This window comes from Taudactylus pleione, unplaced genomic scaffold, assembly GCF_031769625.1.
Source record: "Taudactylus pleione unplaced genomic scaffold, aTauple2 ptg000195l, whole genome shotgun sequence".
NCBI lineage: Eukaryota > Metazoa > Chordata > Amphibia > Anura > Myobatrachidae > Taudactylus > Taudactylus pleione.
This window is the reverse complement of record NW_028284597.1, coordinates 6,422,039-6,494,127: the sequence shown is the minus strand read 5'-3', so window position 1 is coordinate 6,494,127 and position 72,089 is coordinate 6,422,039.

The window sequence follows — 72,089 nt, the reverse complement described above, 5'->3', positions numbered from 1 at the left end:
CATCCCCACCATGTCACTTTATAAGTTTATATACTGTATAACATCCCCACCATGTCACTTTATATATAACATCCCCACCATGTCACTTTATATATAACGTCCCCACCATGTCACTTTATATATAACATCCCCACCATGTCACTTTATATAAAACATCCCCACCATGTCACTTTACATATAACATCCCCACCATCACACTTTATACATAACGTCCCAACCATCTCACTTTATACATAAAGTCCCCACCATCTCACTTTATATATAACATCCCCACCATGTCACTTTATATATAACATCCCCACCATGTCACTTTACATATAACATCCCCACCATCACACTTTATACATAACGTCCCCACCATCTCACTTTATACATAAAGTCCCCACCATCTCACTTTATATATAACGTCCCCACCATGTCACTTTATATATAACGTCCCCACCATGTCACTTTATACATAACGTCCCCACCATGTCACTTTATACATAACGTCTCCACCATGTCACTTTATACATAACGTCTCCACCATGTCACTTTATACATAACGTCCCCACCATGTCACTTTATACATAACGTCTCCACCATGTCACTTTATACATAACGTCCCCACCATGTCACTTTATATATAACATCCCCACCATGTCACTTTATATATAACATCCCCACCATGTCACTTTATAAGTTTATATACTGTATAACATCCCCACCATGTCACTTTATATATAACATCCCCACCATGTCACTTTATATATAACATCCCCACCATGTCACTTTATATATAACATCCCCACCATCACACTTTATACATAACGTCCCCACCATCTCACTTTATACATAAAGTCCCCACCATGTCACTTTATATATAACGTCCCCACCATGTCACTTTATATATAACATCCCCACCATGTCACTTTACATAAAACATCCCCACCATGTCACTTTACATATAACATCCCCACCATCACACTTTATACATAACGTCCCCATCATCTCACTTTATACATAAAGTCCCCACCATCTCACTTTATATATAACGTCCCCACCATGTCACTTATATATAACATCCCCACCATGTCACTTTACATATAACATCCCCACCATCACACTTTATACATAACGTCCCCACCATCTCACTTTATACATAAAGTCCCCACCATCTCACTTTATATATAACGTCCCCACCATGTCACTTTATATATAACGTCCCCACCATGTCACTTTATACATAACATCCCCACCATGTCACTTTATATATAACGTCCCCACCATGTCACTTTATATATAACATCCCCACCATGTCACTTTATGTATAACATCCCCACCATGTCACTTTATACATAACGTCCCCACCATGTCACTTTATGTATAACATCCACTCCATGTCACTTTATATATAACATCCCCACCATGTCACTTTATACATAACGTCCCCACCATGTCACTTTATATATAACATCCCCACCATGTCACTTTATACATAACGTCCCCACCATGTCACTTTATACATAACGTCTCCACCATGTCACTTTATACATAACGTCCCCACCATGTCACTTTATATATAACATCCCCACCATGTCACTTTATATATAACGTCCCCACCATGTCACTTTATACATAACATCCCCACCATGTCACTTTATATATAACATCCCCACCATGTCACTTTACATATAACATCCCCACCATCACACTTTATACATAACGTCCCCACCATTTCACTTTATACATAAAGTCCCCACCATCTCACTTTATATATAACGTCCCCACCATGTCACTTTATATAAAACGTCCCCACCACGTCACTTTATATATAACATCCCCACCACGTCACTTTATATATAACATCCCCACCGTGTCACTTTATGTATATCATCCCCACAATGTCACTTTATATATAACATCCCCACCATGTCACTTTATGTATAACATCCCCACCGTGTCACTTTATGTATATCATCCCCACCGTGTCACTTTATGTATATCATCCTCACCATGTAACTTTATATATAACATCCCCACCATGTCACTTTATGTATAACATTCCCACCATGTCACTTTATATATAACATCCCCACCATGTCACTTTATGTATAACATCCCCACCATGTCACTTTATGTATACAGTAACGTCCCCACAATCTCCCCTCTTTCTGGTGGATGGCTAACAACCATCAATGGTTTGCCACAGATGGTAGGTGGTTTTGTCATCGCTGGCGGATATCTGATGGTTCTCCGTCATTGATGACTGTGTCAGCAATGGTCTTGTAAATTTTTGCCTGGCATGGGTGTATAGAGCTAACTTCCACCCTGCATCACTAAACTCCAGACCTGATTGATCCACGGTCTACACCCCAACAGGGATGGCTATCAATGAGTGCAAATCACAGTGGGGTAACTACTGCCCCCGCAGCCCCCGCGGTGGCTTGGGGGCCATAGCTTCGCCACTGCAACTGTGGGCGCTGGCCTCTGAAGTGATCGGAGGCTAAAGAAGTCTCCGATCACTGCACAGGCCAGCGTTCCCAGTAATGCAGTGCACGGGTGACGTCTTGACGTCACCCGCGACCTGAGGGACCAGAGCGATGGCGTCTGCTGGATCAATTTAGATCCAGTCAGCACTGCAGGTGGAGAGACAGCCAGATGACAGCCGCGCGGAGTCAGGTAAGTACGGGTGGGGGATAGATTTGGGGGGGCACGACTACCGGAGAGGGCACAACAACAGGATACACTACTTGAAGGGGCACAACTACTGGGGGCACTATTTGAAGGAAGCACAACTACAGGGGTACTCATTGAAGGAGCACAAGTACAGGGGGCACTACTTGAAGGGGCACAACTACAGGGGCACTACTTGAAGGGGCACAACTACAGGGGCACTACTTGAAGGGGCACAACTACAGGGGGCACTACTTGAAGGGACACAACTACAGGGGGCACTACTTGAAGGGGCACAACTACAGGAGGCACTACTTGAAGGGGGCACAACTACAGGGGTACTCATTGAAGGGGCACAACTACAGTGGGCACTACTTGAAGGGGCACAACTACAGGGGGCACAACCACAGGGGCACTATTTTAAAGGGCACTACTTTAAGGGGTACTGCATATGGGCACTACTACAGGGGGCATTGCATACGGGGCACAACTACAGGGGGCACTGTATAAGCGGCACTAACTTTATACACGCAGTTTACAGGTTCTAAACTATGTTCCCAATAATCTGGTTCTACACGGAAATAAAAACTGTGCAACCTGTCTTGAGCTGAGGTGACAGACTGGCAAGAGTGGAGAGGAAGGTTGGTGAAGTAGATTGTCAGGGTGGGATGTAATGGGCATTACTGTGTGGCATAATGTGTATTGGGCATTACTGTGTGCACAATGTGCTATTAGGAGCATTACTATGTAGCATTATGCATTATAAGGGGCATAATGTGTAAGGGGCATTACTGTGTGGCATATCGTGTTGTATGTGGTATAAGGGCATTACTGTGTGTCATTATGTCTTATACGTGGCATTATTGTGCAGCATGAGTAAGGGGCATAGCTGTGTGGCATAATGTGTTATAAGTGGCATTACTTAGTGTGTCATAATGTGTAAGGCACATTATTGTATCATGAAACCACACACCTTAAACATCGTCTTTGGGTGTGTTTGTCTTTCTTTGGGGGGGGTGGGGCGCCTGAAACTTTTTTGGCATGGGGGAGCAAAATTTATAGTTACACTACTGTCAAATCATCAAGGTTTTTCTGTCGCTGGTCTTATGCCATTAATGTTAATCACTGCATTTAGCTCTCTAACTTGACAGGATTCCTACTCTCTGCTTCTGACAGAAATCCCGCCCTAACAAGACTCCTGCCCTGCTTCTGACAGGAATCTCTGCTACCTCTCTGGACAAGACTCCTGTCTGCTTCTAACAGGAATCTCTGCCCCCTTTCCTGACAAGACTCTATCCCTGCTTCTGACAGGAATCTCCACCCTCTCTCCTGACAACTGCCTACTTTGGACAGAAATCTCCACCACCTCTCCAGACTAAACTACTGCCTTCTTCGGACAGGAATCTCCACAACCTCTCCTGATAAGACTCCTGCTCTACTTCAGACAGGAATCTCCACAACCTCTCCTTATAAGACTCCTGCTCTACTTCAGACAGGAATCTCCACAACCTCTCCTTATAAGACTCCTGCTCTACTTCAGACAGGAATCTCCATCACCTCTCCTGATAAGACTCCTGCCTACTTTTTGTTTGCATACAACACTGATTGGGACAGATGTATTAAGCTCTGGAAAGTGATAGAGTGGAGAGTGACCAGCCACTCAGCTCCTATCTGTCATGTTACAGGCTGTGTTTGAAAAATGACAGTTAGGAGCTGATTGGTTGGTAGGTTATCACTCTCCATTTTAATCACTTTCCACAGCTTAATACATCTGCCCCATTGTGAGAGATCTGACCATGCACAGGATCTGTATTGCACATGTGCAGGTCTCCCTCTGCAAGATCATTCACAGTTCCCTCAAGCCTGATTGACTGGTTGCAGGCATTTATGGGTGGGGAGAGGGTGGGTGTGTCATTCCCATATTCTTGGAGTGCTACTCCTCAGGGTTACTCAGATTGCAGATGGCTTCACAGAAGATCCGAAGCTGCATATTTGGATGCAGCAATCGGATCTGCGATGATGTCTGGAGGCTACATTCGAATATTTGTTGTACGATATTGCACAGCTGCTTCCCTGCATCTGTACAATACTGTACAACTCTGAATGAGGCCCATAAGTCACTGTGGGCTCTATTTATTATCATTATTTTAACTAAAATAAAGTGAAAAGGGGTGTTTTCTCACCCTTTTCACATTATTTTAGTTTCACCTAAAGTTACACAAGGGCAATTGGAGTAGAATTCGTAAAATTTTACTCCAACCCCTAAGTATCACTTATTTTTAGTAATCAGATCACGTTTCCCATAATTGTAATGGGAAATGCGATCTGCATGGGATTTAATAAAAATAAATTGTGAAAAGAATACTGGGGGAAGCCCTGTGCTAATAACGTCACCTGGCGGTGGCATGATCCATGGTCTCCCCCGGTTACCAGACTCCTGCTCCGCTGTAACAGGCAGAGCAGAGCCTGGAGCCGGCCCCAGTGGTCTAAACAGACCACACGCTGATACACTGTAAAATAAATTTAAAAAAATAATAAAAAATGAAATAGTGAAAATAAAAAAAATAGTGAAAAAAAAAAATAACTTACATGAGTCCAGGGATCGGAGATCAGGGTTCCGGTGATCTCCTTCCTCCGGTCAGCTGGTCTCCCATCCTGCACTGGGACCCGGTCATTAGGTGACTGGGTCCCAGTGCAGGATGGGATTTCAGCTGACCGGCGCCACGGAGGACATCACAGGGGGTGGGGCTTAGTGACAGGGGCGGGGCTTAACTGCGGCCGGTCGGCACATGTGTGGGCACTTGTCACTGTATTTTTTGTGAGAATACTGTGATAAGTGTGCGGAGGGGATTCGCAGGGACAGAACTTTATCGTATGCTCTGTCCCTGCAAGGGATTTTTAGTAAATCTCTGTGATATTGGCTGAATTCGCAATGCGAATTCAGTCGGTAATATCACACTACAATCTGCATTCAAGATGCGGATTGTAGTAAATAGAGTCCTGTGTGAGAAAGTGCCAAGGTATAATAATGAATCAAGAAACAACAAAAAGTAATCCCCCAGCACACTGAATGAAATCAGCAATAAGATTTGAAAAACTACATGGTGGTAGATAATCTCAGTTGCATATATTTGCAAAGATATGGCTAAGCCTCCGGGCCGCGTCACGGTGTCTCTGATACTGGAGGTCCCTATCACTTGGTCAGAATCTGGGGTGCAGAACACCAAACAAGCCGGCGATAGCCAGCCACCCCAGCGAAGCACACCAGTGAGAGACTAAAGTGTTAGTACGAAATTAAAGCAAAAACTATGTGTTAATAAGTGAAAGGTGTAATTAAAATAGGGGTGAGCGGGTTCGGATTTCTGAAATCCGAACCCCCCCGAGCCCCCCCAATCCGAGGCCGATCCGAGTCAGGATCGACTTTTCCCGCCTGACTCGGATCTGAAATCGAGGCAAAACGTCATCATCCTGCCTTCCGGGTCTCGCAGGTTTTGGATCCTATATAAGGTACCCGCGTCGGCGCCATATTCTCACTCGGCTGTGGACAGTGAAGAAGGTGGGTGGGAGTTAGGGCTGGCTGGGCTGTGTAGTGTAGTGTAGTGTAGTGCAGAGTAGTGTTGTGCTGTGCTGTGCTGCGCTGTGCTGCTGTTGTCCATAGGGGTTGTGTCCACTACTTCAAAGTCCATAGGTGCTGGCTGTGTTGTGCTGTGCTGCTGTTGTCCATAGAGGCTGTGTCCACTACTTCAAAGTCCATAGGGGCTGGCTGGACTGTGTTGTGCAGTCAGTTGTCCATAGGGGCTGTGTCCACTCCAAAGTCCTGTGCAGTGTCCCAGTCCTAAAGGGGTGCTGTAGTGTTATCCAGTGGGTGCTCTGTCCATCAGGGGTGCTCCCCCAAAGTGCTAAAAAAAATATTTTTTTTCTGTGTTTGTGAATTGTGTGCGCAGTAGCCGCACGTGCATCAACAAAGTAGTGCCAAGCGTGCGCCTGTGTCATAAGTAAAGGGCCAGCTGGCTTGACCGTTAAAGGGTGCTGTAACCCCCAAAGTACACTCCAAACCAAATAAAAAAATATTTTCTGTGTTTGTGAATTGTGTGCATAGTAGCCGCACGTGCATCAACAAAGTAGTGCCAAGCGTGCGCCTGTGTCATAAGTAAATGGCCGGCTGGCTTGACCATTAAAGGGTGCTGTAACCCCCAAAGTACACTCCAAACCAAATAAAAAAATATTTTCTGTGTTTGTGAATTGTGTGCGCAGTAGCCGCACGTGCATCAACAAAGTAGTGCCAAGCGTGCGCCTGTGTCATAAGTAAAGGGCCGGCTGGCTTGACCGTTAAAGGGTGCTGTAACCCCCAAAGTACACTCCAAACCAAATAAAAAAATATTTTCTGTGTTTGTGATTTGTGTGCGCAGTAGCCGCACGTGCATCAACAAAGTAGTGCCAAGCGTGCGCCTGTGTCATAAGTAAAGGGCCGGCTGGCTTGACCGTTAAAGGGTGCAGTAACCCCCAAAGTACACTCCAAACCAAATAAAAAAATATTTTCTGTGTTTGTGAATTGTGTGCGCAGTAGGCGCACGTGCATCAACAAAGTAGTGGCAAGCGTGCGCCTGTGTCCCATAAATAAAGGGCCAGCTGGATTGACCGCTAAAGGGTGCTGTAACCCCCAAAGGGCACTCCAAACAAAATAAAAAAAATTTTTCTGTGTTTGTGAATTGTGTGCTCTGTGGCTGCACGTGCATCAACAAAGGAGCAACGCCAAGCGTGCGCCTGTGTCCCATAAGTAAAGAGCCGGCTGGGGTGGTGTAACCCACAAAGTGCACTACTCTCCAGCAAAAATAAAAAAATATTTTCTGTGTTTGTGTGCGCCTTAGCTGCACATATATATCAATATAACATAAATGGAGGACCAAACTTTCTCAGATAAAAAAAAAATAGGGAAAGATCAAGAACCACTTCCTCCTAGTGCTGTTGCTGCTGCTGGGAGTTGTTCATCATCCCAGAGAGGAAGTAGGAACACCACTACTTTTACTAATCAATTGACCCTCCAACAGTCCCTAGCGATGAGAATGAAGTTCGACTGCAGTCATCCTGAAGCAAAACGTATAACTGAGGCCTTGACTGCTATGTTGGTCTTAGACGTGCGTCCGGTATCCGCCATTAGTGCAGTGGGATTTAGACAATTGATGGAGGTAGTGTGTCCCCGGTTCCAAATCCCATCTAGATTCCACCTGCATCCTCAAAGCAGCAGCGACAAGCGTGCGTCTGTCTGTTAAAGGATGGTGTAACCCTCAAAGTGCGCTCCACAAACAATAAAAAAATTCTTCTTTTTTTTTCTTTTTGTGAAATGTGTGCGATGTAGCCGCACCTGCATCCTTAAAGCAGCAGCGACAAGCGTGCGTCTGTCTGTTAAAGGGTGATGTAACCCTCAAAGTGCGCTCCACAAACAATAAAAATATTCTTAATTTTTTTTCTGTCTTTGTGAAATATGTGGGCTGTAGCCGCACCTGCATCCTTAAAGCAGCAGCGACAAGCGTGCGTCTATCTGTTAAAGGGTGATGTAACCCTCAAAGTGCGCTCCACAAACAATAAAAATATTCTTTTTTTTTCTGTCTTTGTGAATTGTGTGGGCTGTAGCCGCACTTGCATCCTCAAAGCAGCAGCGACAAGCGTGCGTCTGTCTGTTAAAGGGTGGTGTAACCCTCAAAGTGCTCCAAAAAATAAAAAACTATTTTTTTTATGTGTTTGTGACTTGTGTGCGATGTAGCCGCACGTGCATCAACACAGTAGCAGCGCCAAGCGTGCGCCTGTGTCATAAGTCAAGGGCCGGTTTGGACATCTGGTCCGGACTGAAGGACGTGCCAACAATTTCTGACAAGTCTACTATCACTGCATATGATACTGTCCTCAAAGCAGCAGCGACAAGCGTGCGTCTGTCTGTTAAAGGGTGGTGACACCCTCAAAGTGTGCTCCACAAACAATTAAAATATTCTTCTTTTTTTTTCTGTCTTTGTGAATTGTGTGGGCTGTAGCCACACTTGCATCCTCAAAGCAGCAGCGACAAGTGTGCGTCTCTCTGTTAAAGGATTACATCGGTGACAGCATCTAAGTAGGCATTTCAGACAGTCCGTACCTGTACTGGCAGGAAAAAGAAGCAATTTGGAGGTCCCTGTACAAACTGGCTCTATTTTACCTGAGTTGCCCCCCCTACAGTGTGTACTCTGAAAGAGTGTTTAGTGCAGCCGGGAACCTTGTCAGCGAAAGGCGTAGGAGGTTGCTTCCACAAAATGTGGAGAAGATGATGTTCATAAAATGAATTATCAACTCTTCCAGGGAGACCAGCCTCCAGAACGTACAGAGGGACCTGTGGTTGTGGATTCCAACGGGGACGAATTAATACTCTGTGAGGATGAGGATGTACACAACACTGAAGAGGGTGAGGAATCGGTGGATGAGGAGGATGAGGACGACATCTTGCCTCCGTAGAGCCAGTTTGTGCAGGGACAGATTAATTGCCAGCTTGTTTTGTGGGGGCCCAAACGAACCAATAATTTCAGCCACAGTCGTGTGGCAGACCCAGGCGCTGAAATGTTTGGTTTGTTAAAGTGTGCATGTCCTGTTTATATAACATAAGGGTGGGTGGGAGGACCCAAGGACAATTCCATCTTGCACCTCTTTTTTATCTTTGAATTATGTACTGTTTGGGGCCTAGTTTTTCAAACTGCCATCCTGTCTGCCACTGCAGTGTCACTCCTAGATGGACCACGTGTTTGTGCCGCCCACTCGTATCTCTTAGCATAGTCATCCAGCTACCTCGGTGCAACCTTTTGGATATAAAAACACTATTGTGAGGTGTTCAGTGTTCAGAATAGACTGGAAATGAGTGGAAATTAAGGTTATTGAGGTTAATAATAGCATAGGAGCAGAAAAACCCACAAATTCTGTGATTTTAGCTGTTTTTTTGCTTTTTAAAAAAAAAATACAAATCCAAAACACAAAACCCAGAACCCAAAACACGGAAGGGTGGTTTTGGCCAAAACCAATCCAGATCCAAAACACGAAGAAAGATCCAGATCCAAAACCAAAACACAAAACACAAAAAGTGGCCGGTGCACACCCCTAAATTAAACTGCTAAGAAAAATATATATACTAGGGGTGTGCACCGGACACTTTTCGTGTTTTGTGTTTTGGTTTTGGATCTGGATCTTTCTTCGTGTTTTGGATCTGGATTGGTTTTGCCAAAACCACCCTTCCGTGTTTTGGGTTCTGGGTTTTGTGTTTTGGATCTGGATTTTTTCTTAAAAAATAAAAAAAAACGCTAAAATCACATAAATGGGCCTTTTTTTGTTCCTACGCTATTAATAACCCCAATAACATTAATTTCCACTCATTTCCACTCTATTCTGAACACCTCACACCACACAATATTGTTTTTAGGCCAAAAGGTTGTACCGAGGAAGCTGGATGACTATGCTAAGCGACACAAGGGGGCGGCACAAACACGTGGCCCATCTAGGAGTGGCACTGCAGTGGCAGACAGGAAGCCAATCAGCGTTATGGTGCCCATTTGCATGTAGCACGAACCCGGGAGATCCGTGCTACATGCATCTGTGTGATTGGCACAGAGCAATGACAGGTCCGTGAGACCCGTCTGTGCTGCTGTGGTAAAAAAAAAAAAAAAAACCTGTGTAAAAAAAGAAAAAAATGGCGTGCACCCCCCCAAAAAAAAGCAACCAGCCCCGGGCATTAGTAACCCAGTGCTGGGTGTGCTTAAATACAGGGGACAAACGACGTAGGGGTCCCCTGTACTTAAGCACAACCAGCACCGGGCTAGTCAGAACCAGCGCTGGTTGCCAAAATACGGGGGACAAACGACGTAGGGGACCCCTGTATTCTGCGCAACCAGCTCTGGGCTCTGATCCGGTCCTGGTTCTGGAAATATAGGGGACAAAAAATGAGTAGGGTTCCCCTGTATGTTCCAGAACCAGCACTGGACTTTTTCTAGCGGGGGGCTGATGCCACAGCCAGGGGAGCCCTATCACCGGGCCCCCCAGCCGCAGCATCAACCCTGACCGCTAGTCAGCCCAGGCCGGGGATCCCTGGAGAGCTGGGGACCCCCCCAATAAAGGGGTCACCCTCTCCAGGGCACCCCAGGCCCAGGCTGATAGCCCGGGGCTATCCCCGCCACCCCTGGTTGATTGTGGCGGGTTGATTGTGTGGTGTGGTGTAAATAAAGAATATCAAACATTGTCTTTACAAGTAGAACTGCAAGTCCCAGCTAGCCTGCCCCGCATGCTGGTACTTGGAGAACCACAAGTACCAGCATGCAGGGCATTAAGGGCCCACTAGTACCTGTAGTTCACCTGTAAAAAAAATGTTTAAAAAAACACAGGACACACACACCGTGACAGTATAAGTTTATTAAACATACATACACACACACACATGTACACATACTCACCTATGTAACCTGCAGCATCGGTCCACTTGTCCGGTAAAGTATCCCTAGGGGACCTGTGAAAAAAAACATACTCACCATCTCCTATGCGAGGTTCTGTCCTCTTCGTTCCAAAGTAGGCATCCCCGGACTTGGCAAAAAAAAAAAACGAAAACGCGATCCACGAACTTAGTACCGTTCTATAGAACGGTACTTCCCGAATGAGAGCTTAGCGGCGGGGTATCACCATGGAAACCCCGCTGCTAAGCGTTCATTGGCTGAGAGAGGTCATCTCCCGTCTCTCAGCCAATGAACGGCTCCCTCCATTGTAGTCAATGGTGGGAACCGCAGGGTAAACTTTAATAACCTTGCGGCTCCCAGCATTGACTACAATGGAGGGAGCCGTTCATTGGCTGAGAGAGACGGGAGATGGCCTCTCTCAGCCAATGAACGCTTAGCAGCGGGGTTTCCATGGTGATACCCCGCCGCTAAGCTCTCATTCGGGAAGTACCGTTCTATAGAACGGTACTAAGTTCGTGGATCGCGTTTTCGTTTTTTTTTTTTTGCCAAGTCCGGGGATGCCTACTTTGGAACGAAGAGGACAGAACCTCGCATAGGAGATGATGAGTATGTTTTTTTTCACAGGTCCCCTATGGATACTTTACCGGACAAGTGGACCGATGCTACAGGGTTACATAGGTGAGTATGTGTACATGTGTGTGTGTGTGTGTGTATGTATGTTTAATAAACTTATACTGTCACGGTGTGTGTGTCCTGTGTTTTTTTTAAACATTTTTTTACAGGTGAACTACAGGTACTAGTGGGCCCTTAATGCCCTGCATGCTGGTACTTGTGGTTCTCCAAGTACCAGCATGCGGGGCAGGCTTGCTGGGACTTGCAGTTCTACTTGTAAAGACAATGTTTGATATTCTTTATTTACACCACACCACACAATCAACCCGCCACCCACCGCCACCAGGGGTGGTGGGGATAGCCCCGGGCTATCAGCATGGGCCTGGGGAGCCCTGGAGAGGGTGACCCCTTTATTGGGGGGGTCCCCAGCTCTCCAGGGATCCCCGGCCTGGGCTGACTAGCGGTCAGGGCTGATGCTGCGGCTGGGGGGCCCGGTGAAAGGGCTCCCCTGGCTGTGGCATCAGCCCCCCGCTAGAAAAAGTCCAGTGCTGGTTCTGGAACATACAGGGGAACCCTACTCATTTTTTTCCCCTGTATTTCCAGAACCAGGACCGGATCAGAGCCCAGAGCTGGTTGCGCAGAATACGGGGGACCCCTACGTCGTTTGTCCCCCGTATTTTGGCAACCAGCTCTGGTTCTGACTAGCCCAGTGCCGGTTGTGTTTAAGTACAGGGGACCCCTATGTCGTTTGTCCCCTGTATTTAAGCACACCCAGCACTGGGTCACTAATGCCCGGGGCTGGTTGCTCTTTTTTTGGGGGGGGGCACGCCATTTTTTTCTCTTTTTACACAGGTTTTTTTTTTTTTTTTTTACCACAGCAGCACAGACGGGTCTCACGGACCCGTTAGTGCTCTGTGTCAATGACACAGATGCAAGTAGCACGGATCTCCTGGTCCGTGCGTGCATCTGTGTCATTGAAATACACAGCAGCACAGACGGGTCTCACTGACCCATCTGTGCTCTGTGTCACTGTCAATCACACAGATGCATGTAGCACGGATCTCACGAGTCCGTGCTACATGCAAATGAGCACCATAATGCTGATTGGCTGAGAGCCGTGACAGACGGCTCTGTCAGCCAATCAGCACTTTGCCCATTAAAGGCAAAGGCATTTTTTTTAAAATGGCCGCTCGAGGCAAAACCTCGAGATCCGACAGCAGATCTCGAGGTTTTGCCTCGGGAGAGGGATCCGGGGCAGACAGGGAGATCCGAGCTTGGGCTCGGATCGCCCCGGATCCCCGAAGTTCGGGTGGGTTCGGTTCTCAGGGAACCGAACCCGCTCATCCCTAATATATACACAATATAATAGAAAAATAATATAATTAGAAGGTGTGAAAGTGCTTAATAAAGTGTTAATGTGTGCCTCTCCAGAGCAGCCCAGCCACACCAACCCCGAGGGGCACCGCACCCCAAACTCATCCCCAAAAATGATAACTATATCCAATTTGGGTAATAATTGCCCAATATAAGGCCACATGATAATGGCACATACAAATATACCTGAATTGAGAGGCAGCTTAACTTGGAATCACCCCTAGGTCTTCCTAATGGCACTACAAGAACCAGCATGCCCTCCTAACGCTGGTCCCATCTATTCCTCTCAGTACAGAAATACATGTTGGTAACTGCTCAATCACTTCAGTAATATCACTCAGGTGCATGTAAGGGAGCAGTTAGTCTGTACAAGAAACAACAAAAAGCAATCCCCCAGCACACTGAATGAAATCAGCAATAAGATTTGAAAAACTACTTAGTGGTAGATAATTCAGAGATCTCAGTTGCATATATTTGCAAAGATATGGCTAAGCCTCCGGGCCGCGTCACGGTGTCTCTGATACCGGAGGTCCCTATCACTTGGTCAGAATCTGGGGTGCAGAACCCCAAAAAAGCTGGCATTAACACTTTATTTAGCTCTTTCACACCTTCAAATTATATATTTTTGTATTATATTGTGTATATATATTTTTCTTAGCATTTTAATTACACCTTTCACTTATTAACACATAGGCTTTGCTTTAATTTCGTACTAACACTTTAGTCTCTCACTGGTGTGCTTCGCTGGGGTGGCTGGCTATCGCCACCTTTTTTGGGGTTCTGCACCCCAGATTCTGACCAAGTGATAGGGACCTCCGGTATCAGAGACGTCGTGACGCGGTCCGGAGGCTTAGCCATATCTTTGCAAATATATGCAACTGAGATCTCTGAATTATCTACCACCATGTAGTTCTTCAAATCTTATTGCTGATTTCATTCAGTGTGCCGGGGGATTACTTTTTGTTGTTTCTTGTTTCTTGTTTCTCCCTTACATGCACCTGAGTGATATTACTAAAGTGATTGAGCAGCTACCAACATGTATTTCTATAATAATGAATCAACCAGATAGCCCGATATACCAACCTGAAAGGAAATTACTGTATTTTTTACCAGGGGGTCCAGAAGTGGCCCAATTTTCCCAGCACTATAGCAGTCTGTGCTACTGGACATCTGAAATGCAGAACCATAAACTCATATTCTTTCCTAATACTGTAGGTTTGGGATAAGGGGTTTAGAGCACAGGTTCTCAAACTCGGTCCCCAGGACCCCAAACAGTGCATGTTTTCCAGGTCTCCACACTGAATCAAGTGAAATAATTAGCTCCACCTGTGGACCTTTTAAAATGTGTCAGTGAGTAATGATTACACCTGTGCACCTGCTGCGTGACCTGGAAAATGTGAACTGTGTGGGGTTCTGAGGACCGAGTTTGAGAACCACTGATTTAGAGCATAGGTTCTCAAACTCGGTCCTCAGGACCCCAAACAGTGCATGTTTTCCAGGTCTCATCACAGACTCACAAGTGAAATCATTAGCTTCACCTGTGGATCTTATAAAATGTTTCAGTGACTAATGAATACACCTGTGCACCTGCTGGGTGACCTGGAAAATGTGACCGGTGTGGGGTCCTGAGGACCGAGCTTGAGAACCACTGGTTTAGAGGAACTATATTGTCTATAGCAGAGGTTCTCAAACTCGGTCCTCAGGACCAGAAGAGTAGCGTGGAAACATGGCGTCCAGAGAAAGTGCATGCCATAGCGCCCCCCTTCCCTTCCCTGTACTGAACTGTGCAAGTGGGGCATGGCCAGCCTATGTGGGAATACTGAAGTAAATAGAAAAACAGCAAACAGTGGCAGTATCACGCTGGCCGTTGAGGTCCAATTGGGGGAATAGAATGCTTTGGTGATGCACTATTATGACATTAAGAGGTAGCTCCTTTGGCACTACTTTATTTATGTATAGCACCTGGGATCTGACTTTATTAGTCAATAGAGGAGATGGTATTATATATTCTAATCATTTAACTTAAATTGACAGAATACATGTGCTAGAGTGAGATTCTACATGGTGCACAGCTTATTACTGCAGTTACGGCCCCAAGCAGCTTTCACTGTAGTGAGACAACCCATGGGAAGCTCCATTCTCAGCTATGCTCCTACTTTGCAAATTTACATTGCACCTATATTAATGTGAGTACTACTAACCAATGTACTGTCTACCATCATTATTATTATTTCAGGTCTCCTAAAATCTTCCTTTCAAATAGACCTTCAAATAACACTTTATGGTCATGCCTGGGAACACCTCCATTACTTTAAATAGCAAAGCAGTGACTCTTTTTAAACTCATACCTTATAATTGAAGTGTCGGATTTTACCTCAGATGTGTAACTATTAAGTCCATTGAAGCACAATGAATGAATTAATGAATGAATGAGGAGAGAAGGAGGGAGGAGATCAAAGAGTAAAGGGGAGGTGACAGAGGCCAATAAGAAAGGAGAAGGGAAAGGCAAAGCCGAGCAGAGAGGGCCAGTGACAGAAGCCAATAAAAAAAGGAGAGGGGAGGGGCAAAGAGCCGAACAGAGCGGGGTGGTGACAGAAGACAATAAGAATGGAGTGAACAGGGGCAAAGAGCTGATCACAGGGTAAATAGGGGAGGGAATTTATGAGGAGGGAAGTGAATGTAATCAATCTGACAGGAAAGGTAAGGTGACAGAAAATGATCACAGAGGAGGGAGGGCCTAAGGGAAGGCAATCTGAGCAGTTTGAGGGAGCATGATATGTACAAACGGATCTCCGATCTGTAACTTATTTAGGATATAGGACAAACAAACTGAGCTAAAACTAGGAGGTGGCCATCATATTGTGCAGCGCCCCATGAACTCCAGAACCCTGAATGGCGCCCTCTGTCCATTTTGGCGCCCGGAGCTCATGCTCCACTGGAAACACCCTCGCTACACACCTGCTCAGGACCCCACACAGGTCACGTTTTCCAGGTCACCCAGCAGGTGCACAGGTGTAGTCATTACTCACTGACACATTTTAAAAGATCCACAGGTAGAGCTAATTATTTCACCGGTGATTCTGTGAGGAGACATGGAAAACATGCACTGTTTGGGGTCCTGAGGACCGAGTTTGAGAACCTGTGGTCTATAATATATAATATAATATAACATAAGTATATGCATTAAGGTCTCTTTTCGAACATGAGCAAAGCATGTTTCAAGGGTTGCACAAGTTTTTCAGTAGAAGAAAAAAAAATGTTCTAAGACATATACTATAGCAATAAAATAAAGAGCTCCTTAATGATATAGCCTGTAACAGGTCCATCAGTCCTAATAATATGTGATCAGGACAGGAACAGTGTTTTCATATATGAAATTTATGAAGAGATTGGATATACCGCAGCAAATTTTATGCCTAGTCCGCATGTCAATATTTATTTCAAGCCAAGTGAAGATGGCAATCGATAACTGTTTTGAAATAACCTTCGTCCGTCGCACTAATAGATTGTAATGCTAATAAAGATGGCTTCATGTTTAATTCTGTGAGGACATTGCCGACTGCCTGTTCAGATTTGTTCCAGCGGCAGTCACCTGCAGGAGAACTTGGACTCGTGGTGATGTGATTCATGCTGAAGGCCGATCACCGCAATGAACATCTCCTCTCCTGTGTGTTCCATCTGTAATGATAAAATATCTGCTGCAAATTGAGTTACCTGTTATTGAATGTAAATGTATCTGCCAGGGAACAATTAAAATTAATCACATCCAGAAGGAAATTTTTACATCAGAAATTTTGTACAACAGAAATATCAGCTTTAAAGGGGACCAGGCGTCATAAAGAGATGAAAATAATATGACCTGTATTTTTATACACAATGTTTTTAGTATTGTTATACTGAGATTTTACTGGTATTTTAATTTTATTTTATGATAGGCTGGATCTCCCATTTTTTTAAAAATGAAAATGAGCTAATTCATCAGGGAGTCCTATCATTTGCAGTTCATAAGGGGGTATCAAACCTTTTAAAGTGTGGGGAAGTGGAGAAGTTGCCCTTAGCAACCAATCAGCTGCTAGCTAGCATTTATCAGGTACATTTTATAAAATGATAGGTAGAGCATGATTGGTTGCTATCAGGGGCGCAGAGAGCCGGGCTCGGGCGAAGGGGGTGTGGGCTAATTGCAGGAGACGTGGCCACATCCCCTTAGGACGAGGGGGGCGCTGAGAGCCCCTTAGCCCAGTGGTAAGCAGGGGGGGGGCGCGATCAGTATGATCGTTCCCCCCCATAGGCATAGGAGACTGCAGCAGCAGCGAGCAGTCTCCCACTGAAGCCCAGCACACAGCAGCATGTGCTGGACTGCTGTGAGGTAAGAAGGAGGGGGGCAGCCTGAAATGAGTTGTCAGAACCACTTTATCTGCGTAAGGGATTGCAGACGCAGGCTATGAAACACCCACAAAACGGCCGTGAGGCGCCTGTGATTTTTGTCACCACTTCCCGTTACTTCCCCCAAACGACCCCTAACTACAGTAATGTACCTTGACACAAGGCGAGGGTGACTGAGACACATGCACAGGTGGCCCGATAGTCGCACAGCTGCGTGAACATCAGAATAGCGGACTTCTCTTACTCAGATCCACTGACATCCCTTTTGGTTAGAGGCATAAACCACAATGGATCTACTTGTTGGAGAAGCAGTTTAGCATTAAGAATAGCATCTTCCTTTCACTTTCCCCTTTAATACATAACAAACTTTCCCCTTTATTAATGGATTATATGTTGTATCTAGTGTTTTATCTAATTATAGGTGACTACATTATATATACAGTAGTTATATTGAGTAAAAGCATATGATCCATGGAATATTTGCTGTACACTTTTGGGCCTATTTATCAAGCCTAAAATTACGCAGTTTATTTTTGGAAAACAATATAGTTCCAGACTCTTTACTGTCACCCGCGGCTGCGCCATCTTTCCAAATCTATCGCACTAAAGATGATGCCGACAGCAAAAGGTGTGTTTATGGGGCGGTCACATACCACTCTGGGTGCAGAGCTCGCTCTTGACCCAGCTCTGCCTGGGTCAAAGGTAAGTCGCCCCATTAAATCATCTGCAAATAGCAGTGATATTGGGGTCTATTTACTAAGCTGTTATGAGATAAAGTGAACGGTGATAAGGTACCAGCCAATCAGCTCCTAATTGCCATTTTTCAAACACAGCCTGTGACATGTCATTTAGGAGCTGATTGGCTGGTACCTTATCACTGTTCACTTTATCTCCTAACACAGCTTAATAAATAGACCCCATTGTCACTTAATGGGACAAAAATCTGGAGAGTGTTAAATAGTCTGAAACAGCTTTGCTGAGTTTATTGGATTAAGTACAGTTTTCTTAAACAAAACTGCGGGATAATTGCTTTCGTCTCTTTTACGTGACTTTACTGCGGTGTGAGCATCTGTTCTATTACATTTTTCCCTCAGTAACATCTATGTGTAAAGCCATGTAATCACTAGCCAACATAATGAAAGATATAGTTCTTAATATCGGCAAGTGGTTATGTCGTCAACGATATCGTCAGGTTGTGCAGGTTCGAGGATGAGGGAGGGTGCTGGCACTGAGCATTATCGTGAATGATATCGTTCAGTGTGTGTGCTCAATATCATTAAGGACATTGAGCACACTACTGCCAGGGACAGACTACATGATATCGCTCATGGCCCCCATTTACTAACGAGTTTTATCATCAAAACGAGTGATAAATTTCACTGTGTATGATAAATGGTGCTCCATCCAATTAGCTCCCAACTGTCATTTTTCTAACAGTTGACAGTTGGGAGCTGATTGGCTGGAGCACCATATATCATACACATTGAAATTTATCACTCGTTTTGGTGATAAAACTCAGCAGTAAATGAGGCCCATGGAGCGATACCGTGTAGTGGATATGCGGCATAAGTGACTAGGGGCCTCATTTACTAACGAGTTTTATCACCAAAACGAGTGATAAATATCACTGTGCATGATAAATGGTGCTCCAGCCAATCAGCTCCCAACTGTCATCTGTTAGAAAAATGACAGTTAGGAGCTGATTGGCTGGAGAACCATTTATCATACACAGTGAAATTTATCACTCATTTTGATGATAAAACTCGTTAGTAAATGGGGGCCTAGAGGGGTTAGATATAACCCGTAGCCAAGCAGTGTCCCAACTATCCTGTTAATTTACTCATTTACAGATGAATGAAGAAATATATATAGGTTTCTAATACAGCTCATAGAAAAACACAGCAGTAAAACCAAACACTAAAGGTGCCCACACACATACCGACTTTTCATCCAATTTGGCCGATTTCAACAAATCGTGATGACAGATCATGTAAAAAATGGCCAAATCGTGAGTTTCTACACTTGATCACGATGCCGATGCTCGTCCCCGCTCGTCGTACCTCGTATCTTCAGAACTGCAATGCTGTAGGGCAGATTAGCCAATCTGGGATACAATGCATTGGCTGCAAGATAGATCTGTAGTCTGATTGGACATTTTTAACTCCAAATCGTGACCACGACTGCCTGGGGAGAGTTCAGGGAGAGTTCAGGGAAAATCGTGTACATCGGCTGATTGGGAGCAAGTCGGTATGTGTGTGGGCACCATAAATCCTGATTTTGAACATTCCAGGCAAGTACACATTGCTACAAATTGCAGGGCATTTACAGACTGCAAAACTGTGAAATGTTGTTTTGTGACATCAAGGAAGCGACATTGCCCCTTCAACAAGAGCCACGCATCTTTATTAACAATTACACCCTCTGAGAAAGTTAGTTTTAAATGAACCATAGTTTGGGGTGTTCAACCTTTTTAATTTACTTATTAGTTCAGTCAAGCTGGTCTATTGCGATGCAGAAAACAGACCAGGATCACTTCTAGGCTACCAGCGATGGGTTCCAGTATGGAAAGCTGGCTAATTCTTCTGTTCGAGAGTTTTTAGAATTGGAGTTGTTGCCCATAGCAACCAATCAAGTTCTAGCTATTATCTTCTAGAGGGTGCTAGATAAATAAGTAGATTCTGATTGGTTGCTATGGGGAACAACTCAACTTCTAAAAACTCTCACTTTAGTAAATATACCCCTCAAAGGGCGGAATTCAATTGATTTCGTGGCCCGCATCTCCCGTCTAAAGTGACAGGAGATCGCGGGCCGCTATTCAATTGTGCCAGCGTTTCACGCTGATCGCACCCAAAGTGGTCGGGTTTAGCCGCGTAAAACGGCTAACCCCGACCAAAGTGCTGGGCACGATCGCAAAAGTGCCGTTTGGGTGCCCAAACAGGACACTTTTCGCCGATTTCAGCCCGCACCCCTCTGGGGCTGCGAGCTGAAATTGAGTTCTAGCAGCTGATCGCACCCGACAGGAGCAACAATAGAATAGCTCCGTCGGGTGCGAAGGAGGGAATAATCAATTGAATTCCGCCCAAAGTCTTATACAGGTGGTGGTCCTGGCTCTAATTGCTAATTATGGGGCACATTTATCAACAAGTTTTACACAACAAGTTTTAAAACATGTTGCATATGATAATGGTGCTCCAGCCAGTCAGCTCCCAACTGTCATCTGTTTGAAATAACACAGTTGGGAGCTGATTGGCTGCAGCATCATTTATAATACGTAACAAGTTTTAAAACTCATTGCGTCTGATAAAACTCATTGATAAATGGGGCTCTAAGGGCCTGATTCAGAGCCGCTCGTAAGCGGCCGCTCGTTCGCTCCGAGCGATGTTTGCACAACTGCGCATGCATACGGATTGTAATACGCATGCGCGAACCAGTCAGTGCGGCCAAAAATCGTTTGTTCGCTAAATAGCGAATGCCTGCTATTTTGAGTGACAAGAGGAGGCGTATGTGGGTGGTAACAGGGGAAGGTGCTTGAAAACGGGGAGTGGAGATCCGAACGCAGGCGTGCTTAAAGGTCAAAACGGGCGTTTTAAGGGTGTGCATAATTAATACAGCAGCGTCATTGACCACGTCACTGGGTTATTTTATAGTCAGAACTGCTCGCAAGATTGCGGTAGGAAATACCAACCACAAGAATAGCGAGTAGTTCATACGCTGGTTGATGTACTCGATTAATCTAATAAATAGCGGACATGACGTAGGATGCGAGCGGCCAGGGGGCGTAGTTTTCCAAAAAACGACCGCATGTTTTGTACGCTCATTCAGACCTAGAGGCGTGAACAGACCGCAAAGAGTGAATGGTTCATTTGAATAGCCACCCCTTTTTTCTGAACGAGCGAGCGCAAATAGCGTCCGGCTCTGAATCAGGCCCTAAGTCCACTCATGTTAAGATAAATATTAGAACCTTTGACCAAAAAGAAGTCACAGTGGGTGGGGACTGGGAGTAGATGTTTCTTGGGTTTATGAAATTACTTTTTCCATTCTACAAATCAAAGGAAGAACCCAATGAAACCTAAATTGGACAAAACTATTACGAATATTAGTATATTTGCCAGGAATGTAATCTAATTTATCCTCTTAGCAGCCAAGCAATTGTGAAAGCTTGGAAGCCTCATGCCATCTCTCATTGAGATTAAAAGACGTCTGAGCTGGATAATGGTAAATAAGAACCTGTCATATTAACGGATACCTATGTTACATTTCTAAAGATTTGGCAGCCCTGGATAACTTATTCCTTCCCAAATAACTCTAAAAGCTCCTTTCTTTATATATAATTTTATGGCCTTCTTTCTTTTGTATAATTATATAATGCAGCCTACGATGTCTGCTGCTCCGAACCTCATTTCTATTTCTGTACATTTCTTTTTCCAAATTCTTCCCTTGTCTCTACTCACATTTCTCTTCCCATTTGAGATTCAGCTTCCTGGAAGTGCAGTTTATGGTGGGGAAATTTAAACTGCATGTTCTGGGGATGTTGTGCAAAATGTAAAATGCTGACATTATGGGGGTGGGCCAGAGAAGGACGCTTATAGCGTTGTTAAAATATGCTAATGCCGCATGAGGCGTCTAATGTCTAAAGACGCCTCCTGCAGGCATTGCAGATCCGAGTGTAGCATCTGAAGACGCAGCATTGGATCGCCAACGCGACCGTTAGGTCGCAATTTTTGCAGCATCGCCCATCAGAGTGAGCCTAAGCTTACTCAGAATGGCTGCCTTAACTCCACTGCCGAGGCTGGTATATCTCAGTCGGAAAAAGCAGACACTGGCCTCAGCACTCCCACAATATGGAGACGGCATGGTCCCGCTTTGTGACATGGAGCCCATCGCCGCCCCTCCCCACTCTCAAATGGCTGCAGACTGTCTCACCTGACATCTGCAGTCGCACTGTGTGCGAGGACACAGGACACGATCTGCACATGTGCAGTCCTTGAACGCAAATCATAGGGGATAATAGGCCCTATGTCACTGTGTAGCTGGTATGAGGTGCATGAGTAGACAGGTCACCTCGTCACCAATGCATTTGTCTACCCTGGTTAGCTTATGGGTCGGGGCAATCAGTGACTGATCCCTGCTCATGCAGGATTTACAGCTAAGTTTTATCATGGTGTGGACATGCTGGCTGTGCAGTGCAAATAAAATAAGGTGGGTGCTAGGGGATCAGTATCCCGATGCCGGAAAGACCGGCGGTTCAATTCCCGACGCCGGAAGACCGGCAGCAGTGAAGATCCCGACAGGTGATTTAGGTAAGTACAACTAACCCTGTCCTCCCCATAACCCTAACCCTCCCTTAGGGGTGCTTAACCCTATCCCCCCCTAAGTGCCTAAACCTAACCCCCCCATCCCCACAGCCTAAACCTAAGTCTCCCGGAGGGGGTGCCTAACCCTAACCTCACCCCGGCGGTGCCTAACCCTAACCCCCCTTCCCCTAGCCTAACCCTTCTGGGGGTGCCTAACCCTAACCCCCCTTCCCCTAGCCTAACACTCCCGGGGGGTGCCTAGCACTAAGTCCCCACCGGAAGCCCCTAACCTAACCCTCCCCCCCGCACACAGTCGCGGCCACCGCCTAGCTTACTTTCGTCTGGTAAGACGGGCGTCGGTCTCCTGGCATAGGGATAATGATAGGCGTCGGGATTTTGATGCCTATCATTAGACCCCTGCCGGTATTAGACAGTCGGGAAGCCGGCGGTCGGCATTTCGACCGTCGGCTTCCTGACTGCATCCCGGTGCTAGGCCATCTCTGTTTCTTACTATGTTCTTTTTGCTACATGACTTCTCCAGCACATTAATTGGTTCCAAGGAAAAGAATCTGCATTGCTTTCTCCCCTCCTTCACAGTACTCAGGTTACGACAATGAAAATGTTTCCATCTCCTTGGTAATGCCGTGATTCCAAACATATTCCCTACCTTCTATAAGGCTCTCACTGATATCCCTTTCAGACTACAATGACCCGGGTTACTGTGCAGTGTGAAAGGGCCTGGTTGAAATAAGCCAGATTGAGCGACCCGGCATTTCAACCCTGGTAACGAGCAGTGTTGAACTCAGGTTCAACCCGGCTCGCGGTGCGGTGTGAACTAGGGGTGTGCACCGGACACTTTTCGTGTTTTGTGTTTTGGTTTTGGATCTGGATCTTTCTTCGTGTTTTGGATCTGGATTGGTTTTGCCAAAACCACCCTTCCGTGTTTTGGGTTCTGGGTTTTGTGTTTTGGATCTGGATTTTTTCTTAAAAAATAAAAAAAACCCGCTAAAATCACATAAATGGGCCTTTTTTTGTTCCTACGCTATTAATAACCCCAATAACATTAATTTCCACTCATTTCCACTCTATTCTGAACACCTCACACCTCACAATATTGTTTTTAGGCCAAAAGGTTGTACCGAGGAAGCTGGATGACTATGCTAAGCGACACAAGGGGGCGGCACAAACACGTGGCCCATCTAGGAGTGGCACTGCAGTGGCAGAAAGGAAGCCAATCAGCGTTATGGTGCCCATTTGCATGTAGCACGAACCCGGGAGATCCGTGCTACATGCATCTGTGTGATTGGCACAGAGCAATGACAGGTCCGTGAGACCCGTCTGTGCTGCTGTGGTAAAAAAAAAAAAAAAAACCTGTGTAAAAAAAGAAAAAAATGGCGTGCACCCCCCCAAAAAAGAGCAACCAGCCCCGGGCATTAGTAACCCAGTGCTGGGTGTGCTTAAATACAGGGGACAAACGACGTAGGGGTCCCCTGTACTTAAGCACAACCAGCACCGGGCTAGTCAGAACCAGCGCTGGTTGCCAAAATACGGGGGACAAACGACGTAGGGGTCCCCTGTATTCTGCGCAACCAGCTCTGGGCTCTGATCCGGTCCTGGTTCTGGAAATATAGGGGACAAAAAATGAGTAGGGTTCCCCTGTATGTTCCAGAACCAGCACTGGACTTTTTCTAGCGGGGGGCTGATGCCACAGCCAGGGGAGCCCTTTCACCGGGCCCCCCAGCCGCAGCATCAACCCTGACCGCTAGTCAGCCCAGGCCGGGGATCCCTGGAGAGCTGGGGACCCCCCAATAAAGGGGTCACCCTCTCCAGGGCACCCCAGGCCCAGGCTGATAGCCCGGGGCTATCCCCGCCACCCCTGGTGGCGGTGGGTGGCGGGTTGATTGTGTGGTGTGGTGTAAATAAAGAATATCAAACATTGTCTTTACAAGTAGAACTGCAAGTCCCAGCTAGCCTGCCCCGCATGCTGGTACTTGGAGAACCACAAGTACCAGCATGCAGGGCATTAAGGGCCCACTAGTACCTGTAGTTCACCTGTAAAAAAAATGTTTAAAAAAACACAGGACACACACACCGTGACAGTATAAGTTTATTAAACATACATACACACACACACATGTACACATACTCACCTATGTAACCTGTAGCATCGGTCCACTTGTCCGGTAAAGTATCCCTAGGGGACCTGTGAAAAAAAACATACTCACCATCTCCTATGCGAGGTTCTGTCCTCTTCGTTCCAAAGTAGGCATCCCCGGACTTGGCAAAAAAAAAAAACGAAAACGCGATCCACGAACTTAGTACTGTTCTATAGAACGGTACTTCCCGAATGAGAGCTTAGCGGCGGGGTATCACCATGGAAACCCCGCTGCTAAGCGTTCATTGGCTGAGAGAGGTCATCTCCCGTCTCTCAGCCAATGAACGGCTCCCTCCATTGTAGTCAATGGTGGGAACCGCAGGGTAAACTTTAATAACCTTGCGGCTCCCAGCATTGACTACAATGGAGGGAGCCGTTCATTGGCTGAGAGAGACGGGAGATGGCCTCTCTCAGCCAATGAACGCTTAGCAGCGGGGTTTCCATGGTGATACCCCGCCGCTAAGCTCTCATTCGGGAAGTACCGTTCTATAGAACGGTACTAAGTTCGTGGATCGCGTTTTCGTTTTTTTTTTTTTGCCAAGTCCGGGGATGCCTACTTTGGAACGAAGAGGACAGAACCTCGCATAGGAGATGGTGAGTATGTTTTTTTTCACAGGTCCCCTATGGATACTTTACCGGACAAGTGGACCGATGCTACAGGGTTACATAGGTGAGTATGTGTACATGTGTGTGTGTGTATGTATGTTTAATAAACTTATACTGTCACGGTGTGTGTCCTGTGTTTTATTTAAACATTTTTTTACAGGTGAACTACAGGTACTAGTGGGCCCTTAATGCCCTGCATGCTGGTACTTGTGGTTCTCCAAGTACCAGCATGCGGGGCAGGCTTGCTGGGACTTGCAGTTCTACTTGTAAAGACAATGTTTGATATTCTTTATTTACACCACACCACACAATCAACCCGCCACCCACCGCCACCAGGGGTGGCGGGGATAGCCCCGGGCTATCAGCCTGGGCCTGGGGTGCCCTGGAGAGGGTGACCCCTTTATTGGGGGGGTCCCCAGCTCTCCAGGGATCCCCGGCCTGGGCTGACTAGCGGTCAGGGCTGATGCTGCGGCTGGGGGGCCCGGTGAAAGGGCTCCCCTGGCTGTGGCATCAGCCCCCCGCTAGAAAAAGTCCAGTGCTGGTTCTGGAACATACAGGGGAACCCTACTCATTTTTTTCCCCTGTATTTCCAGAACCAGGACCGGATCAGAGCCCAGAGCTGGTTGCGCAGAATACGGGGGACCCCTACGTCGTTTGTCCCCCGTATTTTGGCAACCAGCTCTGGTTCTGACTAGCCCGGTGCTGGTTGTGTTTAAGTACAGGGGACCCCTATGTCGTTTGTCCCCTGTATTTAAGCACACCCAGCACTGGGTCACTAATGCCCGGGGCTGGTTGCTCTTTTTTTGGGGGGGAGGACGCCATTTTTTTCTCTTTTTACACAGGTTTTTTTTTTTTTATTTACCACAGCAGCACAGACGGGTCTCACGGACCCGTTAGTGCTCTGTGTCAATGACACAGATGCAAGTAGCACGGATCTCCTGGTCCGTGCGTGCATCTGTGTCATTGAAATACACAGCAGCACAGACGGGTCTCACTGACCCATCTGTGCTCTGTGTCACTGTCAATCACACAGATGCATGTAGCACGGATCTCACGAGTCCGTGCTACATGCAAATGAGCACCATAATGCTGATTGGCTGAGAGCCGTGACAGACGGCTCTGTCAGCCAATCAGCACTTTGCCCATTAAAGGCAAAGGCATTTTTTTTTAAATGGCCGCTCGAGGCAAAACCTCGAGATCCGACAGCAGATCTCGAGGTTTTGCCTCGGGAGAGGGATCCGGGGCAGACAGGGAGATCCGAGCTTGGGCTCGGATCGCCCCGGATCCCCGAAGTTCGGGTGGGTTCGGTTCTCAGGGAACCGAACCCGCTCATCCCTAGTGTGAACGGGTCAATGCGACCGGGGTCCTGTTCACAGGATAGGAAGAGTCGGTGCTTGGAGATGATTTCAGCACGTGATGGCGGTGACGTCATCGATCCAGCAATAAACTGGGTCGGGCCACCAGTCTGATAGGGGTCTCAGCCTGGGATGGACCCATGTACAAAATCCCGGGTATGACCCAGTATTACGAATTACGATGTGAAAGAGGTATAATTTACAGGCTCTAGGCGTATACTTAGCTCATAGGCAGTTACTACACTCCACAAGTGTTACTCAGAGATTCTCTAAGCTCTCACTCTCACTCTGCAGTTATTATTATTATTATTATTATTATTATTTATTTATATGGCTCCACAAGTGTTCCGCAGCGCCTTACAAATTACATAACCAAAAAAGTGACTTACAGTACAATATAATACAATACAATGCAGGACAAGGACATGGATAATATACATTGATATATATGTGGCCATAACACCCAAATAAGCAACAGAGCATAAGCAATGTTAGGTGTCCTAGTGGTGAGTAAGAAGTAGATGAAAATAAAGTAAGGAGAAGCACAAGAGGGTAGAGGGCCCTGCTCATAAGAGCTTACATTCTCAAAGGGAGGGGCGGACAGACAGGCATGACACAGATGGGGAAGACAGGAAGGAGGGAGCCTGTAGCAGCAACCAATGGTTCTTAGCCATAGATGAACGAGTGGGAGCCAATGTTTTTTTGTTTTCTCCCCGAGTGGGTTGGAGCTTTACCCCCGCCCCCCCAACACCGCTATGCCCCGCCCCTGTTTTTTATTGGACTGCGGCCTGCCATTTTCCCCCACAGCGGTGGCCATCAAGGGGTACAAACCATCTATGGTTCACCATCAATGGTTTGTGTGCCATCAATGGCAACCACACTGATGGCTATGCCTAAGCTTTATCAGTCCACACCTCTTTCTCTGACAGGACCAATCACACAGAGCTGTATCACTCCATCCCTCTCTCTCTTACAGGACGAATCACACAAAGCTGTATCACTCCGCCCCTTTTTCCCTGATAGAACAAATTACACAGAGCTGTATCACTCCACCCCTTTCCATTTACTGATTACACGCAGGCAGTGTTTCCACTTTTTGGGTTTTATTCCAGGTTTGCAGCAGCCTGATTGGATAGAATTACCTTTTCAGTTTAGATTGTATTTTTATTTTTTTTTAATAGTAGATAGTTTTGTCAGCTCTCCTGTTACATAATTACCCCAGCATTTTAATAAAAAAAACTTGCCAGGAAATTTACAGGGATTTTTTTTCTGGAAAACCAGGAAACAAAAAACTGATAGAGACCAGACATTTAAAAGTGTAAACACTGATCTTACTCTGCCCCTCTTTCTCTGACAGGGCAAATCACACAAAGCTGTATCACTCCGCCTAGTCCCGCCACAGGGGCTGTTACATAAATAAAGGTAATAGTAAGAATACTTATTATTTATTGTTATGATTTATTTATTGTAATGGCAGCACAGATTGTGTAATGGTTTGCATTACTGCCTCACAGCATTGAGGTGGTGGGTTCGATTCCCACCATGGCCCTAACTGTGTGGAGTTTGTATATTCTCCCTGTGCTTGCGTGGGTTTCCTTCGGGTACTCCGGTTTCCTCCCACACTCAAAAAATATACTGGTAGGTTAATTGGCTCCAAAACATAAAAAATTAACCCTAGTGTGTATGTGTGTGAGCCTGTGATAGGGAATATTGGCCCTCATTCAGAGCCGTTCGCTATTTGCGGTCGTTCGTTCAAAAACAAGGGGTGGCTATTCAAATGATCCGTTCGCACATTGCAGTCTGTTCACACCTCTAAGTCTGAACGAGCGAGCAAAACATACGCTCTTTTATTTCATAAAAACGCCCCCTGGCCGCTCGCACCATACGTCATGTCCGCTATTTATTAGATTAATCGAGTACATCGTACAGCGTATGAACTGCTCGCTATTCTTGTGGTTGGTTTTTTCAACCGCTATTTTGCGAGCAGTTCTGAGTTAAAAAAAACCAAGTGACGTGATCAATGACGCTGCTGGATTAATTATGCACACCCTTAAAACGCCCGTTTTGACCTTTAAGCACGCCTGCGTTCGAATTCCACTCCCCCGTTTTCAAGCACCTTCCCCTGTTACCACCCACATACGCCTCATTCTGTCACTCAAAATAGCAGGCACTCGCTATATAGCGTACAAACGATTTTCGGCCGCACTGACTGGTTCGCGCATGCGTACTAAAAACCGTACGCATGCGCAGATGTGCGAACATCGCTCGGAACGAGCGTACTGCCGCTAACGAGCGGCTCTGAATGAGGGCCATAGATTGTAAGCTCCACTGGGGCAGGGACTGATGTGAATGGCCAACTATTCTCTGTAAAGCGCTGCGGAATATGTGTGCGGTACATAAATAATGTAATAAATAAATATATTAAGTACCACACAGTGTGTATGCAGCGCCGTACATAGCAAAAAACCAAAACATTACAAGAAAACAATGGACAGGGATGGACTAGGACAGGGGCAAAGGTACAGACACTTACTGTAGGTAGTGGGAGCAGGCAGTGGGGAGTTACATTCTATTGTGGTGACTGGGAGGGAGAGAAGCAGGAGAGGTTAAAGGAGAGGCTGAGTGTGATTTTAGGGCCTGTTAATTATTATTTTTATTATTATTTTTATTATTATTTTTATTAATAATAATAGTATTAAAAAAAATTATATGTAGCTAAATGAACTTCACTAATTAAAGTCAACAAGTTGTCGTTCTGACTTAGGTTGGGTACACACTTGGCCCCCCGCCAACGTGACCCCCGATGATGCCGATGAACGATATATTGGTGGTTGGTACATACTGCACGATCCGGTGAACAACCGCCCAATATATCGTTCACCGGCACCATTGACCTTGCCGGCATCGGCACCTGGGTCGCTCCATCGGCCGTGCATGCAGGACGATGCCACGACCCTGATGAACTACCCGCGGGAGCACGCACAGTGGGTACATACTAGACGACGTGCCCGATATGTTGGCCCGATCTGTGGGACAGCATATCGTCTAGTGTGTACTCGGCTTAAAGGGCTACAATGAGATGAACAACCTTTGTGAACTTGTAATCGGGTTTATAGTAGGGGTGAGCGGGTTCGGATTTCTGAAATCCGAACCCCCCCGAGCCCCCCCGATCCGAGTCCGATCCGAATCAGGCTCGACTTTTCCCGCCTGACTCGGATCTGAAATCGAGGCAAAACGTCATCATCCCGCCTTCCGAGTCTCGCGGGTTTTGGATCCTATATAAGGTACCCGCGTCGGCGCCATTTTCTCACTCGGCTGTGGACAGTGAAGAGGGAGGGTGGGAGTTAGGGCTGTGTAGTGTAGTGTAGTGTAGTGTAGTGCTGCTGTTGTCCACTACTTCAAAGTCCATAGGGGCTGGCTGTGTTGTGCTGTGCTGCTGTTGTTAATAGGGGCTGTGTCCACTACTTCAAAGTCCATAGGGGCTGGCTGGACTGTGTTGTGCAGTCAGTTCTCCATAGGGGCTGTGTCCACTCCAAAGTCCTGTGCAGTGTCCCAGTCCTAAAGGAGTGCTGTAGTGTTGTCCAGGGGGTGCTCTGTCCATCAGGGGTGCTCCCCCCAAGTGCTAAAAAAATAATATATTTTCTGTGTTTGTGAATTGTGTGCGCAGTAGCCGCACGTGCATCAACAAAGTAGTGCCAAGCGTGCGCCTGTGTCATAAGTAAAGGGCCGGCTGGCTTGACCGTTAAAGGGTGCTGTAACCCCCGAAAGTACACTCCAGTCCAAACCAAAAAAAAATTATTTTCTGTGTTTGTGAATTGTGTGCGCAGTAGCCGCACGTGCATCAACAAAGTAGTGCCAAGCGTGCGCCTGTGTCATAAGTAAAGGGCCGGCTGGCTTGACCGTTAAGGGTGCTGTAACCCCCGAAAGTACACTCCAGTCCAAACCAAAAAAAAAATTATTTTCTGTGTTTGTGAATTGTGTGCGCAGTAGCCGCACGTGCATCAACAAAGTAGTGCCAAGCGTGCGCCTGTGTCATAAGTAAAGGGCCGGCTGGCTTGACCGTTAAGGGTGCTGTAACCCCCGAAAGTACACTCCAGTCCAAACCAAAAAAAAAATTATTTTCTGTGTTTGTGAATTGTGTGCGCAGTAGCCGCACGTGCATCAACAAAGTAGTGCCAAGCGTGCGCCTGTGTCATAAGTAAAGGGCCGGCTGGCTTGACCGTTAAGGGTGCTGTAACCCCCGAAAGTACACTCCAGTCCAAACCTAAAAAAAAATTATTTTCTGTGTTTGTGAATTGTGTGCGCAGTAGCCGCACGTGCATCAACAAAGTAGTGCCAAGCGTGCGCCTGTGTCATAAGTAAAGGGCCGGCTGGCTTGACCGTTAAGGGTGCTGTAACCCCCGAAAGTACACTCCAGTCCAAACCTAAAAAAAAATTATTTTCTGTGTTTGTGAATTGTGTGCGCAGTAGCCGCACGTGCATCAACAAAGTAGTGCCAAGCGTGCGCCTGTGTCATAAGTAAAGGGCCGGCTGGCTTGACCGTTAAAGGGTGCTGTAACCCCCGAAAGTACACTCCAGTCCAAACCAAAAAAAAATTATTTTCTGTGTTTGTGAATTGTGTGCGCAGTAGCCGCACGTGCATCAACAAAGTAGTGCCAAGCGTGCGCCTGTGTCATAAGTAAAGGGCCGGCTTGCTTGACCGTTAAGGGTGCTGTAACCCCCGAAAGTACACTCCAGTCCAAACCTAAAAAAAAATTATTTTCTGTGTTTGTGAATTGTGTGCGCAGTAGCCGCACGTGCATCAACAAAGTAGTGCCAAGCGTGCGCCTGTGTCATAAGTAAAGGGCCGGCTGGCTTGACCGTTAAGGGTGCTGTAACCCCCGAAAGTACACTCCAGTCCAAACCAAAAAAAAAATTATTTTCTGTGTTTGTGAATTGTGTGCGCAGTAGCCGCACGTGCATCAACAAAGTAGTGCCAAGCGTGCGCCTGTGTCATAAGTAAAGGGCCGGCTGGCTTGACTGTTAAGGGTGCTGTAACCCCCGAAAGTACACTCCAGTCCAAACCTAAAAAAAAATTATTTTCTGTGTTTGTGAATTGTGTGCGCAGTAGCCGCACGTGCATCAACAAAGTAGTGCCAAGCGTGCGCCTGTGTCATAAGTAAAGGGCCGGCTGGCTTGACCGTTAAGGGTGCTGTAACCCCTGAAAGTACACTCCAGTCCAAACCTAAAAAAAAATTATTTTCTGTGTTTGTGAATTGTGTGCGCAGTAGCCGCACGTGCATCAACAAAGTAGTGCCAAGCGTGCGCCTGTGTCATAAGTAAAGGGCCGGCTGGCTTGACCGTTAAAGGGTGCTGTAACCCCCGAAAGTACACTCCAGTCCAAACCAAAAAAAAATTATTTTCTGTGTTTGTGAATTGTGTGCGCAGTAGCCGCACGTGCATCAACAAAGTAGTGCCAAGCGTGCGCCTGTGTCATAAGTAAAGGGCCGGCTGGCTTGACCGTTAAGGGTGCTGTAACCCCCGAAAGTACACTCCAGTCCAAACCTAAAAAAAAATTATTTTCTGTGTTTGTGAATTGTGTGCGCAGTAGCCGCACGTGCTTCAACAAAGTAGTGCCAAGCGTGCGCCTGTGTCCCATAAGTAAAGAGCCGGCTGGCTCATTTCTTAAAGGGTGGTGTAACCCACAAAGTGCACTACTCTCCAGCAAAAATAAAATAATATTTTCTGTGTTTGTGTGCGCTTTAGCCGCACGTATATATATCAATATAACATAAATGGAGGACCAAACTTTCTCCGATAAAAATAAAATAGGGAAAGATCAAGAACCTCTTCCTCCTAGTGCTGTTGCTGCTGCTGGGAGTTGTTCATCATCCCAGAGAGGAAGTAGGAACATCACTACTTTTACTAAACAATTGACCCTCCAACAGTCCCTAGCGATGAGGATGAAGTACGACAGCAGTCATCCTGAAGCAAAACGTATAACTGAGGCCTTGACTGCTATGTTGGTGTTAGACGTGCGTCCGGTATCCGACATTAGTGCAGTGGGATTTAGACAATTGATGGAGGTAGTGTGTCCTCGGTTCCAAATCCCGTCTAGATTCCACCTGCATCCTCAAAGCAGCAGCGACAAGCGTGCGTCTGTCTGTTAAAGGGTGGTGACACCCTCAAAGTGTTCTACACAAACAATTAAAATATTGTTCTTTTTTTTTCGGTCTTTGTGAAATGTGTGGGCTGTAGCCTCACCTGCATCCTTAAAGCAGCAGCGACAAGCGTGCATCTGTCTGTTAAAGGGTGGTGACACCTCAAAGTGTTCTACACAAACAATTAAAATATTGTTCTTTTTTTTTCTGTCTATGTGAATTGTGTGGGCTGTAGCCGCACCTGCATCCTTAAAGCAGCAGCGACAAGCGTGCGTCTGTCTGTTAAAGGGTGATGACACCTCAAAGTGTTCTACACAAACAATTAAAATATTGTTCTTTTTTTTTTCGGTCTTTGTGAAATGTGTGGGCTGTAGCCGCACCTGCATCCTTAAAGCAGCAGCGACAAGCGTGCGTCTGTCTGTTAAAGGGTGGTGACACCTCAAAGTGTTCTACACAAACAATTAAAATATTCTTCTTCTTTTTTCTGTCTTTGTGAATTGTGTGGGCTGTAGCCGCACTTGCATCCTCAAAGCAGCAGCGACAAGCGTGCGTCTGTCTGTTAAAGGGTGGTGTAACTCTCAAAGTGTTCCAAAAAATAAAAAACTATTTTTTTAATGTGTTTGTGACTTGTGTGCGATGTAGCCACACTTGCATCCTCAAAGCAGCAGTGACAAGCGTGCGTCTGTCTGTTAAAGGGTGGTGACACCCTCAAAGTGTGCTACACAAACAATTAAAATATTGTTCTTTTTTTTTTGGTCTTTGTGAAATGTGTGGGCTGTAGCCACACCTGCATCCTTAAAGCAGCAGCGACAAGCGTGCGTCTGTCTGTTAAAGGGTGGTGACACCCTCAAAGTGTGCTACACAAACAATTAAAATATTGTTCTTTTTTTTTTGGTCTTTGTGAAATGTGTGGGCTGTAGCCGCACCTGCATCCTTAAAGCAGCAGCGACAAGCGTGCGTCTGTCTGTTAAAGGGTGGTGACACCCTCAAAGTGTTCTACACAAACAATTAAAATATTGTTCTTTTTTTTTCGGTCTTTGTGAAATGTGTGGGCTGTAGCCGCACCTGCATCCTTAAAGCAGCAGCGACAAGCGTGCGTCTGTCTGTTAAAGGGTGGTGTAACTCTCAAAGTGTTCCAAAAAATAAAAAACTATTTTTTTAATGTGTTTGTGACTTGTGTGCGATGTAGCCACACTTGCATCCTCAAAGCAGCAGCGACAAGCGTGCGTCTGTCTGTTAAAGGGTGGTGACACCCTCAAAGTGTGCTACAGAAACAATTAAAATATTGTTCTTTTTTTTCTGTCTATGTGAATTGTGTGGGCTGTAGCCGCACCTGCATCCTTAAAGCAGCAGCGACAAGCGTGCGTCTGTCTGTTAAAGGGTGATGACACCTCAAAGTGTTCTACACAAACAATTAAAATATTGTTCTTTTTTTTTTCGGTCTTTGTGACATGTGTGGGCTGTAGCCGCACCTGCATCCTTAAAGCAGCAGCGACAAGCGTGCGTCTGTCTGTTAAAGGGTGGTGACACCTCAAAGTGTTCTACACAAACAATTAAAATATTCTTCTTCTTTTTTCTGTCTTTGTGAATTGTGTGGGCTGTAGCCGCACTTGCATCCTCCAAGCAGCAGCGACAAGCGTGCGTCTGTCTGTTAAAGGGTGGTGTAACCCTCAAAGTGTGCTCCACAAACAATAAAAATATTCTTTTTTTTTTTCTGTCTTTGTGAATTGTGTGGGCTGTAGCCGCACTTGAATCCTCAAAGCAGCAGCGACAAGCGTGCGTCTGTCTGTTAAAGGATTACATCGGGGACAGCATCCAAGTAGGCATGTCAGACAGTCCGTACCTGTACTGGCAGGAAAAAGAAGCAATTTGGAGGTCCCTGTACAAACTGGCTCTATTTTACCTGAGTTGCCCCCCCTCCAGTGTGTACTCCGAAAGAGTGTTTAGTGCAGCCGGGAACCTTGTCAGCGAAAGGCGTAGGAGGTTGCTTCCACAAAATGTGGAGAAGATGATGTTCATAAAATGAATTATCAACTCTTCCAGGGAGACCAGCCTCCAGAACGTACAGAGGGACCTGTGGTTCCAGCAGGGACGAATTAATACTCTGTGAGGATGAGGATGTACACACTGAAGAGGGTGAGGAATCGGTGGATGAGGAGGATGAGGATGACATCTTGCCTCCGTAGAGCCAGTTTGTGCAGGGACACATTAATTGCCAGCTTGTTTTGTGGGGGCCCAAACGAACCAATCATTTCAGCCACAGTTGTGTGGCAGACCCTGGCGCTGAAATGATTGATTTGTTAAAGTGTGCATGTCCTGTTTATACAACATAAGGGTGGGTGGGAGGGCCCAAGGACAATTCCATCTTGCACTTCTTTTTTTTCTTTGCATTATGTACAGTTTGGGGCCTAGTTTTTCTAACTGCCATCCTGTCTGCCACTGCAGTGTCACTCCTAGATGGGTCACGTGTTTGTGCCGCCCACTCGTGTCGCTTAGCATAGTCATCCAGCTACCTCGGTGCAACCTTTTGGACATGAAAACACTATTGTGAGGTGTGAGGTGTTCAGAATAGACTGGAAATGAGTGGAAATTAAGGTTATTGAGGTTAATAATAGCATAGGAGCAGAGAAACCAACAAATTCTGTGATTTTAGCTGTTTTTATGCTTTTTTTAAAAAAAATACAGATCCAAAACACAAAACCCAGAACCCAAAACACGGAAGGGTGGTTTTGGCAAAACCAATCCAGATCCAAAACACGAAGAAAGATCCAGATCCAAAACCAAAACACAAAACACGAAAAGTGGCCGGTGCACACCCCTAGTTTATAGTGGGCCTGATTTAGATGTGGACGCCAATGCATTCGCAGCTAGGATCTCGCACTGATCGCAATTGCAAAAATATTCTAATGCTTATCATATTGGTCAGACGACGTACAACATTGGGAACATCGATGTGGATCGAGCAGCCATGCAGCTTCTTCATAGCAGGGACAGGCTATATTGGAGCCCCTGTCCCTGAATGTGTTTCTTAATCCAGGCTGTAGATAAGTTCTTATTTCCAAGAATAGATATAAAACCCTATAATTAATAAATGGGCCCCTTTGAGAATTGTTTATTTAGAATGATGTGAAATTTACTGTATTAAAATTTCCAAGTTGCTTATTCTCTCTCATGTCATTCAATACAAGATTTCTTTTTCTACTTTATACTATACTTAACAGTTTATTTTTCTTATGTTAAAATAATTTTATTAACCATGTTTAATGTTTTCTTCACAGTTATATTTACAAGAGTAAACTGATAAAGTTTTCTCTGTGGCCCGTTGGTTCAGGGTATAGTTTGGCTCAATATGTTTCTTTTATGTTTTGCCCTGTGTCCTGATCTGGGTGGTCATACATCCTGGCACCAGCCCAGGGACCAGCCACCTGACCCAAACCACATTACGGGTCAGCTCACACTGATCCATCCCTCCTTTCTTCCTCCTCTCTTACCCTCCTTGACGGCCTGGCCCTGCATGTTTCCCTGATGCATCCTTCCCCTTGTCCTCTCTCATGCAAGAAGGCATCTAAAGTAGAGATGTGCGCGGACCTTGTGTTTTGGTTTTGGCAAAATCACCCGGCTAAAATGTTTTGGTTTGGTCTCAGGTTTGGATTTCTTTAAATATTAATAAAACAGCTAAAGTCATGTAACTTGGACCTGTTTTTGTTTCTACAGAATTATTAATGTCAATAACATTAATTTCCAGTCCATTTTGACCATCTCACAGCACCTAAAAATCCTGAGGGAGGGACTTAAATGCAATACAAACATTTTGCGAGATACGGTATTTAGATCCGAGTTCCGAGCTTGGTGAGTAGACCCTAGTCTTGGCTCAGTTCTATTTGGAACCCCAGAGTGATTCGAGCCGGGACTCAGAACCCCAAAGATTGGATGTGTTCGGGGTCTCATAATTACAAGGTTACCTGTACCTTTCTAGCTGTGATGGGACTACAAGTCCCAGCACTCCAAATCATCTAGATGTGCTTGGACTTGTAGCTGGTAATTATTTTTATGGTTCTATTACAGTTTTGTGGCCTAAATTTTTTTGATGATACTTACACCCGTATATTTTACAGAAACAGACATATACTGAATGAGTAATTCGCCAACATGGGGAAATTCTACACTTCTTGCAACCAGTCATATGTGTTTTATTTCACAGTGTGTCATTAAATATTTGTTTTAATTCTCTATTACCTGATGTATTTTTCTTCTATAAATGGGAAGTTTAGAAAATCAACCCACTGGCCACATCCTCCCCAAACCCTTCCTGATTCCTTCTCATGCTGACCTGCACAACCTAACCACTGTACTATTCATAGAACTGCTAGCTGGCAAATATCCCACAGATACTGGAGACCATATGTTCTATATTGGACACACCTACACATTTTTCTATCCTGCAATGCTTCTGGTCTGTTTTTCCATATTCACAAGTGTCACTCTTCCCACCGATGCTCCCACAAGTCAGGGTGGTAACGTGCGATCGCTTTGCCACTGCCTAATTCACGCTTCGAAATGCCCTATTTCATGGAAAGACGAACCCGGCATAGTTGCGACAAACTCAAAATAGGACGGACATACACAAATTTGAGTCTGTAAAAAGAAATCTGTACATCTCACAGTAAGGTGGGCTACAGGAGCCCTCCATTATAAATAGGAGAATTTTAAAATGTGCTTCTCCTTTGGGGGCTGATTTAGGAAGGCTGGCAAATTTACCACATATTGTGGCAATAAGAAATTATTTTTTGCTCCCATTTATTAAAATTTTCTTGCCGGAACATGGGATCCAATAAGAAAAATAATGAAAGCTTGTGTAACACTTTACTGCTGGATTCAGACCCGACTAACCTAATTTGCATGGACTGCCATCACACTGCACATGTGTAGGCATAGGGTGCCAGGGAGGCATCCAATTTAGGAATCGGTATGACTTACCGCCGGATCCATGCCCGACGGTTGGAATGCCGACAGCGGCATCCCGGCAGAGGAGGAAATCCCGATCGCCCCCTGGTAAGTATATACTAAAGTATTTCTACCCCCTAACCCTAACCCTCCCTTAGGGGTGCCTAACCCTAACCTTCCCCCCCCCAGTGCCTAACCCTAATCCCCCCTGTAAGTGCCTAAACCTAACCCCCCCTTCCCCTAGCCTAAACCTAAGTCCCCCGGGGGGTGCCTAACCCTAAGTCCCCCACGGGGGTGCCTAACGCTAACCCACCCTTCCCCTAGCCTAAACCTAACCTCCAGGGGGTGTGCCTAACCCTAATTCCCCCCCGGGAACCCTAACCCTCCCCCCCGCGGCTATCCACGCCCGGCGCCCGGCGTCCCTTCTATCGGGATGCCGGTCTCCCAGCGTATGTCTAATGACAGGCGCCTGTCTTTAGACCCTTGCCGGGATATGACAGTCGGGAAGCCGGCTGTTGGGATTAGGTGCGTCGGCTTCCCGACTGCATACCCCTATTTATGTCCATTTAGCTACTGTACCAATTCTGCATTAGCCCCGCAGTCTGTAAGTTAGATTTTTGGGTCTTCATTTCATATTGTATGTATATAAAACATCCAGCAGTTCTGGATGCATGGTTGGCTAATAGGTGCAATTAAAGATTTATGTGATGTTTAACCAGAAAGGCTTAAATCTCCAGTCACTGGTTCTGTGGTATTATGCTGGTCACACATATAGCGATATTTTACCCGATCTGGTCAATTCCGACATATTGGAACGACAGATCTTGCAAAATATGGCCAAATCCTTGAGTAAATCGTGAGTCCCCACTCACGATCATGATGTGATGCGCGTCCCCGCTGATCGCACATCTCATCTTCAGATCTGCCGTGCAGTAGGGCAGATCTGACAATCTAGGACATGATACACTGTCTGGATGCAGGAAAGATCTTTGAAGATTGGACACCAAATTGTGTGCAAATCGTGTGGAGATCGTGTGCAGAGCTGCCGGGGAGAGTTTCAAGGGAAATCATACACAAATCGTACACATCAGCTGATCGTGTGCAGATCGCCATCCAGTGGCGGAACTCCCGGAGACAATGGAGTCATTTTCCGCCGGGCGCCAGCCTTGAAGGGGGCACCTGGTTCCATTGTCCCCCGGCCGTTCCGGACACTGCATGGAGAAGGAGCGCCGATCAGCGGCAGCCGGGTGCCCGCTGATTATTACCAGCGGGCGCCCGCTCCTTCTTTCCTCCCTCTCCCTCCCCCCTCCTGGTGCCAGCGGCAGCAGAACCTCACTCCTGAGCTCCGGCTTCCGGTCCCCGCAATGCACTATGGGAGTGACGTCACGACGTCACTCCCATAGTTCGGAGGAGCGGGCGCCGGGGTGGACAGCAGCAGCACTGGAGCGGGGATTAAGGTAAGTATTTTGTTTTTATTTTTTTTGTGTGTGTGCGCACGCGCGCGCGGGGGGGGTGGTCACTGCTGGGGGCCTACAGGGTGCATTACGGTTGTCACTACTGGGGGCCTACGGGGGCTTACTACAGGGGGCATTACGGTTGTCACTACAGGGGGCATTACTGAGGTCACTACAGGGGGCATTACTGGGGTCACTACAGGGGGCATTACAGTTGTCACTACTGGGGGCCTACGGGGGCTTACTACAGGGGGCATTACGGTTGTCACTACTGGGGGCCTACGGGGGCTTACTACAGGGGGCATTACTGAGGTCACTACAGGGGGCATTACTGGGGTCACTACAGGGGGCTTACTGCTGGGGGCTTACTACAGGGGGCATTACTGGAGTCACTACAGGGGGCTTACTACTGGAAACCTACAGGGGGCATTACTGGGGTCACTACAGGGGGCTTACTACTGGGGGCCTACAGGGGGCATTACTGGGGTCACTACAGGGGGCTTACTACTGGGGGCACTATGGGGGCTTACTACTGGGGGCATTACAGGGGGCTTACTACTGGGGTCACTACATGGGCTTACTACTGGGGCACTACAGGGGGCTTACTACTGGGGGCATTACAGGGGGCTTACTACGGGGGGCATTACAGGGGGCTTACTACTGGGGGCACACTACTGGGGGCACTACAGGGGCCCTTACTACCGGGGGCACTGCATAGGGGGACCATTACTGGGGAGCACTACATAGGCGGGCACTGCATAAGGGGACCTGTACAGAAGGCACTGCACAGGGGGACCACTACTGGGGGAACTGCATAGGGGGGCGGCGGCAGCTGGGGCTGGCATAAGTGCTGGGGGGGTAGGTTAATTTTAATTTGTGGGGGGGGGCGCCAACATTTATCTTGCCTCCGGGCACCTAGGATGAAGTTACGCCACTGTCGCCATCTGTGTGGCCTCCTTACTGCTGGTTAATATAATCTAGCAACAATAATGTGAATGCCTTCTCTTGTAAGAAGGTTCTTACTACAATATATCCTCTTATATAGCGTGGCTCAGTTGAGCTGCATGCTCTTGTTAAAAAGACACAGTTGTTGAAACCAAAATTCTTCCTACATACAGTATTCACATGTTATTTATTCTGTGTAGTAAAATGGTATGAGCTATTTTCCTTGTTGATCTTGGATCTCTTTCTAAACCTGAAAGTTTATTATTTTATTGGCTTCCTAGGAAATGGAGGGGAATCTGCATCTTCCATCATGAATTCGGTCATTTTTGAATGCATAAAAGTAACACAAAAATACTCCTTATGGTGCTTTTCCAATCTTAGCACATCCGCGCATTATGGATTGCATCCCACTGGACGTCATATCCTGCTCTTTTATTCTTTTCCTCTGCATTTTATTATAGATTAAGGGGGTGATTCAGCAGAGAATATGGTAATGCAGCAGGAGGCGTTACACCTTCTGCATGCATTACTTATCTGAGCTGCGTCCAAGGATGCAGCATCAGATAATCTGAGAACCCATCAGCTGGCTGAGTGACCCATGGAGTCACACAAGACGGCCGCCGCAGATACAACGAAGGGGCCAAGAAATCTCCGTCAGACGACGGAGCTTCTGGCCTCTTCCCTCCCCCCAATGACATCTACACGCCTCCGTCTTGGGAAACGGAGGCCGTCGCCGCCCCCTTCTCACCCATGGCAGCAGACTTTCAATCACTGACAGTCTGCTGCCACTCTGCGTGCGATCACGCAGGACCCGTAGTGCACATGCGCAGTACGGGTCCGGTGCCAGCGCAGTTCGACCATCGGGCACTGCTGAATAACGCCCTGCGTGTATTACACTAATACATAGAAAATGAAATGCTGAAACTAAAAAATTTAATTTTTTCCATGTTGGCTACTTGTACGACAAATGGGGTTAGGGGTGGCGCCAACGTAACGAACTTTACAACCATAAGGGATTTTTTCATGTGCAGGACATGGATATAATAAAGGAAGACTTATCTTACCATGGGGTCTATGAACTAAGCAGTGATAAGAGACAGAGTGAAAAGTGATAAGTAAGTGATAAGGTGCCAGCCAATCAGCTCCCAACTGTCATCTCACAGGCTGTGTTTGAAAAATGACAGTTAGGAGCTGATTGGCTGGCACCTTATCACTTACTTATCACTTTTCACTCTGTCTCTTATCACTGCTTAGTACATAGACCCCCATATCACACCTCCACTGCTTGGTGGCCCATTGCACTTTGCACCACAGAATTTACATACGTGCATTGCTAGGGGAGCTGAATGACTCTGATATCCCGATCTGTGAAATTCCAATAGAAAAATACAATAAAGAAGCAGTTTACCAGCTAGGAGTAACCAGGAAAGAACTCTGGGCCTGATTCACTACCGCACGCAACTGCGATTACGCACGCAATCGGCCGATTGTTGCGTACTGTCCATGCGTATGCATCGCAGTGCGCGAACTAGCCATTGCGAACGGGACTGCGATTGCAATGACTCCGCAGACCCATCGCAGAGTGGTTGACAGGAAGTGCCGTTTGTGGGTGATAAGGGTGGGTGGTCAGGCGAATGCAGGCATGCCAGTGCTTTTCAGGGACGTGCATAGATTATCCACTGCGGTGGCCTACGTAGCCTGAGACCTGATAGCGTGCATGGAAGTTAGCAATTTCTGAGTAAGGTCAGGGCTTGTGTAAGTGTGCGTGAGGCTGCGATGGTAAACAATTGTACCGATGGTTTCGCAGTCTTGCTAAACATTACGGATGTGTGTAAGATAAAGTGGGCGTTCTTATTTTATGCTGTGAGGGCATTGCGATCGCAATGGATTAGCATAGTATCGCAGTTGAACTGCACGCGTAATCGCTATTGCATTCGCAGTTGCGTACGGCAGGGAATCAGGCCCTATGTTACAAAGGCTAGTGGAGTGAAGGGTGTGCAGTAGAAAAAGGTGTCAACAGTGTCTAAAGCAGCAGAGAGGTCCACAACGATGAGTATGGAGAAATCAGCATTAGACTTTGCTATCAGCAGAACATTGACCACTTGCTGTATGTGGGCAGTGTGGTATGTTGGTGGTGGAAGCCTTGTTGCAAATAATTTAGATTGGATTGTGAGTAGAGTAAGGGAGATAAGAGGTTGTACACAAGTCGCTCAAGTGGGTTAGAGGCAAAGGGGAGCAGAGAAATAGGGCGATGGTTGGAGAGAGAGGCTGGGTCACGAGATGGTTCCTTTAGTATTTGTGATATGAGTATTTAAAGGAGAATGGGAATGTGACAGCTTTAGTTGGGGGAGGCTGCTTAGGTAAACTCTCTCTTCTATGTTTGGCTGTCATTAATCTACACAATAGCACAAAGTAACACTGACACTTGTATTAGCTAGTTCAAAATGTAAGTTTAAGGGGTCTATTCAGCATTGCTTTTTTGACATAAAAAATACGGAAACTATGGGCCTGATTCAGAGCCACTCGTAAGTGGCAGCTCGTTCGCTCCGAGCGATGTTTGCCCAACTGCGCATGCGCACGGATCATTATATGCATGCGCGAACCAGTCAGTGCGGCCGAAATTCATGTGCTCGCAAAATAGCGAATGCCTGCTAATTTGAGTGACAGGATGAGGCGTATGTGGGTGGTAACAGGGGAAGGTGCTTGAAAACGGGGAGTGGAGATCCGATCGCAGGTGTGCTTAAAGGTCAAAACGGGCGTTTTATGGGTGTGCATATTTAAAACAGCAGCGTCATTGACCACGTCACTGGGTTATTTTATAGCCAGAACTGCTCGCAAAATTGTGGTAGCAAAAACGAACCACAAGAATAGCGAGCAGCTCATACCCTGTTCGATGTACTCGACTAATCTAATAAATAGTGGACATGACGTAGGATGCGAGCAGACAGGGGGCGTAGTTTCCCAAAAACGACCGCAAGTTTTGTTCGCTCGTTCAGACCTAGAGGCGTGAACAGACAGCAAAGTGCGAATGGTTCATTTGAATAGCCACACCTATTTTCTGGACGAGCGAGCGCAAATAGCGACCGGCTCTGAATCAGGGCCTATATTTTTTATGTAGCTCTCCTATTCAGCAATGAGATAATGGAGAAGATAACGCAAGTATCTTCTCCATTCATTCCCATCTCGCTGAATACCGCACTGTAGGGATCAGCCATTGATCCCTACAGTGCTTTAACATTTTTTGCTATTCAGCAAAGCAAAAAGTGTTAAATCACTGATAAATATTTCCTTTATATAACGACATCTCAGAATGGCGTTACATGAAGAAAATACTTATATTTCCCGAAAATTGCAGGGACAGAGGGAGATTTTACCATAAGTCCCTGCAGCAACTTGTAACCCCGCCCAGCCTCCGTCCCTGCTTCCCGGTGATCGGCGGCAGGTAAGTCACTCTAGAGGCATTTAATCCCCCCAAAATTGATTGATATGTGTATACAGGCTTTATACTAGCCTGTATACATGTATATTTATGTGCGATTATATTTAACATTTACAGTATATATAAATGTTAAATATAAAAGCACTTAAATATACATGTATACAGGCTAGTATAAAGCCTGTATACACATATCAATTAGTTTCGGGAGGCTGGAGCTGTACTTACCCCTCCGTGGTCACCGGGAAGCCAGGACGGAGACTGTTCCCGAGCGCATGACTGAGGATGCGCAGGGAACAAACAGAAGGGATTGTTTTCGGAATCCCGAAAACAATCCCTTCTGTGGCATCGCAGGGACAACGTATTACCGCAACCGCTGCCCTGCTGAAAATGTTGCTGAATAGCTTACTTATTTTATCATAATTGATCAAATATCGTGACGACGTTGCCCGATAATATTCTGGGCAACATCGTCACTGTTGCTGAATAGACCCCTCAAGGTTTTACACCATACAGCTTTGCTAACTATTTCCAGCCGGCTAACCTGCTCTTTCTTTCAAAGCCCATTCTTTGATATAGCAAGCCACAGACATGCATATTTTTCTACATATACCTAATAATATGTCGTTATTTCATTCTGTGGTTTTATCACAGCACTGAGATTCTGCAGATAGGATGTGCTTTGCTGGTTAGGCATGCATCACAAGAGACAAACCCCCAGGATTAATAAACTCTTTAATAACAGTAATGTTTGCAACCACAATCAGGAGTAAAGTGATTACATTCTTCATAAAATATAAGAACTCATTTGATGCTAAGCTCTCTAGTGACACATTACCGTACCTTTTCTCCTATTTCAGACATTGCGGCCATAACATCTCATTCAGGACCTTTGTTAATACTAATATACAATAAATGTAAAACTGTCTGGAGAGGAATATAATAAAGCTCACCCGTAGGAACTGTTGAGTGTTCCTGCTCAGCTTTCTGCATCACTTATACTGTATGTAGAATTTAGGCAAGGGATAGCCAGGTATTGTGATTTTAACATTGTACCACGTGTGGATGGTGAGTCTTTACCAAGTAGCTTCTTGTCTTTGGGTCTGATTCACTACAGATCGCAATATTGCGTACGCACGCAGTTCAACTGCGATAGCGAGCTAATTCACTGCGATCGCAATGCAATCTCAGCACTACATAAGGACGCCCACTTTACCCTACACACATCCATAATGCTTAGCAGAATAGCAAAACCATCAGTACAATCGAGCACACTTGCACAAGCCCAGCCTCGCGCACACTTGCACAAGCCCAGACCTTACTCAGAAATTGCTAACAACCATGCACGCTATGAGACCTCACACTGCATAGGCATCGCAGTGGCTAAAGTATGCACGCAACTGCAATGGCGTGAGAACACACTGGCAGGCCTGCATTTCCCCGACCATCTCCCCCATCACCACCCACACACGGTTGCTGAATCACCCCCATAGTTCACACCCTTTTGCGGTTGAGAGGCCGCACCCATTTTTCTTTTATTAAATCAGTGATACTTGTTTGGACCATTAGGCAGATTGTAGTCATGGAGCTCTGCAAAGACTGAGGGAAGGCAGCTACAGGCAGCTAGAGAATATGAAATAAATATGAGCATTGAAAGAGTCACTCACTGCTTGTCTATTTCACTCTGAACTGGGGCAAAGAGTGAAATCCCTTAAGTCGCCATCTTCTATCCCGTCTCCATGCCTACAAGAGACAAGATCATTTTGCTTTCGTGACAAGGTGAGCACAGAGACAGCGTAGCCTGCAGGACAGAGACTTGCCACGCATAATGCAATGAGCTCTGTGTATGGCATTTGTGCCTACTCCATCCCTAATAAAACTTGTTCAGGCTGATTCAAATCCAACCATGTTCCCGTGCCAATGCAAGACTTATAGCTTTCTATATATAAATTATTCTATTAACAAATCGGGATGGGTGTGGGATGCCGAAGCTTGGGACCCAAGGGTTGGAATCCTGACGGCGGCATCCTGACAGAGGGCCTGATTCAACGCAGATCGCAAGTGTCATCGCAGCTGCGTAATCGCACGCAATGCAGCTGCGAAAATATGCTAATGTCTGCCACCGCTCAGCCAGCATAGAGAAGCCTACTACTGCCTTCTCACATCCATGATACCTCACAGTCCTGCGTATACATCGGTAACATTGGGGAACATCGGTCCGTCACGCAAAATTACAGCAGGTCTGACCTGTCTCAGAAATTGGAAGTCGCGTCACACGTAATAAGCACTCAAGCTGCGTAGGCAATCGCAGTGGCTAATTTATGCACGGTGATGCAATCAGTGGCGGGCTGGGCCTGGGGGCAGGGTGCCAAGTGCCCCCCAGGCCTCAGCATCATGCGGGCCGCGGGCAGTCTGTGTCACTGTGACACAGACTGCACCGCGTGTATAGCGCTGACCGGACGGAGTTCAGTCAGCGCTACACAAGTGACAAACACACAGCCGCCGGCAGCGGCAGCTGTGTGTTTGTTTTGATCAGCAGCCAATGAGAGTCTGTCAGACTCTCAGTAGCTGCTGCTGCGCCCACTTTGGGAGCCGCTCCATCTTCCGGCTCCCGCAGTGGGCAATGGGAGAGGCATCATGATGTCATGACGTCTCTCCCATAATGCAGAGCAGCCCGGCCTGGGAAGGACAGATGGAGGAGCGGATGGTGAAGGTGGGAGCGGGGATTGAGGTAAGTGGTTTTTAAAAAAAATTTATTACGTGTGTCTACTGGGGGAGGGGTGGGCACTACAAGGGGGAGACCACTACTGGGGGCACTGCAAGGTGGAGACCGCTACTGGGGATTATTACTGGGGGCACTTCAAGGCGGGACTACAACTGGGGGGACTACTACTGGGGGCACTACAAGGGGGGGAACTACTACTACAAGGGGGGACTACTACTGGGGGCACTACAAGGGGACTACTACTAGGGGCACTACAAGGGGGGACTACTACTACTAGGGGCACTACGAGGGGAGGGGACAACTACTAGGGGCACTGCATAGGGGGGAGAGGACTACTATTAGGGGCACTACATAGGGGGGAGGGGACTACCACTGGGGGCACTGCATTGAGGGACCACTGTTGGGGGCTCTTAAAAATGGAAATACTGGGGGCACTGCATAAGGGTTACCACTATTGGGGGCACTGCATGGGGGGTGGACTGCTACTGGGAGCACTATATAAGGGGCACTGCATAGGTGGTACCGCTACTGGGGGCACTATATAAGGGGCTTACTACTGGGGGCACAAGGGGCACTGCACAGGGGGGACCACTACTGGGGGCATTGTATAAGGGGCACTGCATAGGGGGATCACTACTGGGGGCACTACTGGAGGCCTGCATAAGGGGGTCTTCTCCTGGAGCACAGGGGGGCACTGCATATGGGCACCACGACAGGGCTGCCCCATATCTTTATTTTTACTATACATTAATCCCATACGGACCCGCCTCCTCCCAGGAACACTTGAGAGGGCGGGGGGCGGGGGGGCGCCATAGCACGCACGTTCTTCGGGCACCCTGGCTACATGCTACTCCTCTGCCAGGGCCGCCTGCATGCATTTGCCCCCCAGGCTAAAAGTTGCCAGCCAGCGCCTGCATGCAATGGCGTTCAAACGGACAGGCAGGTCTGCTTTTCTGCAGCCAGTCCCTCGTCACCACCCCCAAATGGTAACACCCTGTCACTCTGCGATGGATTCCTGTCTGCAGTGCGATCGCCGCCCACGTGAAGTGTGTACGTATGCATAGTACATAACAATCGGTCGATCTGCACACATGGTTACAACTGTGATCCGTGCTGAATCAGGCTCAGGGTTAGAGTACTGACACTTGTCAGTCAGTAATCCAACCCTTCCCTCTCCTTCCCCTCCTTCCCCTGTGCCTGAAACTAACCTCCCCCCAGTGCCTAAATCTAACCTCCCACTCCCCACATTCTAAACCTAACCCTCCCCCCTTAGTGCCTAACCCTAATCCTCCCCAAAGGGCCTAACCCCTAGCGATAACCCTCCCCCCAACCCCGCTACTTACCTTTGGTATTCCGGCAGTCGGGATTCCAGCGCCGGGATTCTGACAAGTGTCGGAATCACCGCAGTCGGGATAATGACCGCATCCCCATATAAAAGTATTCTAAATGCAATACATAAGTTTCCTACATCAATATACTGTAATAGCCACTCATGCTGTATTGTAGATATAAACCAATAACTGTGTATGACAGAGCACAGCTACTACATTTCTCATCCAGATAGGACTTAGTTAAACATTGAAAACACCTGGATCTAGTATAAACAAATACTTTATATATAACATAATTAATGTAATCACTGTTTAGCACTCATCATGACTAAGTTAAATCTGGTTATGACTTACTCTAAAAAAAATATGATTCACTTTCTTTATATAAACATAGCAATAAATGTTTGGTCATTTACTCATCTCTTTAACCCACTGTCCATTAAATTAGTACAATCATGTCTAATCTCATCCCAAACCTAGTCAGGATATCTCTATAATGTACTCTATTAATTGCTATAATAAAAATCAACCCTAGTGTTATTCCTGGATTGCTGACTGAATTTTATTTTTCGATTTGTCAGCTGATGCCTAAGAATAAATTTGTTCTGCATTTATGAAAAGTGAATACATTTGACTAGTTTGCAGCTTGTGCATGTCTATGGGCACTGAAAGATGCCTAGCTTGTAGATAATAGCTACAGCTAGTCCGGGTCAAAGGTGAGCAGTATACAGTGTTAGACTTTTGACCTACAGTATTGTCAGGTTATGTCTAAATTAAATTGGCGCCCTAATAATGACTATGATAAGTTGTTTTATGTTTTCTCTAGAGACAATCTTTGAGATATCGGTCAAATAATATCAACACGATCTGTTTTAAAATCTTAATCAATGTATGTTCCAAAGTATGATGAATCTCAGTGTTCTAGATGCAGATCAGTGGTTTTCAAAATCATCCATTGGACGTTAATTTATCCATTGCGATTAAATACTGTATAAGTTTAAGTGTAGTGGGTGCATCACTAATTAGAGAATATGCTTTATAATATATGGAGGCGTTAGAGAGTTGGCATACAGGGAAAGTTTGGTCAAGGACTACTTAGGACAAGTGGAAGGAGCTTAAGGGGGAGATGTATTAAGATGTCCCTTTTATCAGCACTATGAGTGTATCTACAAATGTGTCCACATACATCTTACTTCCTTGGGCGTTAAACAGCCCTTCTAGTCGCGCCATGCCGTAGCGTGACTCGGCAGCACAAAGTGTCTTTTCTTGCAACTTTTTACCTTCAAATGTGTCTTATTCGCTCAGCGATGTGAAGAGGAAGCACAAGCAGCTTGGGATGATTAAGATGATATGCGACATGCCTATATTCTGTGTGCGACTGCCGGTGTATCTGCATGCAAAATGCTACGTTAGTGTCACAGCCGCTTACACTGTAATGCAGCATTTCGTATGCAGAATAAGACGTCATTAATAATGATAATAATAAGAATAAGATGTAATGCAGAATAAGACGCATTTGAAGGTAAAAAGTTGTATGAAAAAACTCTGCCACTGTCCTCAGCTTTTGTAGCTTGGAAACTTTCCAGCACACTTCGCGGCCATAGCCGGTTATAGCAGCATCATTATTAGGAGACAAGAAGGGTATCGCTGGAGAAATCTCAGTTTTCTCCACAGTTTGATTTCAATAAATGTGGAAATTAATTTTTTTTCTGCAAAAATGCACCCAAAAAAGCGATTATCACTGCTTGATACATTTGCAGCATTTGGCCACTTTCATTAGGTCGGAGCTCGCAGCAAAACATGGCAGCTGTCGATGTTGATCAACAGCTCATCCCATTTTGTAGGCGGGGAAGGGGGGTGGCTGAACAAACGGAGGCGCTCCTGAAGGAACGCCTGGAGTTTGTGGGCGGCCCTACTGACATCACTCATGATGTCAGTAGTGGACTTCCGGCTCTATTAGAGCTGGAAGTCCACTTGGCATTGCAAGTGCTGAGACCCCACCACAAGGGTCTCCTCGCAATGCCGATGGTCGCGATAATCGCGACCATCGCCACGCCTCTCGCACAAGCTGTGGGTGGTTACCCACAGCTGTGCGAGCGGCCTGGAGGCCAGAATGAAAAAACAAATAGGGACGCCCTAATTCAGAGCGAGCGCACACAAATTAGACTGTGTGGCCACTGGATGTTCTGTTTGAAGACATACTGTAAGATGTGGATCAGTAAATATCTTGGTTGGTTTATTGTATGGCTAAGATGTATACCCAAGTGACGTGGCTGCTCCTATCCAACACTGGGGTACTTTGTATTTAAGGGTGATTATTAGAGGACTGACCTCTTCTGCACCTTCAGTCTAACAGCCCAATGTGTGATTTGCTGCCTCGGAATTCAACAATGAATAAAATGATTGTGACTTCTCCGTCCCCATAAGGAACCAAACGTCTCACCTCTGATGCACCCAGGTGCACACCGGTGCCATAAAAATGAGTAATACAAGAACTGAGAGCTTACATCCCTATAATAATAAACCAAGTTAGGAAATTTAAATCTTCACAAGGAATCTTTTCAAGCATAATCCAGGCGCAGTCAAGAGTTTCGCACAGAAATCAGAATGACAGAGTTAACTGAGTGCGTGGAGCACATACAGTAAATCACTGAGATATAAATTACGGCACAGCCGCGAAAATGTTTGTTAAGCAATAAAGCTGGCACCCATGCAACAGCGTGCAGAGGCTCGGCTGCAGCCCGGAATATATCACATCGATAGCTTCAATAGAAGACGTTGACGAACAGGAGACATTGAGGAAACATAACCAGAGAATAGTGGGAACCAGGGGGAATATTGGATGTCATCTTGAATTCTCATTTACATTACCAAACAAAAAGTTAAGTGAATAGAGGTTATATTTTTCTGCCACAGTGTAGACGTGAGTAGCTCAGTATTCTGTTCTGCAATACTTTCTTTTATTCTTGAACGAGCAGCATAGCTAATCTAATGATTGTAGTTTTTCCACGGATGCATAGGTCACATCTATCAATACAGTGGATTTTATGTGTTAATCTAACAATTGGAATTTTTACACAGATACATAAGTCACACATATCGATCAAAGGCGGTTTAGTTTTCTGCAAGGGCATTTAGGAGCAATGCTGCTTTTAAAAATAAAATAATCTATATACTATAGAGATGAGCGGTTCGGATTCTGTGGAATCCGAACCGCTCCGAACATTGGGGATCCGAGTCCACCCGAACCCTGTTCGGGTGTTCACCGCCTGACTCGGATCCCCGTTCGGGGCCGAACGGCGGCCGCCTGATGTCGGATTCTCACTAGAGAATCCAACATCAGGTCTCCTCGCGTGTAGGGCAGAGCGCAGTGATAGCGCTCTGCCCTACACAGACACAGACACACAGCCGCCAGCGGCAGCTGTGTGTTTGTTACAGCAGCCAATGAGAGTCACACAGACTCTCATTGGCTGCTGCACGGAGGGAGCCGGCTGGAGCTCACACATGAGCTCCGTCTTCCGGCTCCCTCCTCAGCGTGTGACAGAGCGGACGGCGCGGGAGCGGGGAATCAGGTAAGTTTAATTTTTTTTATTTTTTTACTTGTCAAAGGTCCGGGGGCGCTACTGGGGGGGGGTCTGCACTACTGGGGGGGTCTGCTACTGGGGGGGCTATACTACTGGGGGGGCCATACTACAGAGGGGCCTGCTACTGGGGGGGGCTATACTACTGGGGGGGGTCTGCACTACTGGGGGGGGTCTGCTACTGGGGGGGGCAATACTCCTGGGGGGGCCATACTACAGAGGGGCCTGCTACTGGGGGGGGGCTATACTACTGGGGTGGGGTCTGCTACTGGGGGGGCCATACTACTGGGGGGATCTGCACTATTGGGGGGCCATACTACAGAGGGGCCTGCTACTGGGGGGGGCTATACTACTGGGGGGGTCTGCACTACTGGGGGGGTCTGCTACTGGGCGGGGCTATACTACTGGGGGGGCCATACTACAGAGGGGCCTGCTACTGGGGGGGGCTATACTACTGGGGGGGGTCTGCTACTGGGGGGGCCATACTACTGAGGGGCCTGCTACTGGGGGGGGCCATACTACTGGGGGGGCTTACTACTACTGGGGGGGGGCTGCTACTGGGGCAGCCTACTACAGGGGGGCCATACTACAGGGTGGGCCCATACTACAGGGGGGGCTACTACTGGGGCAGCCTACTACTGAGGGGGCCTGCTACTGGGGCAGCCTACTACTGGGGGAGCCATACTACTGGGGGGGCATACTACTGGGTGGCATGCTAATGGGGGGCATACTACTGGGGGGGCCTGCTAATGGGGGGCATACTACTGGGGGGCATTCTACTGGGGGCACTGCATAGTGGACCCTACTACTAAGGGGACTGCATAGGGGGCACCACTGCTGGGGGACATTGTGTAAGGGACACCGCTACTGTGGGCATTGTGTAAAAGGGTCACTACTGTGGGCATTGTGTAAAAGGGGCACTACTGTGTGTCGTAACATAAATAAGAGACACTACTTTATGGTGTAATGTGAATCAGGCCCTATGTGCGGTGTAATGCTAATAAGATTGTGCACTGTGACTCCTAGGGCCGTAGCCCACTTTGTAAACAAGTACTGTGACTCTGCTGGCCGTACCCCACTGAGTGGGTGCACTACTTTTCATTTCTGCCACTGCTGTGTGGCAATGTGTCATAGATGTGCTTTATACTGTGGTGTCTGTGTCGTTGTGCCGCTGCTTTGTCGCTTAGTAACCAGTCAGCTCACTGCAACCTTTGGCCAATAATGTTGAAAACAATATTATAAGCTGTGATATGGTCTAAATTGACTGGAAATTAATGTTATTGAGGTTAATAATACTCTAGGAAGAAAAAAAAGACCAATTTATGTGATTTTAGCTTTTTTTGTCAATTTTTGTAAAAAAATCCAAATCCAAATCCAAAGCCAGTCACCGCAGTTTGGCAAATCCAAATCCAAAGCCGGACGACGAATTAGAACCAAATCCAAATCCAAATCCGGCAAAAATGGTCCGGCGCACATCCCTAATATACTATTGTCTTTATACCCGAATGGTCAGTGTGGGTAATGACTAGGGGTGAGCGGGTTCGGATTTCTGAAATCCGAACTCCCCCGAGCCCCCCCGATCCGAGGCTGATCCGAGTCAGGCTCGACTTTTCCCGCCTAACTCAGATCTGAAATTGAGGCAAAACGTCATCATCCCGCCTTCCGGGTCTCGCAGGTTTTGGATTCTATATAAGGTACCCGCGTCGGCGCCATTTTCTCACTCGACTGTGGACAGTGAAGAGGGAGGGTGGGAGTTAGGGCTGGCTGGGGTGTGTAGTGTAGTGTAGTACAGTGTAGTGTTGTGCTGTGCTGTGCTGCGCTGTGCTGCTGTTGTCCATAGGGGCTGTGTCCACTCCTCCAAAGTCCATAGGGGCTGACAGTGTTGTGCTGTGCTGCTGTTGTCCATAGGGGCTGTGTCCACTCCTCCAAAGTCCATAGGGGCTGGCTGTCTTGAGCTGTGCTGCTGTTGTCCATAGGGGCTGTGTCCACTCCTCCAAAGTCCATAGGGGCTGGCTGGAATGTGTTGTGCAGTCAGTTGTCCATAGGGGCTGTGTCCACTCCAAAGTCCTGTGCAGTGTCCCAGTCCTAAAGGGGTGCTGTAGTGTTGTCCAGGGGGTGCTCTGTCCATCAGGGGTGCTCCCCCCAAGTGCAAAACAAATAAATATTTTTTTTGTGTTTGTGAATTGTGTGCGCAGTAGCTGCATGTGCATCAACAAAGCAACGCCAAGCGTGCGCCTGTGTCCCATAAGTAAAGGGCCGGCTGGCTTGTCCATTAAAGGGTGCTGTAACCACCAAAGTGCACTCCAAAAAAAATAAAAAAATATATTTTTTTGTGTTTGTGAATTGTGTGCGCAGTAGCCTCACGTGCATCAACAAAGTAGCGCCAAGCGTGCGCATATGTCATAAGTAAAGGGCCGGCTGACTTGACCTTTAAAGGGTGCTGTAACCCCCAAAGTGCACTCCAAACAAAATTAAAAAATATTTTCTGTGTTTGTGAATTGTGTGCACTGTGGCTGCACGTGCATCAACAAAGGAGCAGCGCCAAGCGTGCGCCTGTGTCCCATAAGTAAAAGGCTGGCTGGCTTGTCCATTAAAGGGTGCTGTAACCCCCAAAGTGCACTCCAAAAAAATAAAAAAATATATTTTTTTGTGTTTGTGAATTGTGTGCGCAGTAGCCACACGTTCATCAACAAAGTAGAGCCAAGCGTGCGCCTGTGTCATAAGTAAAGGGCTGGCTGGCTTGACCATTAAAGGGTGCTGTAACCCCCAAAATGCACTCCAAACAAAATAAAAAAATATTTTCTGTGTTTGTGAATTGTGTGCACTGTGGCTGCACGTGCATCAACAAAGGAGCAGCGCCAAGCATGCGCCTGTGTCATAAGTAAAGGGCCGGCTGGCTTGTCCGTTAAAGGGTGGTGTAACCCTCAAAGCGCACTCCACAAAAAATAAAAAATTCTCCTTTTTTTCTGTCTTTGTGAATTGTGTGAGCTGTAGCTGCACCTGCATCCTCAAAGCAGCAGCGACAAGCGTGCATCTGTCTGTTAAAGAGTGGTGTAACCCTCAAAGTGTGCTCCACAAAGAATAAAAAATTCTTTTTTTTTCTGTCTTTGTGAATTGTATGGGCTATAGCCGCACCTGCATCCTCAAAGCAGCAGCGAGCGACAAGCGTGCATCTGTCTGTTAAAGGGTGGTGTAACCCCCCAAGTGCACTCCAACAAAAATAAAATATTTTCTTCTGTGTTTGTGAATTGTCTGCACTGTACGTGCATCCTCAAAGCAGCAGCGCCAAGCGTGCGTCTGTCTGTTAAAGGGTGGTGTAACCCTCAAAGTGCGCTCCACAAAGAATAAAAAATTATTCTTTTTTTTCTTTCTTTGTGAATGTGTGGGCTATAGCCGCACCTGCATCCTCAAAGCAGCAGCGCCAAGCGTGCATCTGTCTGTTAAAGGGTGGTGTAACCATCAAAGTGCGCTCCACAAAGAATAAAAAATTCTTCTTTTTTTTCTGTCTTTGTGAATTGTGTGCACTGTAGCTGCACGTGCATCAACAAAAGAACAGCGCCAAGCGTGCGCCTGTGTTCCATAAGTAAAGAGCCGGCTGGCTCATTTCTTAAAGGGTGGTGTAACCCACAAAGTGCAATAGTCTCCAACAAAAATAAAAAAATATTTTCTGTGTTTGTGTGCGCATTAGTCGCACATATATATCAATATAAAATAAATGGAGGACCAAACTTTCTCCGATAAAAATAAAATAGGGAAAGATCAAGAACCACTTCCTCCTAGTGCTGAAGCTGCTGCAACTAGTCATGACATAGACGATAACATGCCATAAACGTCGTCTGCCAAGGCCGATGCCCAATGTCATAGTAGAGGGCACATACAATCCCAAATGACAAATTTCAGGAAAATGACCTAAAAAAAACATTTAAATCATCTGAGGAGAAAAGTAAACTTGCCAATATGCCATTTACGACACGGAGTGGCAAGGAACGGCTAAGGTCTTTCCCTATGTTCATGACTAGTGGTTCAGCTTCGCATGACGATGGAAGCCCTCCTCCCGCTAAAAAAATCAAACGAGTTAAGCTGGCAAAGGCACAGCGAAGAACTGTGCGTTCTAAGAAGATATCACAAATCCCCAAGGAGAGTCCAAGTGTGGTGGTGGTTGCGATGCCTGACCTTCTCAGCAGTGCACGGGAAGAGGTGGCTCTTTCCACCATTTGCACGCCCCCTGCAAGTGCTGAAAGGAGCAGCCACAGTCCACTTGCTGATATGCAAATTGATGATGTCACTGTTGAAGTACACCAGGATGAGAATACTGGTGCAGCTGGCGCTGAGGAGGAAGTTGGCGAGGAGGATTCTGATGGTGATGTGGTTTGTTTAAATCAGGCTCTGGGGGAGACAGTTGTTGTCTGTGGGAAGAAAAAGCCCATCACGGTCATGCCTGGGCAGAAGACCAAACATTCCACCTCTTTGGTCTGGCAATATTTCTATCCAAATCCGGACAACAACTGTCTTGCCATATGTACCATATGTAAAGGTGAAATAAGTAGGGGTAGGGACGTTAACCACCTAGGAACATCCTCCCTTATACGGCACCTGCAGCACGTTCATAAAAAGTTACTGTCAAGTTCAGAAACTTTGGATAAGACCGTAAGCAGTCCAGGGACACCTAAATCCCTTTGTCCTGTTGTATCCAAGCGCCTGCAAACCACACCGTCAACTCTCTCCTCGTCAATTTTCTCCTTAGTCAGGATCGGAAGTAGTTCTGCAGGCCATGTCACTGGCATGACTGACTTTCCTATCCGGGATTCCTCCGGAGGATCCTGCATTGCTACGCCTACTGCTGCCACTGCTGCTGTTGCTGCTGGGAGTCGTTCATCATCCGAGAGAGGAAGTAGGAACACCACTACTTTTACTAAACAATTGACCTTCCAACAGTCCTTAGCGAGGAGGATGAAGTACAACAGCAGTCATCCTGAAGCAAAACGTATAACTGAGGCCTTGGCTGCTATGTTGGTGTTAGACGTGCGTCCGGTATCTGCCATTAGTGCAGTGGGATTTAGACAATTGATGGAGGTAGTGTGTCCCCGGTTCCAAATCCCATCTAGATTCCACTTCACTAGGCAGGCAATACCGAGACTGTACAGAAACGTCAGAAAAAGTGTCCTCAGTGTCCTGAAAAGTGCGGTTGTACCCAATGTCCACTTAACCATGGACATGTGGACAAGTGGAACAGGGCAGACTAAGGACTATATGACTGTGACAGCCCACTGGGTAAATGTATCACCTTACGCAGCAACAACCGCAGCGTCACCAGTAGCAGCATCTCAGAAACGCCAGCTCGTTCCAAAGCAGGCTACGTTGTGTAGCACCGGGTTCAGTAAGAGACACACCGCCAACAACCTCTTAGAGAAACTGAGGGAAATCATCGCCCAGTGGCTTACCCCACTTAGACTCTCCTGGGGATTTGTGATATCTGACAACACCACCAATATTGTGCGGGCATTAAATCTGGGCAAATTCCAGCACGTCCCCTGTTTTGCTCACACAATAAACTTGGTGGTGCAGAATTTTCTGAAAAGCGAAAGGGGCATGCAGGAGACGCTTTGGGTGGCCCGAAAAATTTCTGGGCACTTTCGCCATTCAGCGACTGCGTGCCGAAGACTGGAGCGCCAACAAACACTCTTGAACCTGCCCCGCCATCACCTGAAGCAAGAGGTTGTGACGCGGTGGAACTCAACCCTCTATATGCTTCAGAGGATGGAGGAGCAGCAAAAGGCCATTCAAGCCTATACATCCACCTATGACATAGGCAAAGGAGGGTGTATGCACCTGACTGAAGCGCAGTGGAGATTGATTTCTGTGTTGTGCAAGGTTCTCCAGCCCTTCAAACTTGCCACACGTGAAGTCAGTTCAGACACTGCCAGCTTGAGTCAGGTCATTCCCCTCATCAGGCTTTTGCAGAAGCAGCTGGAGAAAGTGAAGGAGGAGCTAAGACAGAGCGATTCCACTCGGCATGTGGGACTTGTGGATGAAACCCTTCATTCGCTTTGCCAGGATTCCAGGGTGGTCAATCTGTTGAAATCAGACCACTACATTTTGGCCACCGTGCTCGATCCTAGGTTTAAAGCCTATGTGGTGTCTCTCTTTCCGGCCGACACAAGCCTGCAGAGGTGCAAAGACCTGCTGGTGAAAACACTGTCAGCTGAAGCGGAACGTGACACGTCAACAGCTCCTTCTTCATTTTCTCCCGCAACTGGGGCTGCCAGGAAAAAACGTAGGTATCCTAAGCAACCCACTGGCGGTGATGCAGGGCAGGCAGGACCAAGTTTGGACATCTGATCCGGACTGAAGGACCTGGCAACAATTTCTGACATGTCACTTCATATGATACTGTCACCATTGACAGAATGGTGGAGGATTAAATCGGTGACAGCATCCAAGTAGGCATGTCAGACAGTCCATTCCTGTACTGGCAGGAAAAAGAGGCAATTTGGAGGCCCCTGTACAAACTGGCTCTATTTTACCTGAGTTGCCCCCCCTCCAGTATGTACTCCGAAAGAGTGTTTAGTGCAGCCGGGAACCTTGTCAGCGAAAGGCGTAGGAGGTTGCTTCCACAAAATGTGGAGAAGATGATGTTCATAAAAATGAATTATCAACTCTTCCAGGGAGACCTGCCTCCAGAACGTACAGAGGGACCTGTGGTGGTGGATTCCAGTGGGGACGAATTAATACTCTGTGAAGATGAGGATGTACATAACACTGAAGAGGGTGGGGAATCGGTGGATGAGGAGGATGAGGACGAGATCTTGCCTCCGTAGAGCCAGTTTGTGCAGGGACAGATTAATTGCCAGCTTGTTTTGTGGGGGCCCAAATGGACCAATCATTTCAGCCACAGTTGTGTGGCAGACCCTGGCGCTGAAATGATTGGTTTGTTAAAGTGTGCATGTCCTGTTTATACAACATAAGGGTGGGTGGGAGGGCCCAAGGACAATTCCATCTTGCACCTCTTTTTTTTCTTTGAATTATGTACTGTTTGGGACCTACTTTTTTAAACTGCCATACTGTCTGCCACTGCAGTGTCACTCCTAGATGGGCCACGTGTTTGTGCCGCCCACTCGTATCTCTTAGCATAGTCATCCAGCTACCTCGGTGCAACCTTTTGGACATAAAAACACTATTGTGAGGTGTGAGGTGTTCAGAATAGACTGGAAATTAGTGGAAATTAAGGTTATTGAGGTTAATAATAGCATAGGAGCAGAAAAACCCACAAATTCTGTGATTTTAGATGTTTTTATGCTTTTTTAAAAAAATACAGATCCAAAACACAAAACCCAAAACCCAAAACACAGAAGGTTGGTTTTGGCAAAACCAATCCAGATCCAAAACACGAAGAAAGATCCAGATCCAAAACCAAAACACAAAACACGAAAAGTGGGCGGTGCACACCCCTAGTAATGATCATCCTGTGTTGCTTAGGGATGCAGTCAGGAAGCCGACGGACGAAAAGCTGCCCGCCGCCTTCCCGACTGTCTAATCTCCTGGCAGGGGTCAAATGACAGGCGTCAAAATCCCGATGCCTGTCATTTTACCTACGTCGGGAGCGGTGGGGGCGGACAGCCGCGGGGGGGAGAGTTAGGTTATGCACCCCTCTGGGAGGGTTAAGCTAGGGGAAGGGGGATTTAGGGTTAGGCACCCCCTGGGGGAGGTTAGGGCTAGGAACCCCCCCTGGGAGACTTAGGTTTAGGCTGCGGGGAAGGGGGGGTTAGGTTTAAGCACTTACAGGTGGGGTTAGGGTTAGGCACTTGGGGGAGAGGTTAGGGTTAGGCACCCCTAAGAGGGGGGGGTTAGGTTAGTTAATACATAAAATACTTACCTGTCGGGATCTTCACTGCCGGTATTCCAGCGGCGTTATGTCATACCGATCCCGTTGCTGATATATCAGGGATGTTTCATATTGTTGAAGCCATGTATCATCTTATTGACTACGTTGCTAAGGATAAAAGTAAATACATCTAAATCAGTCACTGTGATTCACACGCAAAAAAGCGAATGCAGCATTGTGTATTGGCAGTCGCCCGTCTGCGAGTTTATGCCAATGTGTACATCCGTGCGGCTGAATGTACAAGGGCTGAGACGCACACTTTTAGCATCTGTGCACGCTGTAATACTGATTGGTGCGTCCTTAGATGCCACCATCAGTCGCACCATTGAATCTTGCCCCAGCCCTATTGCAGGTGAAGTTTTTCCTTCTGACCACGGCCTCCTATGCCTGTGGCTGTGCGCCTGAGAACGCAGCCGTCAGCACTGACACGCCCACGACACTCCTATAAGACGCCCACTGAACGGACCATTTTTGCATGCACTAGAAGCCACCTCCCAGTCACCGCTCAGGAACTAGAGATAAGCAGTTGGGTTTTACTCGGTTATGTTGGATCTCAAAATCAGCATCTTTTTGGCTATCCGGCTCTCCCGTGTTTTGAATAGCCAATAAGATAACTCCGAACTTGTGCTAATTTAGCGAAAAGACCTGAGTCAAAACTGAATGGCTCATCTCTACCAGGAACGCCCATAATTTTTCCGACCACCTTTCTGATACCATCTGAAATGATTGCAATACACGGGTCATAGGGGTTTCAGAACTGTTTGCTGAACTATGGGCCTGATTCACAGCTGCTCGTAAGCGGCTGCTCGTTCGCTCTGAGCGAAGTTCACACAACTGTGCATGTGTATGGGTCATAATGCGCATGCGCAAACCAGTCATTGCGGTCGGAAATCGTGCGCTCGCAAAACAGCGAGGGGCTGCTAATTTGATTGACAGAATGTACCGTTTCTGGGTGATAACAGGGGAGGGTGCTTGAAAACGGGGGAGTGGAGATCCGAATGCAGGCGTGCCTAACGGTCAAAAGGGCGTTTAATGGGAGTGCATAATTAGTAAAGGAGCGTCATCGACCACGTCACTTGGTTGTCTTTTAGCCTGAACTGCTCGCAGTGATTGCGGTAGGAAAAAGCTACCACAAGCACTGCGAGCAGTTCAGATGCCTTTCGATGTACCTGATTAATCTAATAAATACCAGAGATGACGTGTGATGCGAATGGCAAAGGGGCGTCTTTACAAAACAGCAAGCGCATTTTTCGTTCGCTCGCTCAGACATAGAGGCGTCAACAAACCTCAAAAAGAGCGAGCGTTCTATTTAAATAGCCGGCCCCTTTTTTGGAACGACTATCCGCAAATAGCGTCCGGCTCTGAATCAGGCCCTAAGTGTGACTCAGAATCAAGTTCTGTGTCCTGGAAATCCCAGGACTACTTATAATATTATAATATTAAAGCACTACTTATGTTACGCTTTAGGCTCCTTTCACTGCAATTGTTATACAGTACTATGGACCACTCATTGTCAGTCTTTTGTTCCCAGCTCTTCAGAACTGACTCTAAAAGGCCATTTAATAGTCACCTGGATTATGCTATCATTCAGCAAAGCTGCCTCTGTGCAGTGAGAAGGATGGAACTGGGCTCTACTTGTCACTTCATTCTTTTATCAGAGTAATTAGTACTTTAATATCTAAGCGATAACATTTGCTTGCCTCTCTCCAACCTTTAATTCATATCATCTCAGGAAGACGTCACCAGACTTGTGCGATGTGTGATATTTCCCATGGACCTTTATGAAATTGATTGCTCATCTCCCCGGGGAGCGTGGCTGGAAGACTCTGGCCAATGGAGAACATAAACTTCTCTAGTAACTTTGCAGGTTAACGGTCTAAGCTGCTGACGGTAACATTTGTAAAAAAGGAATATTCATTTTATCCGATCCATGGCCCAGGGGTGACAGTGACATGCCAGCCTTTCAGAAACTTTTTTTTTTTTTTTTGTTTATGTCACATCTCTATACATTTTTAAAATCTTGATTTTCACTTGTATATTTATTCTACCTCATCGCCTTGTACTGACATTACCTGCCCAGCATGAAAAGACAGTGCTGCCAGCTGTCAAATAATGCCTCAAGAAATCTGCGCAAAGATATCACACCTAAACTCGGGGCGGATTGTACAATAGCAAAGGTTTTTCCTTGTACCTTATTACAAAATGCTATATTACAGGACATTCTTGCAATCTTTGCAAAGCCAATTATTGTTGTTATTATTATGCTTTATTTATAGAGCATCACAAGGGGTCTGAAACAATGTACACAAGGCCTGATTCAGAGGCGCTCGCAAAAAGCGAGCGCTCGCTCTGAATCAGGGCGGTCCGGTGTTTTTTTTACACCGGCCTCTCGGCTGCTCGCTAAGCTGTGGGTGACCACCCACAGCTTTTGCGGGCGGCTAGGTGATGGTCGCTATGGTCGCGACCATCGGGGCTTTCGACGAGACCCTTGTGGTCTCGTCGGGGCGGCTGTCGATCAACATCGACAGCCGCCCCGTTTGTAGCGAGCCCCGGAGCGAGAGAATTTCTCTCTCGCTAAAGGGCTTGCGCACTGAATCAGGCCCGCAGTGCTTAAAAAAGCACATAACATGGCACAAAGTGCACGCAAAATAGGGACAACTCTTCGATGGAGGAACCATCACAATGGTTCATGCATGTGCAAAAAAATTATCTGCGCATGTGTAATAGCGACCCCATGGCCGGGCTTGATGCTAAACAGCTGAAATCAGCTGTATTTTAACACTGGATGGCCATCAATTACACACCATTCGATGGCGGCAACCACAAGGATGCTGCCACAGAATTGTAAAAACATTGCTATCGAAATAAAAACATTGAGGGTGTCAAACCATCGAGCATCAATGTCCAATGTCTAATACAAACTTACAACAGACCATAAAGGGCAGACAAAAGTACAGTGCAAACTTAACAGGGCATTAAGTATATACAAAAGTACAGTGCAAACTTACATTGCATACAAAAGTACAGTACAAACAGAGCAGGACAAAACAATATATACATGGTTTCAATGCAATAGGTCACAATAACTAGGCAACTTCAGAGCCATTAATCATAAAAAAAAATGCTAAAAGGAGATGATTGGTAGGAAAAGGAAGAGTACATGAGGGAGAAGGGACCTGCTCGTGAGAGCTTATACTCTATAAGGGAGAAGCCAGACTTTGTACATTAGCGAATGTTTGTCTAATTCCAGTCCTTGATTATAACTTCATTTTTTTCCCATTATAGCTATAAAGTAATATACACATATGGCCGATACAATTGGCCATGTAGTCCTTTAATTTTTCTGGTGGGAGTTGTAATGTTAATATAATAACATCTGCCGATTACGCCATGTTCGGGTATGACGGAGGGTGCCTACACTGAACTACTAATCGTTCAATGAAGGCACTGCAGGGGATGGGGAACGATGGTACGATTACGATGTTGTAATCGTACTGTCTTTCCCTAATCGGTATGTGGATGTGCACCTTTACAGTAACAATGTGTACGAAACATAAATTGGTTTTGAAGTTCTCCCGTGTGATATATTTCTTTTCGGTTACTTTTCTCCCAACCTGGAAATCCCATCTTTAGCACAAACATACTTAAATGATATTGAATACACAGAAAATGGTAAGTAATTGCATCATTTTAAGGCATATAACACATGACAATCCACCTCTAGAGTGAGCTTATTTTACCAGCTGAGATGCACTGCAGGCTCTATACGCACAGAGGAAGGGAAGGCTTCTAAGCTGTCAGGTTGCATTTAAGAGGTCTCGAGTTCGAAGTTGAACGTGAGTGTTGGTTTGCATTGCTCTCTCGTGCCTCTGGAAGTATCGGATTTACCAATTATTGACTACTTTGCTCTCTTCTCTGTTGTATAAGCACAATCTCCATAAAGGGCAGGAGGGACACATTCATTATGCATTTCAGGAACACTTCAATTCCCACCTATTGGAAATATACATACAGTATACATTACGACTGGGGCATACTGTACAGCTAGAATTATGACTCACCTCTGTGTTATTATTAATATTTCTTAAAATTTAGGGTTGATAAAAAAATAACACCCTTATTAATGGGCTGCATTCTTCACAGTTCGCATTTCACAATGGTTAGGGAAGGAGTTTTGGCTACGCATGGGTCACTTAGAACCCTGCACAGATTCCATCTCCTCCGTTTTCAGCGCTTTAGGTCCCAAATGACGAAAAAAATGTCTACAAAAATTTTTAAAATTAGCTGTCACTAAAAGCGCAGCCAGTTTTACCGAGGGGTGATTCCAATCTCAAAAAGATAGGACTACACATATCCTGGTTTTATTGAGATGTTCCAGATCTCTACCACTGGAAGTCTATTACTGACATCTTATTTGCCCAGAATTCAGAGGGGCCCATTTCTCGATAATCACATTTGCCATGTGAACTGGGTGCGATATTAACGCCCATGATCTCATTGCAGGATGTGATGATAGCGCCAGCATGTTTAAAATTGCACATGCAGGGAGAGGGACTCAGAAAGGAGCCCATCCCTGCGATGTGCTCGGGGTGAAGCGACCGTCTCTTCACTCCTGTGCCAGACTTCTGCGCACGCGCGGTCTACAGGCCACTCATACGCGGTGGCTATTGCTGGGGAGGGTTCATCCAGAACCCTCTCCCAGCAATTTTTGCAAAGTGTAGTCTATAGGCTACAGCAGCACAATGTCATCTTCAGGCATTAGGTGCGGGGGGCAATCATTCCATAAATCTGACAGCATCGCGTCCCCCATAAACCTATAGGGGTTGTGGCTGCTGTCAAAATTGGAGGGTACGCAATCGATATTGCAGATACCTGCTGCTGTCCCTCCATAAGACATATGAGGGATACTAAATATTTGCAAGTATCCCCACAAATATTTACTGATAAATAGGTCTCGGAATCATAATGTAACTCCATAAACACTATAAAAGGAATAATTTTCTACATAAATGTTATAAATTTACCAAGATCTAGCATGTAGCAGGATCTAGGAAGAGTCTCTGAGTTTTCTTTATTAAAATAACTAACCTGTAACCATGTGTTTCTAAGCATATGATAACATAAAGCTACATTTAACACTCTCCTAATACTGTGGCTCTACAAATGCTCTTTTTGAATATATAAAGAACAGCAATAAATATTTACTGTAGTTGTTTTATTTCAATAGTTGCTATTATTTTTTATTGAAATTTTTTTTTTTTACAAAAAGCAAGTACAGTATATCTCTAAATCAGCAAATAGCAATTAGCGTCTGATTCAATCCGGATTAATAAGGGGGACAAAAATTCCCCAGCAGACCAATGCAGAAGTTTTCACTCATAAATATACCACACACTTCCGCCACGTACCCAGGTTTCTCATGTCTCAGCCATTGCAAAGGAAATTCCTTCTCGCCAGAGCTTGCGAGAAAAATAAGGGTTTGACGAGCAGTAGAGGTGGACACAATACTGAAAGTTCCCGTACTTCTGTAGGCAGCTCCCCAGATGTTTTTGCCTCCCCAGATGTTTTTGCCTCCAACTATTGCAAAAACGAAATGTTCCAGCATGCACTAGCAACCATTGACTGCAAAGGCTTACTGGCATTTGTTCAGTTACTTAAACTAACATGACTTCCAGTCTTTGGATTCTAGTGCATGCTGGGACATGTAGTTTCAGTGGAATAAAAGGGGGCCTGGACTGCACACCCCAATTTTAAACACAATAAGAGGTGCTGCCATGATGAGACTTGTAGTGCCATGCAGAATCAAAAAGAAAAGAAAATTCAGGTAAACACTAAGAATACTGATAATAAAAACATTTATAATAAACTTTAACAACTTGAATTTTAAATTAGAGATGTGCGCAGAACCCCGTTTTATGGTTTCGATTTTGGTTCTAAATCATCGTTGTGTTTTGATTTTGGCAAAACCACCCACAAGTGTTTTGCTTTTGTTTTTGAATTCTTAAAAAATGTATAAAAACAGCTAAAATTATGTAAATTGATCCTGTTTTGTTCCTATAGTATTATGAACATCAATAACATTCATTCCAGTCAGACTATTCGAGTTGTCCTCCTGCACATGCGCAAGCCATGGGGGATCCCTCTCAGTAAAAACTCCATTAAGAACCCCATAGGCTTCTATTAGGCAACGCAACAGGAACAAGCGGAGCTTGGTGCATATGGTGTTTGCAGTCAAGCCTCCAAAAACTGCATTTTCAGAGATTTGATCGCATTTTTCAGCATAGTGCATCCGGCCCTTTGCATCAAGAACACAAATATTTCCCTTTGTATTACAAAGGATCTAGAAAAAAGAGTCTTAACATTAATACCCCTTTTCCACTGCCGCAAAAACCCGGGTTACTGCCATGTTAACCCGTGTCTCGGCTCAGTGGAAAAGGCTCCTAGGAAAAAATCCAGGGTCGACTGACCTGGCATTTCTTTCTGGGTCTGGAGCACAGTTTAACTTTGGTAAGACCCGGGTAAAGCTCAGTGTAAACAGGTAACCTGGGTCATACAAACCAGGACCCGTTTACAGCATGGTGATTGGGGGAAATCGGAAGGTGTGACAGTGACAGCTGGCACCTGGGAGGGAGAGATTACAGCCTCCCTGTATGGTCCAGACCTTCCTATTTTTACCCCATCCCCGCTTCATATGGGGAGGCCGTAATCTCTCCCTGCCTGTCTCCCCGGTGACAGCTGTGACATAGGACACCCTCCCGGAAGGATCCCCCTCTCCCTCCGCAGGTTGCCGGTCCGCTCCAGTCTGCTTGTTAGGATCTGAGTTTGTTGTGGTTCCGGGGTAGTAACAGGAGCAGACACCTGAACAGACTTAAACTGAAAAGTGGGTTTTTTTAATGGGTAAACTTGAAGACATGTACACTGATAATATAAAGTCCAGAATATAGATGGGGAGGTGATGACTTGAAACTGGAGTGAAGCAAGAGTGGGTGATGTCCAGGTAGTGACAGAAATAATAAAAAGTATTTGTAATCCAAATGGTTACTGCAAGGCTGCAGACAGGATATCAGGTTACAAATTGATACTGGTGTGATGAAATCCAGAGAGGTTATGGAGTAGTTGAATAACTGATGAGTAGCACTGAGATGGCTCAGTGTAGAAACAGGATAGCTGCAGAGAGCTAGGAAACTGGGGGCAGTGTAGGGACAGGGTTAACTGCACACTCAGGTCTTTAGGCAGTGAGAGGATTAATGGAAGGTGCAGGGTGGTTCCACCAGGAGACTGGGAGCAGGCAGAGCAATGCAGGCTGCTTGGAAGCTGGGATCCAGCAGGAGCACAGGTGAGCACGGAACAGACAGGTCTCAGGAGCACAGGAACTCTCTCACAGCATATGCTGTGAAACACGTTGCACTGGCATCTATGGGGAGCTCTGAACTCCCTTAAGTGCAGGATTGTGAATGGTCGGAGAGAGCATGTGACACGCCAGGATTGGAGCAACTAAGTCACATGACCAGAAGCAAGATGGCGGCGTCCATACCAGAATGGAATGGAAACACCACCAGGCTTACCCCAGCCAGAATGACACAGTGCCTGCGGAACACCTCGCACAGCCAACGCCTGCCACCAGACACCAGCTCCTGGTCCTGGAAGGACCACGCCACAGCACCCTCACAGGTAATACCCATCGTCCCGTATCCCGGGAAAGCCTGGTTGTGACACTGGTGTTTCCGGGAGAGCTGGAGTTAGCTGCGCTTGGTGATGACGCTATCGCCGCCACTGTACCCTTGTGCAGTGTGAACGGTGCTGACCCAGGAATATCCCTGGTCGGCATCGCAGTGGGAACAGGGTAAGTCCTGGGTCTGACCCGGCTTGGAACTGTGTTCCAAACCTGGGTTAGGCCTGGGATTTTGGTGGAAAAGTGATATAAGAGTTATATTTGGAAATTGTGTCTGTGTAATTCTGGTATAATAAGCAATGGTTTTCTCCCTAGTATCTCCCTGATAACCACTTCCTATCCGTGCATACAGGATTTCTTCCAGGCCTCTCCTAACCTCTGGAATGCCTTCACTTGGTGCATTAGACGTTCATCCAGCCTCCCAGCTTAAAAAAGCTTGCTATTAAAACTACATTTTTCATTCTCCTAACTACAGTATGCAGTCTCTGACCTCTTCTCCATATTGTGCCCACCAAGATCACCTATAGATTACAAGCTCATTTGATCAGGACCCTCTACCCTTTGTCTTCTTGACATACTGTAATTATGCTCAATACTTTAATTCTGTATGTGAATTTATATACGGTCTGTGTAGGTCTGTACATAGATTTCTTGTTACTGTTGTATCCGCGTTACAGCTCTATGGAACCCTTGGGGCACCTTATAAATAAAATATAATAATAAGATTGTCTGTTGATTACCTGTAACTTTTCAAAAAACATTACATTTTTCAGTGATGAGGGGGGTTAAACCCAAAGCACGCTCCACATCCAGTGTAAAAAGACAGGCAAACCAGAGGACCCTTTGTTTAATGCAGTATGTTGTGTAGTATTTAAAATGGTATGCCTTGTTGGGTTGCTATTGTATATATAGCGTTTAGTTTAAGGAGCCGAAAACTAGCAAAAAAAAGAAAAAGCTTTATTATTTTTACGTGCATAATAGAATAATAGATTAATGCTAACAAAAGTACAACAAAGTATTTATTTGTGGCAATAATATAAATAATAAAAAACAAAATACACATATTTGCTTTTAGATCACTTTCTTGCAATTGCAATAAAAACAAACAATTTTTAGCAATTTTGTGTAATTTAATTTGTTGTGAGAGGGGGTACAAGCAAATTAAGGGTATTTTCTGAAAATTAAAAACCTTCCTAAAAAAAACAACTGCTTAAAGAAAATTACTGATATTCATGTAATGCCATTGTAGAGCTATATAAAATGACTCTCACAGTTCCAATTATATATTCTGTAAAATTATTATAAAAATACATAAGTGCATGGCAAAAAAATCCAGTATAGCATCTAAATTTTCTATTGTAATTATCATACATGTTTTCTCTCATGTTTTGAGTCTTACAGTGTCTGGTATTTCTCTCCATCTTTGCAGATACACTGACATTGCATCGAATTATCACACACATGAATAACATACGATGATCAGCGTAGGTTCCCACGGCTGTACAGTAAGTGTTGCTGTCATTAGTGTATTATACTAAAGCACTTTAGCAATAAAACCAGGGATTGGTATGCCACTCCTGGTCTGTCATGTTTAATCCAAGAGTAAGCACACACTGCTTATTGTAACGTCGCAGTCGTTGAAATTTCAATACTAATGTTTAAAATGACAGCTAAGAAATTGCTATATCCATATTTAAAATCCCGGGATTACAAAGACCACCACTAGCGCCAAATGCCTGAATTAATGCAAGCTGCAATTTGAAGTAAAATTGATTTTTCAATCGACTTGAAGAAAAAAAATATATACTGTATGTTTTTTTTTCTTATGGGAAAAGACTAAGGTGATTAATTCATACCTTAAGTGTTTGCCATTCTTGATGAATAATGTTTGATGTGATTTTGCTTATTTGTTCTATGATTGACTTGAAGTCACTGTATAGTAGAACTGTAGTTGTATAATGAAACAATTTAGGATATAGGGGGAGATGTACTAAGCAGGGCTGCCGAAAGCTCTGCCTGACCCAGGTACAGGGAGGGGGCGTGGCCAATCAGGGGTGTGTGGCTAGACCCCCTCCTTAAAAAAATGAATATGTTTGCGGCTGCGAGTGCCGCACAGGGGTCACAGGTGTCCAGGGATGGGGGCGCAATTGCTCCCCCCTCCCGCATATAACGCAGGGAGAGAAAGAACTGCAGCAGCCTTTCTCCCTAGCCCAGCACATAGCGTGACAGCAGCGTGTGTACTGGGCTGGGGAGAGAGACTGCTCCATCAGCAGTCAGTTCTCTTTCTCCCTGCCCGAACTTAACAGCGGCAGCGGCTGAGGCGGACTGCAGGACCCAGGCCCCCACCGGGCACCTTCAACAGGCTCGGGCTCGGGTTCGGATAAATAGCAACTGCCCCCCTCTCGGCACCCCTGGTACTAAATCTTGGAGAGAGATAAAATGGAGAGAGACAAATCCTGTTTGTAAAACAGCAAAAGCAGAGCATGTGGTGTAACCCATAGCAACCAATCAGACTTTATCTGCCATTAGTCTGACTACAGTATAATAGGCTGTTTGATATGGGAAAATGGGTGGGGAGGAGATGGAAGGATATCAATGGGTCAGTGGCATAACTAGGGTACTTGGAGCCCAGGGCAAATTTGAAAAGGGAGCCCCCCCCCGATGTGTGCGCGCCAAAAACTGGGCGTGGTCAATTAAAAATGGGGCGTGTCAACATGACACACACCTTTATTTTCACACTGAACATTCCAATCCATATGCACCTTAACCCCAGTAGTACCCCTTATACAGTACCCCCAGTATGCAGTTGTGGTCCCTCTTATGCAGGCCCATAGTAGTGCCCCTTATACAGTATCCTCAGTAGTGGTCCCTCTTATACAGCCCCCAATTAGTTCCCCTTACTCAGTACCTCCAGTAGTGGCCCCCCCAAATGCAGTGCCCCATGTAGTGTTCCCCCTTATGCAGTGCCCCAGTAGCAGTCCCCACAATGCAGTGTGCCCAGTAGCGGTATCCCCTTATGCAGTGCCCTTTATATGGTGCCCCCAGTAGTAGTCCCCCCCCACTATGCAGTGCCCTTTATATAGTGCCCCCAGCAGTAGTCCCCCCCATGCAGTTTTCCCAGTAGTGGCCCCCTTATGCAGGCACCCAGTAGTGATCCCCCCTATCCAGTGCCCCCTGTAGTGGCCCTTCCTATTATTGCCCCAGTAGTGGTCCCCCGAGTGCAGTGCCTCTAGTAGTAGGCCCCTTTTATAATGCCCCCAGTGGTAGTTTCCCCCCCCTCAAGTAGTAGTCCCAAGTAGAGGTTCCCCCTCCCGATTAAGTGCCCCCAGTAGTAGCCCCCCCCAGTAGAGGTCCTCCCAATAATGGTGCCCCCAGTAGTAGCCACCCCTCCCCCGTTGTGCCCCCAGTAGTGCAGATAGGTAAAAAAAAATATATATATATATATAATTTTATATATATATATATATATATATATATATATATAAAAATATACTTACCTGAATCCACGCTGCTGCTGCTCCTGTCCGCGACGCTGCTCCCTCCGCCGCCGCCCGCCAGTCCTCCCAGGCTGGCGCGCTCAGCATTATGGGACAGACGTCATGACGTCTGTCCCATTACCCACTGCAGGAGCCGGACGGAAGCCCGGCTCTTGCAGTGGGTGCTGCAGCAGTCAATGAGAGTCTATCTGACTCTCATTGGCTGCTGTTTAACACATGCATCGCCGCCAGCGCTGGCAGCGATGCGTGTGTTATGCACAGCCTGAGCCCGCCTCCTGGCGCTATTGGGCAAGCGCTCAGGGGGAGGGAACGGGCTCAGCTGTGCAGCACAGGACCGGCGCCGGTCCTGTGTAAATGTGTAGCGCTGACCGCACTCATTGCGGTCGGCGCTAAACTGGCTAACTACTGCGGTCGGGCCGGTACCGTGGCCGGCGGCGCCCCCCGTGCCGCCGGTCCAACGGCGCCCAAGGCACGCACCCCGCTTGCCCTGCCCTAGTTACGCCACTGCAATGGGTAGTATCAATCTGGACCTTAGGGAGAATCTATTGCAGGTATTATTAACAGAGGTGCAGAGAAGGGTGGATACAAAGTGCCGGGGCCTGTTTAGGCCTGGTAAAGGAGGTGGAGCTACACACAAGATTAAATGGCTATGCTCTTTTCAGCGGAACACCGTCGCAGAGCACTTTATTCACAGCAAGGTTCTACCCCCCCCCGCCCCACACACACACACACACACACTCACATCGCACATCTTGCCACCCTCCCCTACCTGTAACACATGCCACAAATCTCATAGCAAAACTTGTGGAACCAAAATAAAATGTGTGACTACAGAGCAGGTACTGATGGCTTTCACAGAGAAAGTACTATTTTTTTCAAACAAATCAAAGAGATAAAATATAAAATAACTACAGTGAATATCTGCATTGGTCTTTCAACCTTTCTATTCTGTTCATTTTACCTTACATGGAAAATAAGAATTGCATTTAACATACAAACCCATAGAAGTGGCACCATGAAGAGTGATTGTAGCCATACACATGCTGCCTGCCATCACTGCCATTTCTCCCTGGCAATCTATGCAGGTTGGCATCTGATGTACAGTATGTAAATATATTTGTTTTCAAAGAAATTGTTATTATTAAAAGTGGGAGAAAAATGTTTGTTGAACATGATCAGGCAGAGTTTAACCAACCAGGCAAAGCATTCCTATGTACATCACATGAAGAGGGTCACCTATAATATATTACAGTATCAGGGGCATCATAACGTTTTTAGATTGGGTGGGCCCAAGATATAATCTCATTTTGGTGCCCCTAAATCGCTGAGTCCTTAACTATATCCTTTAATGGGGATGTAGTTTAATTACTGGCAGCCAGAATGCTGGGCGTCAGAATCCAGACAATGGAAGCCCGACCCGGGACTAAAGATAGGTGTCAAAATCCCGACGCCTATCTTTAGCCTCACGCCAAAATCCCAACTGCCAGTATCCCGAACAAAGGTAAGCGGGGCTTTCTAGCTGTTAGGCCCAGGGGGGTGTAGGAGGGAGGGTTAGGTTTAGGCAGAGGAGTAGCATGTAGCCAGTGCCCCCTGTA